Here is a 72,089-nt window from a genome sequence, read left to right on the forward strand (position 1 = left end):
ATAGACATCGCCGCATGCGCAACTAAGCTAGTAATTTATGAGTCGTGGGTCGACTCCACGGTCGCACGCGTTACGGTGGGTCAGTAACCGATTACCTAACCGTTTGACGGCGTTTGATTTATATTGTAAACGTAATTACCAAGAGGTTATATTTTAACTAGATTGTGGTTTTGTCATCGGTACCGTTCTAGCAACGGTTCCGCTCCCTGGTTAGTTGAAGTTTGATCACAACTGTGAAGTTTATAGATAATCAACTACGAACTCTAGAAGCTGTAAAATTATGGAGTAATCGGGTTAAGTTTAGATTTTTTACTAACACTCAACTCTCTACTACTCAAGCTTACGCAAGCTTTTTGGCAGCCTGTCTTTCAGGTAAAACGTGATACATGACTATCCCTTACTTATGCTGTAGGTACATCTTTTTACCGACTACATAACTGATTCAGAATTGATTGGTCTCTCCCTCTGGACCTCGATACCGAGCAGACGTGTGCAAGAATATACGCATTTTTGAAATAAAATAATAAATCATTATTAAAATATTCACGAAAACAGTCGAAGTTACACTAGGAGTGCATAAGTAGTGAAGAGATAGCGATTCGGTCAAGCCGTGCTCAAGAGAAACTTTGACAAAAAAGTACTAGGAGAACAGAATTCTCGCAGAACCCAAAAACATCTATACAGAAGCACCATTTCGATTCGATAAATACATGCATCAGTGGCGTAGTGGATAAGGGTTACCGATAGTAAGCGTGGTGGCTCAGGGTTTCAATCCTGAGACAAAGATTACTCTTTGTCATTTTCAAATACTTTATACACATTATAACACCTAACTTGCCGGAAAGAAATAAGTATATTATGTACTGATATTGTAGGGAGTTGTCACTGCCTACAAAGAGATGCTAGTTGATGAGTGACGTGTGTCGATGATATAGATGTTATAAAGATTGTGGTATAGGGAATGATAAACACAACCTTTCACGACGAGTGCTTTAATGTCACTAAGTAATTAAAAGTACAATACTATTACAATAAAGATAATGCTGACACGCTGCGCGGATTACAAAATATAAAAGTGCTGACACGCAGCGCGATGCTAATTATGTATATAAAAATAATATTAACCTGTACAGTTGACTGTACATGCTGCCGAGGGCAGAAAGAGAACAAAGATATGCTTAATTATATAAAAATCTAAACATTATACAATCCCAAATTGTATGATATGAATTAAATAAAACTTATTACGTTATAATATCTAATGCAATGAATACTAATTATATTATTCACTCTCACTCAATGGAATATTAAAGTTGATGTGCTCTCGCTGATCTTCCGTGGTCGAGGGATAGGCTGCGGCTCATGTTGGGTCCATATTTCCGCTAACTTTGATCCTGATTCCATGACTGGCTGCTGCTTCCGTCTTCGTCCGATCCAAATGATAATTAAACTCAGGCCCGCCAGGATGGCTCCTCCCACCAGGGAGTACAGCACGCTGTACTGATGCACGTCGTGGACACTCAGTGTTTGCGTCGACTCCTGCTTTAGGTCTTTTATTTCAGACCTCAATTTGACCCACAAGTTATGTTGATCTTCTGGTTGAAAGGAGTCAACGGTGGGGATGCTCGTGTTAACTATATCATTCACCACAGATATCCGTGGTAGGTCAATCCCCTCAGTATGGTGATCCACGTGATTGATAAAGTTCTTGTGAGAGTAAATCTGAAATGATTCTGCCTTCAATGTGCAACCTGGGCATAATGTGATAATGCCATTGCCTGATAAAGTAGTTACTTCCGTGGCACGTGTGCTAAAAATACGTACGGTGTATTGTTTACAACATTGATACAGCCAGTCGTTCGGGCGACGTAACTTGATCCATTTATTCACATTACACTTTGATTGTTTAAGTGTACAGGCTGATGTTATTATGTCATTAATTCTAACATCACAAATGGATTGCTGTTCTTGTAGTTTATAGATTGGTTTGTCAATCGTACATAAAGTCTTTTCGGGACTTGCATGAAGACAGTGTTCATGGTCGTTTTCCGTGAAGAATGAAACCAAATCCTTTCTCAAATTAAATGCTAAATATGGGTACGTTGATGTAACTTCTTGGTAGCCCTTTGATTCTCCTGCTTGTAATGAAATAACCTTATCCAATTCATACTTTTCCGTTGTGACTAAAGGAATTTTGATCTCCATAATTAGATAGTCATCATATACACGAGTAAACACCCGCAGTAACTTGTATAAACTCTTGATACTCGACCGTTCCAATGGTACTTTTAAATCATCCTGTATCTCGCGCATTATGATATGTATTTGAGACTCTAACTCTTCAGGCGAGAACAAGTGAGTGTCTATACGCCCATGATGAATGTCTGTGATCACATCTAAGAGTCTCTGCTGCATGCTTCGTAGGTTTGATAGGACGACATAATATATAATATGCTGATAACCCTGAAGACGTCAACAAAATGCTTTGAGTGGTGTCTGTTTGCACCGTGTTTACGTTGTGTCGTAACGCCTTCATTTGCTTGTTCATAAAGGTGAATTGTTGGTTCATTATAGCTTCATTTCTCCGGATGACGTTTGATTCTGATTCAATGATAAGTGTATGATTTTTGATAAGGTTCTGCAAATGATTTTCATTAGAGGATATTCTCTCAATGTCTTGCTTGTATTGCTCGGCGAACTTGTCATCCAAGACACCAAATAAATAGCTAGCCACGTTGCCAACGCCGTTAACTATACCTCTCTTGTGCCTTCCCTTAGGGTTTCGTAATAACGAATAATAATGCTGAAGTTCATTCAAGTCATGCTGCAGTTGTAGTATTATTGCTCCATGGGACATGCTTGATTGTGTTTGCGAGCTCATATTTTGATACAGTTTATGCAAATGACGAATATATATTTCTAATTCCGAGAATCCAGCCCAATATGTAGACATGTTGTAGTAGACTATTAGTTTCCACTCATCCTTTATATGTTGCAGTTCGGACACTCAAAAAAGATATGGTTTCCACTGTCGAGCGTCGTAACGTTGTAAGATACTGATAATTGTTGCATGCTAGGTGATATAGTCATCATTAACAGAAGAAACACAGACATAAGTAATGTTGTTAAAGAGTATGGTTTCTTATTGCGACGTTTAGATGTAGTCTGTTGACGAGCACTGTTCGAGATGTTTTCTCTTGGTGCGTCATCTTCCCGAACTGGCAAAGGGATGAGTCTGTTGACCGGACGCTTGATGGTACTGTCCACGGTTTTCAGCGTCACAACTCTTACACACCCGTCTTGTCCTGGATGCAGGACTTGTACACGCGCCATCGCCCATTTGCCGGGTGGTAGATTGTCTTCTTTGATAAGAACAACGTCATCCACTTTCAGATTCTGTTTCACACTACGCCATTTTGTTCTTGATTGTAGCTGCTGAGGATACTCTGTAGACCACAGTTTCCAAAATTGCTTATTCATTGACTGGATTAAGTGCCAACGTGTAGTCAAATTGACATAATTAGGATCTGTCTGTGGTCGCGATAACAGGGAACCACCAACCAGGAAGTGTCCAGGAGTGAGATATGTGTCGTCTGGATTTTCGGTGAGTGCACAAAGGGGTCTCGAGTTGAGACATGCTTCTATTTGACAGAGCAGTGTAGAGAATTCCTCAAATGTTAAATATTGATCACCGAGGACACGCTTCAAATGATACATCAAACTCTTCACTGCTGCCTCCCATAAACCTCCTGCATTTGGCCAAACGGGAGCGTTAAAATGCCAATTGATATCCATATTGGTGATGTCATTCATTGCCTCGGGGTTGATTGACGCCATGATCTCTCTGTACTCTTGCTTAAGAAGTCGTGAAGCGCCCACAAAGTTAGTGCCGTTATCACTATACATATTTCTCGGTGTCCCGCGTCGGGAACACATTCTGCGAAATGCTGCCAAAAATGTTGCTGTGCTGAGGTCCGACACCAATTCTATATGCACGGCCTTGGTTGCTAAGCAGACGAATACTGCAATGTATCCCTTGCTAGTTTTTATGCCTCTTCCCTTGTTGGCCTTTATATTCACGTGCCCCGTGAAATCAACACCCACGTTGGTAAAGGGACGTGATGGTGTGATTCTAGGCTTGGGAAGTTCCGCCATCAGTTGTTGATAAGTTTCGTGACTGTATCTTTTACACTTGATGCACAGTCGAAGTTGTTTTTTCACGCTACTGATGCCACTGATCAACCAATATTTCTCCCGAATATATGATAATGTGAGTCGCGGCCCGCCGTGGAGCGTATGTATGTGAGCTTACTGAATGATTAATGTTGATAAGCGACTTCCAGGAGATATTATAATGGGATACTTTACGGCAGTATTCCGTGATCGTCTAAGAATGGATGCAGGCAGGATAGTTTGCTGTTGCTGCGAATGAATCCCTTTTTCTTTACATGATTGATATCTTCACTAAAATCATTACTTTGTGCTTCTTTAATAAAAAAGTACAGTGCGTTTTGTAGTTCAACGCCGGTCAATGCACCTTCCGCTGCACGTGATCTCTTACTACAATCATCTCAGCGGGAATCGTCCACTGCTGGACAAAGGCCTCCCCCATCGAGCCCCAATAGGACCGGTCCTGGGCCGCCCTCATCCATCGGACTCCGGTAACCCTTACCAGGTCGTCGGTCCATCTTGTGGGGGGCCTGCCAACACTACGTTTCCCGGTTCGTGGTCGCCACTCCAGAACCTTTCTGCCCCAACGGCCGTCGGTTCTGCGCGCTATGTGCCCTGCCCACTGCCACTTGAGGTTCGCAACTCTTAGGGCTATATCGGTTACTTTGGTTCTCCTGCGGATCTCCTCATTTCTGATTCGATCTCGCAGGGAAACTCCGAGCATAGCCCTCTCCATTGCCCTCTGGGTGACTTTGAGCCTTCTGATAAGGCCCATAGTGAGCGACCACGTTTCAGCGCCATAGGTCATCACTGGCAACACACACTGGTCAAAGACTTTCGTCTTGAGACACTGCGGTAATTCGGACGAGAAGATGTGACGGAGCCTCCCGAACGCTGCCCAGCCGAGTTGGATTCGACGAGTGACCTCTTTCTCGAAGTTGGACCTACCTAACTGGACAGTTTGTCCTAGGTAGACGTAATCGTCAACAACTTCGAGTGTAGCGTCGCCGATCTTGACAGGGGTGGGTCTGACATGGTGGTTCGACATGATTTTTGTCTTGTCCATGTTCATTTTGAGACCCACTTGTTGGGATACGCTACTGAGGTCATCGAGCATTGCGGCTAGGCCTTCCATGGTCTCAGCCATGACTACGATATCGTCGGCAAATCGAAGGTGAGTCAAATACTCGCCATTGACGTTGATGCCGAGTCCTCTCCAATCCAGAAGCTTGAAGACGTCTTCCAATGCAGCGGTGAACAGTTTCGGAGATATTGCATCTCCCTGTCTCACGCCACGCCGCAGCTGGATAGGTTTCGAGTTCTGGTCTTGAAGGCGGACTGACATGGTGGCGTTTTTGCATAAGCACTTCAACACTTCGATGTACCGATAGTCAATTTGGCACCTCTGGAGAGACTGTAGCACTGCCCAGGTCTCGATCGAATCAAAGGCTTTCTCATAGTCCACAAACGCTAAACATAGGGGCCGGTTATACTCCTCGGACTTCTGTATAACCTGCCGCAGCGTATGTATGTGGTCTATGGTACTAAAGCCTTTTCGGAAACCGGCTTGTTCGTGAGGCTGAAAGTCATCGAACCTGTTAGCGAGACGATTCGTAATAACTCTCGAGAACAGCTTGTAGACGTGACTCAGGAGCGAGATGGGCCTATAGTTCTTGAAAAAAACGCTTTATCGCCCTTTTTAAAGAACAGCACCACCACGCTCCTGTGCCATGCCTTAGGCGTGGTACCCTCGTGAATGACGGAATTAAACAGTTTTCGGAGAGGTTCTAATATCGGCTGTCCGCCCGCTTTTAGAAGCTCTGCTGTTATTCCGTCATCACCTGGAGCCTTGTTGTTCTTGAGCTGTCTGAGAGCCATACTAATCTCGCACAGGTCGATGTCCGGGATATCTTCGGTATAGTGTCGGGTTAGTGCGGCTCTTGGATCTGTTGCCGCACTGCAAACAGGTGATCGTGTGGACGTGTATAACTGTCCGTAGAACTTCTCTACCTCACCCATGAGCTCAGCTCCGGAAGATATGATCCTGCCGTCCTCGGTCTTCAGTTTGGTCAGCCGGCTTTGCCCAATGGACAGATCCCTGGCAAACACCTTAGAACCCCAGTTCCGCTCAATAGCCTCTTCAACACATTTGGTGTTGAATTGGCGTATATCGCGTTTCAGGGACTTTGAGATCCATCAATTGAGCCGCCGGCAGACTGTCACGTCACCGGAGGACTGCAGAACCATCCTACGTCGTTCTTCCATGAGCTGTAGGGTAGGGTCTGAGAGTTTTTTAGTTCTTTTTGGATGCTGGGTCTTAAAGAACTTGGACCCAGTCATCTGGACAGTTTCCACGAGCCTGTTGCTATAATCATCCACATCTACGCACTCACCTAGGCACTCGAAGCGGTTACGTAGTTCTTGTTGAAAGCTCTTGGGGTATTGAATATGAGCAGGTGCCGGTCGGAGCGTGGACTTCATCAGTCGTGACCGTTCGAGCGCTATGTTTAGATTCAATGTGCCTCTTACCATTCGGTGATCGCTCCCGGTTTTCACCGCATTGATCACAGAGACATCATTGAATATGCGCCGTTTGGTCGACATGACGAAGTCGATCTCATTTTTGGTCGCACCATCGGGACCCACCCAGGTCCACTTGCGGTGATTCCGCTTCCTGAAGAAGGAGTTCATCATAAAGAGTCCTTCCCTCTCCATGAAGTCGGCCAGCAGTTGACCCCGCGCGTTTCGTTGCCCATACCCAAATTGCACCACTTTCAACTCATTACCGCAACGTGTGCCCAGTTTCGCGTCGAAGTCTCCCATGACAACGGTGAAGTAGGTCTGGGAGCTATGTATAGCCCGGGATATATCTTCGTACATAGCCTCTACCTCATCGTCGGAATGTGCCGAAGTCGGGGCGTAGACCTGGATGACCTTCAACGAATACCTTTTGGTAATTCTGAGTATCAGGTACGCCACCCTTGTCGACACACTCTCGATCTTCACCACGTTGTTCACGAGGGACTTGTGGATGATAAACCCGACACCACCCTGGGACTGCTGGTCGCCCTCCCGGAAATAGAGCAGGTTACCTGACTTAAGGATTATTGAGTCCTCCCCCTGTCTTCGGACTTCAGATAACCCTACAATGTCCCATCGTATCCTGCTCAATTCTTCCTCCAGTTCGACTAACTTCTCGTCGGTCCGCAGTGTGCGCGTGTTATATGTTGCCAGGGCCAGTTGTCGTCGGTTGTGGTAGCCTGATCGCTGCCGGGGATTCTTAGCACCCCTTGCCCCGCCGTTACCATTACCGCTACCATAGTCAGGAATAGCGGGGCCGCCGGGGACTAGGGGCCGATCTTTTTGTGCCATCATTATGGGGGGGTTGTGCCATAATCGCCACGCTTGGCAGGCGGGTTGGCGATCACAGTGGCGGAAGGCTCATCACAAGACGCTGCTGCCCGTCTTGTGTCTCGCTATTTCTTTCCGCCGTGTGGTTTGACCGCCATTAGTCGGTTGACTGTTTGCACTAGTGGTACTAAGTACCTCTAGTGGGCGGTGGGGTCGTCACGTCCCGACGCCTATATCCTAGATATCTTACTACGTAGACAAGTAATTTAACGTGAGACCCATGCCACTGTACGTACAACCTTTGTTAATGAATTGAATTTATTTAGTAATTCGATTATAAATGATATTTGATTCTTGCATAAGGCTGTATGCACACTGTGTTTTTTCCTTTCTAATAGCGGGCTGTTTTATTCACTTGTAGTAATAATATGCTATTGGGATTAAAATTGACAAGCCATTTTGGCCCTTCCCACCACATGCGATCTTCAGATAAGTTCTCCGACGTCAATCCAGGGCCGTAGCTATGGGGGGGCATTGTGGGGCAATGCCCTACCTTGAAATCACAATGCCCTACCTTAAAAATACCAAAAACTAAGACAAATTATTATAATTAAATTGTTTGTTCAAAGTTTGCGATAAAAAAATGTAGCGGTATGTATTATATTTTTTTACAAACATACCACAGTTTGTAACATTTATTTCATATTATAATAATTCTTTGCTTTGAGTAGGTATAGATGGCATTTGACGCGCCATCACATAAAGCGATGGGTCTATTTAATTATAATATCTATGATGGAGAGGGGATTCCCCGTACCATAGATCGCAATATAGGCTATATCGCGATCTATAGTACGGGGAATCCCCTTTTAAATTACTCTATTCACGATGACATTGATTGTTTGTAGTTTGGTTATGTGAAGTGTACGGTAAAGAGTGTTTTAGTCAAAAATCGATACAATTGTCATTTTTATTGCTATAAATTGAGAATTCATTGATTTCGCGATGGATATACGGGATTTCTTTGGAAAAAAACGAAAAGTTGAAGAGAAAATTGACCACGAAGAACCTCACTTCTCTAAACAGGTGGAAACACAAAATTCAATCGCTACTCCTAGTTCCATGGCAACAGGTTGGTCAACACATGTTGGTAATGTTAGCTATGGTATTCTTTCTGATATTGCACAAATCGGAGAACCAATAAAACAAGTTGTTTTAGACACATATCCAAAACAACATAACAGGGCCTTTGTTTCCGATTGGTTCAAGCGTTATAAATGGTTGCAGTATTCCGTCGAGAAAGATGCTGCTTTTTGCTATCCATGCCAGCAATTTTTACCTCATGGAAGCAAACAGACTTCGTACACTTCCACAGGATTTACAAACTGGAAAAATGCCACTGATTCTAAAACTGGTTTTCCAAAACATGAAAAATCTATTTCTCATATTCAAGCTATGGCGATGTGGCAGGAGAAATTACAAAGAATATCTACATCTAGCAGTGTTCAAACATTAATAAATCAAAAAGTATTAGAAAAATATAGGTATTACGTGATATCTATAATTGAAGTAATACAATTTCTAATTGTCAATGAGTTAGCTTTGCGTGGAAATTATATTTTAGAAGAAGAAAAAGAAAAAGGATTGTTTCAGAATTTATTTGAATACACATGTATGAAAGATCCAAATTTGAACGAGGTTCTCACTCATATACCACAAAACGCAACATATCGTTCACCTGAAATTCAAAATCAAATAATTCAAGCAATGGTTCAAGCAGTACGAAGTTCCATTGTCAAAGATATTAATGAATCTGACGTGAAATGGTTTACTCTAATGGAAGATGGGACGAGAGATAAAAATAACCGCGAAAATATTGCATTAGCAATACGTTACGTCAAGGATGGTGTCATCAATGAGTCATTGCTGATGGTGCAGACTACTGAAAACCTTGATGCAGCCACTTTCACGGAATTAACGTTAAATACTCTTACGGAAAATAACATTGACCCCTCTTGTATGCTTAGCCAATGCTATGATGGCGCAAGTGTAATGAGTGGGAAAGTTTCAGGAGTTGCGACTAGAATAGAAAATAAATTGGGCCGGAAAATTCCTTACGTCCACTGCTATAACCATCGCTTGCACTTAATAGTCATCAGAACTATCTCCGAAATGACTTTCATCCGTTTATTTTTTGACCAATGCATCATGTTACATGAATTCTTTCATCATGGCAAGATATCTGCCTTATATAGTGGAAAAAGAATTAGCCGACTCCTCGAACAACGCTGGTCTGGACATTTGGCAGTTACAAAAGTTGTATATGATAATTATTCATCGATTTTGCAGACTTTAAAAGAAATTAAAAATGGCAGATTCAATGGTGATGACGTCGCGAAGAGTATCGGTATTAAAAAAGTTATGCTTTATCTGGAATTCCGAATGGCCATGGTTGTGGCCAAAAAAGTCTTATCCATGCTACAACCTGCAGACGCAGCTTTGCAAGCCCGAAGCGCAGGTTTGAAAGACGCCATAACAATCATAAAGTGTGTCGAAGATGAAATTATAAAATTAAGATCAAATCAGATGTATAATCAAATTCTGGAAGAAGCTAAGTCTTTAACAAGCGACGACTGCGGCGAATCTGAAAGTAAGACACAGACCTCCAGTGGCGAAGGCTCCATACAACTCGATTCCTATCGGCTTCCCTTTCTGGACAGACTTAATATTAGTGTTAAATTAATTGTTTACTATTGCCAAATAAAACACAATTAATTAATAATCATCAATATTTAAACCGAAATCTTTAACTAGAATCATTAATCTAATCGAAACAGTACGAAAACGCCTACCCTTCAAAAATTACGCTCCGCTAAAAACGCAACGTGAAGTAATAATAATGAAACAAGCCGGAGGCGCTGATCGAGAATCGCGTACAATAAAAACTATGGCGGCGATGTCGCTTACGACCTTTTGGATCGCGCTTCGCACCGCGCTGCATAGTGGCGAGCAAGCCGGAGGAAGAGCGGGTTGCCTCGCGCTACAGCGCTCGCGCCGCGGCGGACACATGATCTTACGCATGTTTCTGTCGCGGTGCGAGCCGCACGCAAGAGCGAGATGGAAAATATAAGCTAAGCATCCTGCATAAGTATTAGTGGAATACAGTTTTTGTCGAGTTTGACATTAGGTCATGTTTGTTTACTGTTTACATCTTTCGCGCGCTCTATAACAAATTAGAATATTTGTGTTTATTACTACATTATTCCTTGATAATTGTGTTTGTGCATAATTGTGAATGTATCAGTATATTAAACAGTAATTGTTTTGCATGTTTCTATTAGAGTAAATTTTCATTTTGTCAGATTTATAGGTTAAACTCATTACAATAAAAGTGTTCTGCGTTTATCCATAATGTGTTTGATATTTTATTGTTGTTGAATACATTCTAAATTGCTTGTATAATAAGTTATTAAACAACCAGTGCGAGACAATCATCAATCGTTCGATATACGTTATCTTAAATATGTGCTGTTGTGTTACCTACGTGTTACTACTGAAGATATAGTAACTTAATACAAAACAAGCATGATTAGGTAGCATGGTAAGTACCTATGTATTATTAGTCTGTAGAGAGAAATAAGATACTGTAGTCGAATGTAGATAATACTCTCATATTGTTATTATGCAGTAATACGCTACTTTTATGTCGGCATTCTTACGATGTACCTACATAACATGTAGGTACTATACCTAGACAATGACTCATAGCTCCGGCTTACCTTTTGTAAAAAATGACCCTTCGCCACTGCAGACCTCGAAGAGGCAAGTAAAAAAACCAAATCGGATGAATGACTATTTCACGTATGGTCCCTCCTGTTCCTCTACCAAACAAAATATAGAAGAGAATGATGAGCCATTTAAGTCTGAGTATTTCGAAACGTTGGACATACTAATTGCTGAATTACAAAGAAGGTTTTCGGACAACGATGATCTAATCAATTCGATTGCAAGTCTCGACGAGTTGGATGTAGATAAAATGGTTCCACTAAAAAATTTGGGTAAGTTTGGAAAAAAATAATATTTAAAATAATTAGTCATGTTCAATTTACAATTTTAACCTGATTTACAATTTTTTAGGTCTGAAAATTCCGTCAAGGGAAGAGGCTAGTGTGGTTAAAGCTTACTTGAGTCGTAAAGAGGATAAAATGGAAAATACATTGCAAGTTTTGTACCGGCAACGAGAGGCGTTCAAAGATACATATGAACTTTTTGCGTCTGTGGCGACCATAGGATGTAGCACTTCAGTGTGCGAATCTACGTTTTCAACTTTAACTGCAATTAATAGGCCTCAAAGGCTGTCAATGGGTCACGAGAGAATGGCTGGTATGGTATTTCTGGCCTTTGAAAAAAAAAGAACAAAATCAGTTGATCTGAACGAAGTCCTTCGCATTTTTAATAACATGGCGAATCGTAGAATTCAGCTGTTTTAAGTATTTTTATTATTATGTTAATTATTATAATAAGTTTGCAGAACTAATATAATCTGAATGGTATTTTTAGTCGTATCTATTTATTCGTATCACCCCACCCAACAATTAATTATTACCTCACTCTCATTCAGACGTGGATCTCTACATCCAAATCTGGAAGTTCAACCATCTTGTTCGATTGTTCTTTTTTTTACTTCCGCCCTACCTGTAACCAATGCTGCCCTACCTCAAATTCGACTCTAGCTACAGCCCTGCGTCAATCCTCGGGTGGCACAGTCAGCTGCATTGTCACAAGACTTGACGTGACGCCAATTGGATGCTGAAATGACTGCAGTGATCTTCTGCACGCGATTTGCTACAAATTGCTGCCATTTTGATGAGTCTCCATGTAACCAGCCAAGTACCACCATCGAGTCAGTCCAGGCGAAAATCTCTTTATGCTCTGAAGAAAGTGTCTGCAGAAATTCATCTTCATCAATTGTGATAATAATAGTGCCCCAAGTAACTCCAACCTGGGTAATGTTATTGCTTTGTTCAATGGCGCAACCTTCGTTTTTGCTATGACAAGCTTCGATGTGCACGTGCCCTTATGATCGGTTGTGACCACGTAAATTGCACACGCGTAAGCCTTCTCGGATGCGTCCCAAATGCATGAATTTGCGTAGTTTGATTTATTTGACCTAAATAGCGAGGTATTGCAAAAATGCTGATATTTCTTAAGTCGTTTCGCAACTTCTGCCATTGTAATGATATGTTCGGCGGCAAGGTTTCGTCCCATGCTAGTGGGGTCGTCCACGTGGTCTGGAACAACATCTTTGCTCTGATAGTGAGCGGTGATAACCAGCCGAGGGGGTCAAATAATTTTGATATATCTGATAATAGTTGTCGTTTTGTTTGGGCTTATCTTCTACTTGCGGTTCGATTCTTGTGTCGAACGTAAACGTGTCACTTGTAGCGATCCATCTTAAACCCAATGTTTTTCGAGACTCAGTATCTTTAAACTCGAATGGAGCGTTTAATTGTTCTGGCTGAAGATTTTCGATGAGTTGTGGTTCATTGCTTGACCATTTCCACAGATTCATGCCGGCGCCCTTTAATGTTTTGATTAAATCTTGCTGAAGTTGTCGGGCTTCCTGGATGTTATTACTTCCTCCTAAATAATCATCCATGTAGAAAGACCACTCTAACGCCGCAGCGACTGATGGATGTTGGTCTGCGTGATCGATGCCAATTTGTTTCAGCGTCCTCATCGCTAAATAGGGTGCTGCCCTAGTACCGTAAGTAACGGTCGTTAAATGATAAGTATGGAGGTCATCGTGCGGATAACTTCTCCACAATATTGATTGAAGAGGCTGATCTTCAGGCCTTATGAGTATTGCTCGAAACATTTTTTCCACATCTGCAGTCACGACGTACTTGTATTGTCGCCATCTTAACATGAGATTTTGTAGATCTTGTTGAAGATTAGGTCCGCTATACATAAGGTCGTTTAAACTTTGTCCAGTTGACATCTTAGACGAAGCATTGAACACCACACGGAGAGCTGTCGTTGTGGAGTCTAACTTCAGCACGCCGTGATGAGGTAAATAGCATGCTGTGTGATCCTGATGACTAACTTTACGCATATGACCTAATTCTTCATACTCTCGCATGAACTTGCGGTAACCTTCAGCCAGTGATGGATCTCTGATCATCTTCTTTTCTTGCTGAATAAATTGAGCGGCTGCCCTTGATCTAGATGCGCCCATCTCTTGTTCGAAGTTGGGCTTCATGGGCAATGCTACTTGATACTGTCCTGATTCTAATTTCCTCGGAGTAGATTGATAATGCTCTTCACAATATAAGTTTGCTGATGATAATGATGGGGAGGAATCGCGTATATCTTCCACTTCCCAGAACTTGGAGATACTATCTACGTCATTGACTACAACGTGGCAAGCAAATGTCCTTACATTGCCTGATAGTATCCATCCAAGTTTCGTTTGCTGTGCTATGGGTGCTTGGACAGGACCCTTGATTAGACCACTCATGATAATATCGGAATATACACTTGCGTCCAAGAGCAAGTCAATTGGCTTTGATATATTATATTCGGGATCTGCTAATCGTGTATGTGATAGGTGTGGCCAAGTTTGCTTCTTAAACGACGTGTTAAGCAAATTATTTATAACACGTGTTACAACTAGAGCCTCCGTTGTAAAATGATAGTCGTTGTAAATTGATATATGTACAATCAAGTGACACGAGACCCTTGCTTTACTTCTGTGTGGATCCGATGCCTGATACTGCTGCTCTGCAGTATTGTCGTTTTAATCCCAATAACTGGGCGGCGTTTTCTGATATAAGGGATATCTGTGACCCTTGATCCAATAGTGCTCTGAATTGCATATATGTTCCGTTAGAGGCCTTGATATTCAATGCTACAGTTGTTAAAAGTACTTCTTCATTTTCGCCCGCAACGTGGTTCACATTGTGACTATTTTGTGACGCCTTATCCAGTGCTGACCGAGGTGGTTGGGATCTAGGTTGCTGTTGTGTTGCACAATTTTTCGCCATAATTGCATCATGAATTAATGAATTATGATCGCCGTTGCATTCCTTACACTTTTTTGCTGATGCACATTTATTGTCATGATGTTTGTACAGACAATTGCGACAGATGTTATGATTTGACAGCGTTTTCATAATTGAGTCCGCCGATTGCGCAAGGAAACGTTCGCACTGATAGAGTTTGTAAATTGTAACTGGAAGCTACATATAGATTCAATATGCAAAAGAATAGGCAGGTTCACATACGCTTTAAGAGAGTTAAAGAAAACCTCTAATGAAACAGCAACTCTTACGGCATATCATGGTCACGTGGGTTCTCTCTTGAGGTACGGGTTGCTATTATGGGGCAACTCAACACACACATGTAGAGCATTTATAATGCAAAAAAAGTGCGTGAGAGCGATATGTGGAGTAGGACCGTTTGAGTCATGTAGACCACTTTTCAAGAACCTAGGTATATTGACACTGCAATCAATGTATATTTTAGAAATCGGAATGTTCGTAAGAAACCATGCACACATGTTCACTAGAGTACGGGAGGATGGTAGATTTCAATCAAGAGATCCCACTAAATTGAAAATATTATCATGTAGAAGCGCATACCACAAAAACAATAGCTTAATGATGTGTATAAAAGTCTATAACCATATACCACGCGTTATCAGGGAACTTCCTACAACCCAGTTCAAACACAAACTAAAGGAATGGCTAAGTGAAAACTGCTTTTACACAATAAATGAATTTTTCAATCATCGTAATTTAGAATAAATGTTTAATTAATATAATAATGTAGCAATTTCTCAATTTTTTGTATGTGTTTATTTATGTGTAATTGACTTATATTGTTGTCTTGTGTTATTTTGTGTATATTAATGTCTTGTGTGTGCATATAATTTGTATTTTTATTATTGAAATTAATAGGTATCTTGTATGTGCATTTGAATGATTTAAATTTTCGCATGCCTTTTGAAGGTGAGATGTCCTTGTGCATTGTACTAATTAATATGTAACAACTTTTGTAATACCATCTCATGTGAATAAATGACTGATTCTGATTCTGATTCTGAGGTCATGAGGTGATTGACACACTGGACAAATTCGCCTGTTGTTCGTAGCGTTTGATTGATATTTCTTGTAAAACGAAGTATGCTTTGAAGAAGGATTGTAATTGCTAGTCTTGGGATGACTTGGGTTCGGCTTATAGAAGTCTGCTGATGACTTTACTTGCTTGATTACCGGTTCCCGAGCCATAAACTTGTTCTCAAGAAAATGGAGCAGTTCGGAATATGATGATAAGTCTCGAGGCGACTCTCGAGATTCCATGAAGGCAGTACGCGTCTCTTCGTCCAGCTTTTTTATTAAGAGATGAACTAGAATTGGATCCCATGTTGCGATGTCAATGCCTAGGTTCTTAATGCTGTTGCCACATTGCGTGGTAGTATCATACAGCTTCTTAAGTGCATGATACGTGGCTTGCTTATTGATTGGCGGTTGATTTAAAAATCATCTGCGTTGAGAATAATATCTGCGGGTTATTGTAATGATGAGTCAGAATGTCCCACGCTGTCTCGTAATTCTCGGCTGATACATATATTGAGATGTTGAATTAAACCCTCTGCCTCACCCTTTACCTTCCCCTTAAGATGTTGCATCTTCTGCGCCTTACTAAGACATTTGTTATTGTGAATTGTTTCCACAAATAAGTCAAAGAAGGTTGGCCACTGGGTGTATTTACCAAAAAATGTAGGGACCTCCAGTTTGGGTGTGGCTTGTTCCAGGTGAGTAGTAGAGTTTAATTTTCTGTTTAACTCCTTCTTAATGGCACGGTAACGTTCCTCAATGTCCAGAAACTTTGCTTCGTATGCGTGATTGCTACCCTTTAATTGATTGTCGAGACGCAGATGAATTGTGTCAATAACCTTCCAAAGATTTTGAAGATTCTTTAGTTCATCTAAAAGCTCCCATTTTTCTTCTAAATCTTCAATATTGATCCTGCCGATCAACCGCTCCAATGCTCTTAAAATTGGTTTCCTGCCGGCCGAGTAAATCATCCCCAATACAGGAATAATCTTCAAACGTAGGCAAAGAGAATGTCAGATATTTGGGCTCCTTGTACGATGACAACATTTCCTTCGTTTTGATATAATAATCCTTCATATACCCATAGATGTTCTTGCTAAAATATTCATATTGATCGTCCTCGAAAACAATAAGTTTGCTATGATTTTCTTCGAACTCCTTCCACCATTTATCCAGCGCGGCTAAACGGTTGAGAAGGTACTCCGATGTCTTCCTGCTCGCACTATCCTTCCGGAAATTGACATTAACTCGTTCAATTTCTTTTGTTAGGATGCTCTGGCGCTCTAAAACGGATAGTAATCCCTCCATGATAATTGATGATATTTCAACTCACAGTGATACCTAAATACCTGATTTGAAATTGATGCTGACGAAGAAGTATTCTTCGGTGCTTTATATAACGATTGCTATCGTATTTGCTGATGAGGGAGTGTTCTTCCGTGCTTGATAAAACAATTGCTATCGTGATTGCTGATGAAGGAGTGTTCTCCCGTGCTTGATAAAACAATTGCTATCGTGATTGCTGATGAAGGAGTGTTCTCCCGTGCTTGATAAAACAATTGCTATCGTGATTGCTGATGAAGGAGTATTCTCCCGTGCTTGATAAAACGATCGCTGTCGAAGGAGTGTTCTCCCGTGCTTGATAAAACGATCGCTGTCGTGATTGCTGCGTGTATGTAATTTCCAGCTCGATATATGCGACTTCTCAATTCTACTGGTGAGACCCGCTTGTGGGAGGCCAGCGAACCGATTCGCTATCGTAACTAGAATACAAAAATGATAATGATGCCCGGTTTATATCCGGCTCGAAGGACCAAATTTTGTAGGGAGTTGTCACTGCCTACAAAGAGATGCTAGTTGATGAGTGACGTGTGTCGATGATATAGATGTTATAAAGATTGTGGTATAGGGAATGATACACAACCTTTCACGACGAGTGCTTTAATGTCACTAAGTAATTAAAAGTACAATACTTGTGGAGGACTACTTTTCTTCAATAAGAACACCAGTTGACGCGAAGTAATATATTTATTTTATTTTCTTCAACTCTTCAAAGTGGACTGTATAATTCTATGTACTTTCAAAATCAAAATCAAATTTATTTGCAAAAATGCTGTGAAATGGTGTTACAATAAGTATAGTTACAAGTATCTTGGCCTGTCAGTGGCATGCAAATATTTAATAGAATTGAGTTTATTAAGTGATGACAAGAGAAGTCTAAACAAAATAATGAAATATGTTATATGGTAGGAAAATATTATAATAGTTGAAATAAAGTCAGATGTCAAAATTAAAAATAATATAAATGTCACAATAAATGGATGAATTGAATAATTAATAGGTATTCTGCTATTGTTAATAAAGCTAAATAATAATTAATAAAAAAATTGTAATTGAAATAAATTGATTGTAATTGAAATAAATTGATTGTAATTGAAATAAATCTATACTAATATTATAAAGCTGAAGAGTTTGTTTGTTTGTTTGATTGTTTGTTTGTTTGTTTGTTTGTTTGTTTGAACGCGCTAATCTCAGGAACTACTGGTCCGATTTGAAAAATTCTTTCAGTGTTAGATAGACCATTTATCGAGGAAGGCTTTAGGCTATATAACATCACGCTACGGCCATTAGGAGCGGAGTAGCAACGAAAAATGTTACACAAACGGGGAATTTTTTTTCATTCTTTCTTATGTGACGCAAGCGAAGTTGCGCGGGTCAGCTAGTTAAATATAATTGAGTAAATTGTCATTTGGATAATCCAATAGCATTTATTTATTTATAATTCATTTAATTTTTTCTTGAACATAAATATGTAAGTCAGATTCCTTGATTGATTTTGGCAGTTTATTGTAAATTAGAGATGCCATATGGAAAACGCTTTTATGCATCAGTGCAGTTTTTGTTTTGCGTATACATAGTCAACTCACATCTCGTTGTCGTCTGTTATAAAATCTGACGCTAACATAAATAAATTTGGATTGCATTTAACAAAAACAGCTACTTCGAGTATGTATAGGCAGGGCAAAGTTAAAAGTTCATGCTTCAAAAAATATGGACGGCAGCTATCTGTAGTTTTCAATGCAAACATAGCTCTAATACATCTCTTCTGCATCTTAAAGATAAGATCTTTGTTTGTTGAATTTCCCCAAAAAATAATACCGTATCTCAGTATTGAGACAACCAATCCGTGGCAGGGGGGTTCCACTCCGCAGAGTAGGTATGATCGGCCGCCGGGCCGCATATGCGGCCTATCTCAGTAGGTTGCCACTTGGCGCGCTCGCTGACCGCGTCGCGCGATTTAGTGCTAGCTACACTTATCTATTTTCTTAATCTGTTTTCTGTTTAAATAAAAAACATGTCAACTAAACAACAAAAATCCCGTAAAAAAGCTAAAAGATACTGTAGTGTTTATGTGTGAACAAAGACAATACGGAATCGAAAATATCATAATAATATAATAAATATATAAATATCATTTTTTAATATCGTCGGCGCAATCCACGGAATACCTATTAAAAAAGTGGCGGCGGCCAATCGTTCGTTCTATTCGCTTCTTTGATTTTACCTATAGTAAAGTTATGTTGCGTGTTAGTAAAGCTACCTATATTTATTTAATGGCCAGACAGCAATACAATTATAATTTTATTTTATAATGGTTAATGGGTTTTTCAGACACTATTAGGAACAGATTAACATGTTTTGAAGTATTGTATTTGCATAGGTACACACTGTTCTCTTTATTGATTTATTTTAATATTTATATCGACTAGTGATAACCCTGTGTTCCGGCGGTGACCGGAGACCGGGGTAACCGGAGACGCGCGGCGATACCCAATGGACTATGAACGCTCGCGCAGCGCGATAAGTTTCAATTTCGTGTGGCAGTCGTTAGTGTAGGTAATTTTTTATGCCTAAACTTCACTTTTGTTCGGAAGTGGACCTTCTGTACGGTAGTACTATTACTTATTCTGTGTCCGTGGTACGCAGTAACAACAGAATTTACATTAGATATTTGTGACAGCTCATGTAGTGCGTATACAGACTTACTGACTTTTTTACAGAGCGCATCAATATGTGGTTTCCATGTAAGTTTACTGTCTATTTCGAGCCCAAGAAATTTTGTAGTTTGTGTCTCACATATTGGCTGATTACCATGACATATATTTAACGGCGTTTGAACCAAACGTTGACTGAAGGTCATAAGGGCGGTTTTGCTAATATATAAAATAACCCTAGTACATATACCGTCATAGCCTACACTCATAGTATTTTTGAGAGAATAAATAATATTTAATACTTCATGTGGGTCAGGAGGAGCTCGTGGCTTAGTTTACAACAGCCGCACGAATCGATCTATGAGGTTAAGCTACGCTTGCCGAGGTTGTTCCGTGGATGGGTGACCATCCTAAACATATCGAGTTTCTCCGTGTTTCGGAAGGCACGTTAAATTGTGGGTCCCGGCTGTCATTTTCGAAGATCTTTGACAGTCGTTAACAGTAGTCAGAAGCTTGAAAGTCTGACAACCAGTCTTACCGAAGGGTATCGTGTTAATACCTAAGTAACTGGGTTGTGGAGGTCAGATAGGCAGTCGCTCCATGTAAAACACTGGTATTCAGCTGCATCCGGCGAGACTGGAAGCCGACTCCAACATAGTTTGGAACAAAGGCTAAGCGAATATATATTCGCTTAGCCTTTGTTACTTCATGTGGGTCACATGGTAGTACAAACATTGAATTGTGTGGAGATGTCAAAAAATGATTATATTGATATTTAATGGAATTATTAATTGGTAAAATTTTGTCAACAAAATAATTATCAAAAATGTCAGAGATTTGCGATGGTTTATTTATCATATTACTATTAATTAATATATGACTTATGTCTTCTTGAGGTTTATTTTCCTTATAATTAGCATTTATGAGCTGCCATACAGTTTTCGCTTTATTATTTGAATTATTTATGCAATTTACGTTAATGGCCTTTTGAGTTAATTTGATTATTTTTCTGAACCTGTGTATTGCATAAGTTCAATTCTGTTAGATGGAGTGGGGGTTTACCTATATTTCCATAAGAACTCACGTTTTCTTATGCTACAGACTTTTATACCTCGTGTTACCCACTTTGGTTTTTTATGTAAGCGCACAGTTATAACTTTATGAGAAAAACAAAGTTTGTAAAAAAGTTTAAATGCATCTAAGAAAATATTATAAGGTATGTTTGCGTCAGATGTGTTATACAAATCAGCCCATGACAATTGTCCTATACAGTATTGAAATCTTTCAATGTTGGATTTACAATAATCTCTTCTTTTAATTTTCCAACTTTTTATCGTACATAACTTTTTAACCTTACATTTCAATATTTGGGCCGTATGGTCAGACAAGGCAAGTTCTATGACTTCAGCTTTACATTTATTTTTAAGGTTATGGGCGAAGTTATCTATACATGTATTAGATTTTAATCTTGTGGGTTCCTTTAATTGCAACTTTAGATTATAATTTAAAAGAAGACATTCAAATTCTAAAGTTACGCTATCTTTTTTTAAGATATTTATATTAAAATCACCTGCTATTATTAATTCATGTCTTCTTATGTATGTAAGAGTAACGTTAAGTTTGTCAAAAAATAAATTAAGATTAGAAGTATTAGGTACACGATATATGCATATAATAATAATTTTGTGATCCACTAGTTCTATTCCACAACATTCAAAAACAGAAGAAACTGAAAGACTCACAATGGCTGGAATATTTTGCCAGCAGTGGCCAGCCTTTACATAGATACATGCGCCTCCTCTGCTAGAATTACTATAGGTCTACTATAGAATGTCGCAAGAGTGTAGTTGGGAATCATTATACAATTTTCGTGTCCTGCCATCATGAAATGTTCCGTTAAACATATTACATCAATATTGATTTCTTTTTCCAGTAAAACCTGTAAACAGACCGTTAAAATATTCGATTTGGCCCGCAATCCCGCGATGTTTTGATGAAGTATGTGCAAGTCCTTATGCCCGAAAAAGTTGACTTTCATCTAAAACCAATGACTTTGTTTGGGTAAGGGTATCCGGTGTGGTTAATCAAAGCATCGGTCTCTTCTATTGTCATTTTGTAACTATAGTCACAATACTGTTGTAATTCACATATAAATTGATGTAGGTCATCAAATATAGCTGCTATACCTCTTTTGTTTATGACTCCATAACTTCTAAACAGGTGGTGGTCATACGTTAAATTCAGATTTGAGTCCAGGCAATAGGCATACTGATGTGTTGCATTGTCTAAATATAGCAAATTGTTAAATGTTTCTACTCTCGAATTAAATAGATTAAAATAGTCATATAGTTTAAATGTCGGTACCATAATTATAATGTTTGTATGTTTGATGTCTTGCAACATATAAATAAAGAACAATGGCAAGTTTTTACCTAAGTGTTATATGAAGCGTCTACAAATGGGACACGTGCAAAAGTTAGTAATTAATTTAGCCCTTTTTTATGATGAAATTAACTTTTTCGGTAAAAGCCTAGCTTAAATTATTTACAAAATAAACTTTTACTTGAATACGTCCACATCCAGTGGACATAATCTTTTAGTCAGTATTACCACTTACAAAATGTTTCAAAATTATTATTTTGTTTTTTAATATCAAAAAACGATTATTAAGTGAACGTTAAAAACAAATCACATAGGTTTTGCTAAAAAAAAATAACAAATATAATTGATAGGTGTTTTAGTTACATATTTTATTATTAATGTTGTGATTAATAGTCAGGTATTATAAGGTGAAAGTGTAATGGCAGCACTAAAAAAAATTTTTTTTTCCTTCCGTTGTTTAGAGTGATGTTGATAATCAATTATTTTCACAATCGATTGATCGATTATGACAAATATATAATATGAAAAGAATAATCCATTTATAATAGCTTATTATTTTAAGCAATTTTATTAGCATATTTGATTTGTTTGCAATAATAATATGTACTTAAATATATAAAATAAAACCTCAAATAGCATTACAGTAATCACTGACGTTATCATTACAGCATCCACAAAAACTTCCTTAATCAAAAATATTTTTAATAGTAAGTCGCAATATAACAGTAGTTTTTTTGGTTTTTAATCTTAATAATATCGTTTAAAAAATAATTAATTCGATTATATTCTATAATCGATTATGACTTCAATTATTTCAATAATCGATTAATTGATGATTGATTATCAGCATCACTAGTTGTTTACTTTGTTGTGAACTTCTATTATCCCTTTAGTTATCAAACGGGGATAATGATTTAAAAATGATCATAGAATTAGTAAGTAGGTAGATCATAATATATACTGAGTGAGTCACAAAAAATACAATGGTACCTTTGTATGATTGAATAATTAGAATTTTAAAGTAGGTATAGTACCTATCTATTTTTAACATTACTTACCATTTGTTTGCTGCATATACATCAGATTTTTATACAAAATTGTAAAATAATGCATTGTCTTTGCTCTCACGTAATCTAAATCTGTTTTTTAGACATAAATAATGTAGAACAGCAATTTACATAAGTTTTTTCATGATATAACCTCAAAATAAACTAGTCCCAAAAATTAAGGGATATAAAAAAAGAATCCAAATTTTTGGGTGATTTTCAACAAGCTGTAACTCCGAGGAAAATGGTCGTACAGAAAAAATAAAAAAAGCAAATTGTAGCTCCAAGTGTCTAGTTTTTAGATATGACCATGAAAATTTTTTGTCATGGCCAGGTCTGGAGAAATCCTACGAAAACTACCAAAAAAAATTTTTTCCAAATTTTTTCCCTCCTAAAAAAAGGTCCACGGGCTTCAAAAAATTTTTTTTGATTCTTTCGTTCTAAAGTTCTTTTAGAAAATTTAATCCTCTTTAATTTGCCGTATTCAAAAAGCCTGTACGACGATTTGCCACGGAGTTATCGTCAATCAAAGCAAAAAAGTTATTTTTGACTTTGATATTCAATAACTCCGGAAATAATGATTGTACAGGAAATCAAAGGAGAGTTTTGAAAACTGCACAATATTCCCTATAAGAAAATGTAAACATCTTTGAAGAAAAAATTTTTTTTTGAATTGAAACCTCGGACTGAAAAAAAGACAAAAATTCGCAAAATTAAGGATATTTGGATACCTTGGTATTACTTTGGATAAAATGGATGAACGAAGGATATCGTCGGTAATTTTTCAACCTCAAAGTGTCCCCCAAAATCCCTCAAAAATTCAAAGCGCTGCGATTTTTTTTTCATTGTGCCCCGAAGCTTCAAATTCTTTGTTGTTGCAAAAATCACCATTGTGAGCAATTTTGTGATTTTTATTCATTTTTCTAATAAAAAAATTTTTTTCTCCCTAAAATCTTTATTTTTTCGATTAAAAAGCAAATCGCAAAATCCAATCCGCAATCCTTCGTTCATCCATTTTATCCAAAGTTATACCAAGTTATCCAAATATCCTTAATTTCACGAATTTTTGTCTTTTTTTCAGTCCGAGGTTTCATAACAAAAAAAATTTTTTTCTTCAAAGATGTTTACATTTTCTTATAGGGAATATTGTGCAGTTTTCAAAACCCTCCTTTGATTTCCTGTACAATCATTATTTCCGGAGTTATTGAATATCAAAGTCAAAAATAACTTTTTTGCTTTGATTGACGATAACTCCGTGGCAAATCGTCGTACAGGCTTTTTGAATACGGCAAATTAAAGAGGATTAAATTTTCTAAAAGAACTTTAGAACGAAAGAATCAAAAAAAATTTTTTGAAGCCCGTGGACCTTTTTTTAGGAGGGAAAAAATTTGGAAAAAATTTTTTTTGGTAGTTTTCGTAGGATTTCTCCAGACCTGGCCATGACAAAAAATTTTCATGGTCATATCTAAAAACTAGACACTTGGAGCTACAATTTGCTTTTTTTATTTTTTCTATACGACCATTTTCCTCGGAGTTACAGCTTGTTGAAAATCACCCAAAAATTTGGATTCTTTTTTTATATCCCTTAATTTTTGGGACTAGTGTATAAAATTGATCATATTTTTTTCTTGTGGCCCTCTCAAACCAAAAATCTTAATGATTCTGTTTAAGTTAAAGAAACTCTATAGTTTTAACATTTTTTCATTCATAGACGCTCCAAAACGATGTCAGGTAAAACTTTGTATGGAGACTTGCCATTGTTCTTTAACCCATTACTGTCCCACTGCTGGGCAAGGGTCTCCTCCCGTAATGAGGGAGGGGTTAGGCCTTGAGTCCACCACGCTGGCCAAGTGCGGGTTGGGGACTTTGCATGCGCTCAATAAATGTATTAAACTAATTTTAGGCATGCAAGGTTTCCTCACGATGTTTTCCTTCACCGTTGGAGCATGTGATAATTATTTATAACTAGCTGACTCGCGCAACTTCGCTTGCGTCACGTAAGAGAGAATGGGTCATAATTTCCCCCGTTTTTGTAACATTTTTCGTTACTACTCCGCTCCTAATGGCCGTAGCGTGATGTTATATAGCCTATAGCCTTCCTCGATAAATGGGCTATCTAACACTGAAAGAATTAGTAGTAATAGGTCATAAAATTATCGGTAACGTAAATTGGGGCAGTTTTCCCTTGTATTGCTCTACCCAATTAATAAGTCTCTTAATTTAATTGTACAAAATATACGTATCATTCATTGTAACTTTACCCATTTTCAAACATTGCTACACTGCTCAAACCTTCGTTGGGACCTTCTAATATTGACTGAATGTTGGCTACAAAATAATGATCGTATTCCTTACTTAGACGGCTATAACCATGCATCAACAACAAACAATAAGACTCAAAATGAGGGAGTTGTGGTGTATTACAACTCATCACATAGCTATAATATATCGGAACCTCTGTTTGTGGATGCCAACTGCCTATTCATTGAAGTAAATAAAACTACTGCTATTATTGCTATAAATCGGCGTCCCGGTGAAAAAAGTATCACTAACTTCCTTGAATCTCTCGACAATTTACTTACTAAACTAGCGTCACACAAGAATATTATCGTCACAGGGGACATTAATATAGATATAGCTGCTAATTCAAATGATAACAGAGCCCAAAATTATTTAAATTTACTTGCGGCATATGGATGGCATGTTACCTTACATGCCTTGACACATACATGTCTTTCTTGATCATGCAATTCTCAAACAAAATTTCCCAGTAAGTGTTTCGTTGCACACACTACTATAAGGGACCACTGTAGCGTTATTCTTAGCTTAAATACAACACCTACTAAACTAATACATACCAAAATAAATAAAAGAATCAATTATGCTCTACTTGATATGTCTTTCACCAAATTAGACTTAGAACCAATATAATTTTGTTATTAAAACTATAAATGGGAAGTTAAACAGTTGCTCTAAAATAGTACACACTCCGAAACGACAACTCATAATTAAACCTTGAATTACTAGGGATATGTTAAGATGCATTAGAAATAGGGATAAATTGTTTTTGAAGACAAAAAGGGAACCAAATAACGAGGCCCATAAGATTACCTACGTAGTTAAAAACGCGAAAAAAGAATATGAAAAATCTGAAATCAACAACGCTAGGCATGATTCAAAAAAACTTTGGAAAGTTATAAAAAACATTACATACACTAACAAAGTGAGAAAACCTGCTACCGATTTAATAACTAGTGGAAACCCCAAAGAGTCTGCAAATAGAGTTAACTCTTATTTCGTTAATATTGGGAAGACCTTAGCAGAGAACTTAAAAGTATCTAACTCTCCCAGCTCATGTTGTGATGGGATACAAACGCAATCATTCGTCCTCTTTCCAACAGATACTAACGAGATTGGTCTCATTATAAATCAAACTTAAAAAAGACTGTGCCGTTGGTTCAGATCATATTCCAAATTACTTCATCAAAAGGTATAAGAACTTGAACCCCTTACGCACATTTGTAACATGGCATTCTCAGTTGGAACTTTCCCAGAGGCTTTCAAGCGGGCTGTTGTTCATCCCAATCATAAGGGTGGTGACAGAGACTGTGTCAGTAATTATCGTCCAATATCTATTTTACCTGCATTCTCTAAGATAGTTGAAAAATTAGTAAACGTAAGACTTGTTAACTTTTTAGAAAAAAATATTTTTTTATCTAACTCACAATTCGGTTTTCGTAAACACAAATCAACGGCCGATGCAGTTCATAAACTCACAAACTTCATTGTTACCAATATGGATAAAAATAAGAAAGTAATAACGATATTTCTAGATTTGACCAAGGCCTTTGACACGGACTCTGTCCCACTTCTGCTCGACAAACTGCTAAGACTGGGTGTTGGTGATAGACAATGGGAATTTTTTGAAAGCTACCTGACAGGTCGCACCCAATGTGTCCAATTGAATGACGAACATAGTGATGACCTTCCTATTAACATGGGTGTGCCGCAAGGTAGTATACTTGGCCCGACTTTGTTCTTAATCTTCATAAATGACCTGTGCCGGCTAGATCTTGTGAATGGGAGGGCCATCACTTTTGCGGACGACACGGCCCTTGTTTTTCACGGCGATACCTGGGAAGAAGCTCACCTATGCGCTCAAAAAGGTTTGAACCGCGCCATCAGCTGGCTCAATTTCAATTGCCTCACTTTGAATGTCACAAAAATAAAATATATAACTTTCAGCTTTAGAAATAAAAAGCCTTACACTGACTTAAGCCCTATCATAGCACATCGCTGCTCTAACGATTACGAAACATCCACTGTATGCAGCTGTAAGGAACTAGAATCAGTCAATACCATCAAATATCTTGGAATCATCATCGACAAAAATCTAAACTTCCATGCCCACATTCAGTTATTAACACGTAGAACAAGAAAACTTATATATATATGTTACTGTAAAAGTCCGAACGGTGGTAAATCCTAAGATTTTCCGGTATAACCTAAGATTTACCAACTCGCAATGGTAAAAAATCCGAACAATTCTTTTATTTCGAACTTTTACCTATATTCACTTGATGATGTCGAGATGTCGCCGGAGCCCCGCTTCGCGGGGCTCCTTCTTCTGGGTGGTTAAAAAAAAATAACCACGAAGGCTAAGGTGGGAGCGAGCGAAGCGAAGCTCCCACCTTAGCCTTCTAACCTAACCTACCCATGTCGCTTTGCCCAAAACTCCTCTTTTATAAGTATGTCACAGTATATAGTTATACCATGAAATAGTTATAAACATAGTTATGAAGAAAGATTTTTTTATATATCGTAACATAGTTTTTAAACTCTGGCTTGTTCGGACTTTTACCATTGAGAGTTGGTAAATCTTAGGTTTTACCGGAAAATCTTAGGATTTACCACAGTTTGGGCTTTTACAGTAACATATATATCTTTAAAAGCCTACGCCATGTTGCAGATGATGTGAAGGACTACTATTCTTCCAATAAGAACACCGGTTGCGAAGTAATATATTTATTTTATTTTCTTCAAGTCTTCAAAGTGGACTGTATAATTCTATTTACTATACACTGTTCATATACTTTACTATGTACGGTCTATTCACTATGTACTTTTCTTCTTTCTCCGATGTGATCTTCACTCGATGAGTTTAAAACTTAAAACTTTACAATAATATTCTACACTATGTTCACTATGTTCATACTATACAATGTTCTTTCTTCCGAGTGATGTGATCACAATGAGTTTACAACTTAAACTGATGTTACGCAGCGCGCGTCCGTATTTATATTCACAAACATTGTTTCTACACTAGTCTAGAATCAAACCGAATGATCAAGCGCTCCGTGCCGCACCGCGCGAGGTTCGAGAACGCCGCCGTCTCGCTCGCGCGTACGCAACTCGCCTATATGTCTATCTCGTTCTTGATCTTTCGGGAACAGTCGGTGCGCTTGATCGAAGGATCGCCGCCGCTTATATTGTTCGCGATTGTTCTTTCGTACTATTCTTTACGACTAGAATTTTCTAATAATAATATACTTATTTCTACGAATTTCTACAATGTTCTACATGCGTGAATGAAACGTAATATTTTATGCCTAAATATGATTCCATCGTGCACATTTCTCCCGCCGTCGCAACTCGCGATTAATTTGGCAGCACGATGGCTCCTCTGTTCGGTCGTCACTGGATGTGCGTTGTCCGTGGCGATGTCCATGTCTATGTTCGTCGGTTGTAGATATTCCCGATGTGCGCTGCTCCCGCCGGTGTTGGAGTGCATTAAATCTGGCTATAAATCCAGTGCTGCCGTTGTTGCTCGCTCAACACCGGCTTTTCTCCACCTTTCATCTCTTCACGTTTTCTCCAGGTAGGGTCACTGTGCGACCTTCCCCTTGTACGTTTCCATGCTGTAGCCACAACGTGTTTCCTATTCCCACACGGGTCATTGAACTGCAGCAATTGTCCTGTGGCGCGGTTAGTGAGCCACTTATTCGGTATGGTCGAATCGATCTTTCTCTTTTTACAATTTTCAGCGGGAGTTTCACGATTGCGCAAAGAGCACAGCTTTACTATTTCCACAGTCTGCGTTATCTCGGCAGGTTTCGATAACGCTAGCTGCACTTTCTCAATGTTCTTCCTATGGTGCAACAGCCGATGGTGAGACATGTTGCAGCCATCTTCGCCGCAAGCTTTCGCACGACACTTTTCACGCCTATGCGTGCTAAGCAGGCAGCGGAAACACAATCTACATTTCTTTGCAATGTCCCATCGTTCATTCACACTCGCGTTACGAAATTTACTACAATCGTCCAGTCTATGTTCGTTCATACATACGCGGCACTGTGGTTTCGTATCCACCACTGTATAAATTCGCTCGTAACGCGGCTAATTTTCATTCTTGTGCGCAGGTACTTCCTCCTCCTTGGAAGTACTCTGTCCTCGCCAAATAATATCCTTTTCCTTGGTGACCTTGTTCCTGTCCGGCCATTCCTTCACTCGGCTGAGTGCATTATCCTCATCCTCATCTGACGATGAAGCACAATCTTCTTCCTCGTCCTCGATCTCAGCGCGAAGACGCTTCAACTTTAACTCAGCGAGGGCGAGCTTCAGCGCGGCGACTTCCTCTTTGGCTGCAAGAATTTCCCTTCTACGTATTTTTGACACACGCGACGTCCCGCGTGACCTCGCACCTTCGGCGGTTATCGCAGGCACAGCTGTAGTGGCGGCCGTAGTCGCGGTCGTTGATCCCATCGAAGTCGCGGGCTCCAACATTGTCGCGGTGTTCAACATCTCTGTGGTTGGCGTGAGGGCAGTAGTAGTCTCCGATGTCGCCAACTCTTCCATAGATTTTCCTTTTCCACTTCGCGTAATAGGCATTCTTCCTTCGTTAAGGCACTGTTTCAATCCGGCTCGAAGGACCAGCAATGAGGAGGACTACTATTTTTCCAATAAGAACACCGGTTGCGAAGTTATATATTTATTTTATTTTCTTCAAGTCTTCAAAGTGGACTGTATAATTCTATTTACTATACACTGTTCATATACTTTACTATGTACGGTTTATTCACTATGTACTTTTCTTCTTTCTCCGATGTGATCTTCACTCGATGAGTTTGAAACTTAAAACTTTACAATAATATTCTACTCTATGTTCACTATGTTCATACTATACAATGTTCTTTCTTCCGAGTGATGTGATCACAATGAGTTTACAACTTAAACTGATGTTACGCAGCGCGCGTCCGTATTTATATTCACAAACATTGTTTCTACACTAGTCTAGAATCAAACCGAATGATCAAGCGCTCCGTGCCGCACCGCGCGAGGTTCGAGAACGCTGCCGTCTCGCTCGCGCGTACGCGACTCGCCTATATGTCTATCTCGTTCTTGATCTTTCGGGAACAGTCGGCGCGCTTGATCGAAGGACCGCCGCCGCTTACATTGTTCGCGATTGTTCTTTCGTACTATTCTTTACGACTAGAATTTTCTAATAATAATATACTTATTTCTACGAATTTCTACAATGTTCTACATGCGTGAATGAAACGTAATATTTTATGCCTAAATATGATTCCATCGTGCACAGATGACAAAATCTTAAAAATTACATATTTCGCATTATGCCAGTCCATTTTGACATACTGCATCACGTCTTGGGGTGGTGCCGCTAAAACTCTTATGATAGAACTCGAACGTGCACAGCGAGCAGTCTTAAAAGTATCTCTCTTTCTTCCATTTTTGCATCCTACAGTGGAAGTCTATCAAAAATTTAATGTACTGACAGTTCGTCAGCTTTTCATTCTCAATATAGTCCTCAAATCTCACTCATCTACTAATAGACTACAAGCCCATGTTGAAAATTGATGGGTCATTTGAACCACCAGATGACCTATCTAGAACGATATAAGAGCATAAAATAATAAGATTTAGCACTATGCCGTCACTTGTAAGCTGTCCAACTGAGTGCAGGTGGGAATTCGAAAGTACAGGTAGACTCAGTATATTTTGGTCATATATTTTTGTACGGCATTCTTACCGACCGATAGATCCATTAAAAATAATAAGAAAACGCACAGTGCCGTACAAAAATGGTGCGCCACGAAGTCGGAATTTTATTTTATTTTCCGAGAATTACCGGGGTAAGATCATTTGATTTTGTACGGCATCTGTGTCATACTATTTAAATAATGCTTTTAATCCATTATTCCGCAACGCCGTACAAAAGTCTTGCGACAAGGGGAAAAAATCGAGAGTTGCAACCCCCTCTCTTTCCGTAGTTCAGGGGGTGATTTGAAAAAGTACGGCATCGGTTCCAAAACATTATGTAGCACTCAAAATTACTATTAAAAGTAATGCCATCAAAAAATAATTGTTCCTTTGAATGTATATCAATAATTATCTTAATTTCATCGTATTTTTGATTTATAAAGCTGTAAAATCATTTGAACCTGTACGGGAACTTTTTTTTTAACATGATATTTTAAAATACAATTGTTATATAGTATTGCCGTCCAAAAGAAACCGTTCTAAAAAAAATTATAGAGAAATGCAAAAACTGAAATTTTGCAAAAGTTTGAATATCATTGATTAATGAAATATTATAGTTTTCTACATTTTATTTCTTGTTTTAAATAGTATTAGCATAGATGAATTAGGAAAAAATGATGCCGTACATTTTCATTTGTTTTTTTTTTTTCAATTTTCCCACATATAATAATATCCCTGGTTAAAAAAAAGTATTCAAAACTATTGACAATGTTAATTCTCCATAAGAGAAAGAATTAAAAAGTATTAAAATATTAAAAATAATTCAAATTTCATTGTTACGAATAATTTTTAATTCATTTTTTTAATCAGGGATTACACAACACCTTACAAATCCGTATGGTAACACCAAAGTTAACAAACTACCTTCACATATTTTATTATCAAAATATAAAGAAAAATTCACCTTACATTTCGTTGGATTTTTTCTTTTTCGTTTTTTTCCCCTTTGAACCAACGAAAATGTACGGCACATGAAAATGTATTATCTATGCATAAAATAATTTCAAAATAAGTTTATTTCATGTTGTGTCAAATCACCCCCTGAACTACGGAAAGAGAGGGGGTTGCAACTCTCGATTTTTTCCCGTTGTCGCAAGATTTTTGTACGGCGTTGCGGAATAATGGATTAAAAGCATTATTTAAATAGTATGACACAGATGCCGTACAAAATCAAATGACCAAAAGGCAATGCTCACTTTGTTAGGGTGATATGGCTAAGTGTAGACAGGAACTTTATATATAAAAGGCGTGTATTTTAATAACTACTTATCTAAAGAAAAGTAAATATTATAATAAAGTTGTAGCCAGATGCATGTATAGGGTCAAGTAGGCAACACTGACTCGGATTTTTTCGGATGCTGAAATTATCATTATAAAATTAAAGTAGCGAGCTGAATTTCACACCCGTTATACTTGGGTTATTAAACTATCTTCCTGCATTATCACTTTTCCAATAAAGACATAATTAAAGTTGTTACAGAATGTTTTTTAAAAAGTGGGAAATGAGCCACTGTGTACTGGTACTGGTCTTCATTGACTCAACCCTGTAGTGCACAGTGACTCTAACAGTACAGAGTAGCTCATGATATAAATATTCAACAGTGACCCAAACAGTACACAGTGACTCATTTAAATATTCAATTAAAACTATGATTTATTTTCAGTTATATGTCTTAATTAAAGTCATACATTAAACAAAAGTGATAGTATCAAATAAAATGTAATGAATATGCCTATTTAATTGTACTTACTGTACAGTGTACACAGTGACTCATGAGCCACTGTAGACTTCTCAAATTTGAGTCAGTGAACACGCCATCGCCATTTTTCATTAAATGACGCACCAATCGCACATTGTTTATCGAATTGTAAGCTAATCTATGCCACTGTCTAGTGCATTAACGGCACTATCAATTAAAAATGTAACAAACAATAAATCTTAGGACTTTAACTAATAAAATCTCATATAATTTACCTTGCAAAGTAATTTTTGAAGCACCGAAGCACAAAACTATCTGCATCACTTTCATGCGGCGCCAGAGATGGCGGATGATTGGTTTATACGTGTTCGGGTGTCGAACGCTTACGATTCGTGAAAGAGATGAATAGATATTGTTGTTCTTTCTAGGAAATCTACGCATGAGTCATAGTACCCGACTGAGCCACTGATCCCTACTTGACCCTATGGTTTAATAGGCATGTGAAAAATTGAAACCTTGCCGAGTCAAAATGTTAAAAATATGCATTTATTTTCTATATTTTCATATTTCCCAACATTCTTTTGATATAATCTGGTTATTTAACTATTATATTATTATTCAACAACCTTATAATATGTAAAATAATCAACTACTGGTGTTAATAGTTTTTGGGTGTTTAAAAATTAAATGAAAGAATTTTTTATTTTTCTTATTTTTATTTTATTCTGAGTCATAGACAAGTAAAACATTATCTAAGAACTGGGCTGGCGATGTGACATTATTTTCATGCCTAGCCCAGCTCAAATACCAAATAACGGTCATTATGTGAGCACAGCAACCCACCGTTCTTCGACCAACAAGGCAATTGCAACAATATCCCATTACAGCTTCTCTGCCTTGCAGATGATTATCATATAAAATGTACACAAAATACAATTTTCGGCTTATGTGCCTGCTGTGTAGCTTGCCTCTTAAAAGTGTGCAATTGCCTGTCACGGGTAGCCCTTCCGGCAGGTTGCTGGCTCTCTCCATGTACACTTCAATTGTATAAGAACCATCATTTCTTATATGCTCTGCATAATATGACCTCGCTTGTTTTAATTGGTAAGTACCACAGCTAAATAATACCATTTCATTGTAGGTCATTCTAGGAAATGATACATTATTAATGTTTACATTTATGCTTAAAAACTGTGCACGTCTTCTATTTAAATTATTTTCCACCACATAATCAGCTAAGGTGTTATTTAAGTACATTCTTTGAATTATTATTTCTAGAATTTGGCCTGCATCTTCTCTATCAATATATCTCTGTTGAAACTTATTTATCAACGCAGCAGCAATTCTAAAATCTACAATGTCATGCTTAGATGCTAGGTTAAAAAAATCCTGCCGAAATATCTTAAAAGAATGCTTAAATATGCCATTGACACATTCTACCACCCACCTACAAATAGTCACAGACCTAGATTTATTGGCTGCCAATGTTGATAATTGTGTCTCACCTTCTTGTAAAGATGCAGGCATATTAACGGAGTAATTGCATGATTCTAGAAGAGGCACACAGTCTCTAAAACCCCTATCCAGTATGAAAACATCTCCTGCTTGAAAGTATTGACGCAATGTATTTGATTCACTGCTGAATTCATGTTGCATGATATTTGCATCAGATGTTGTTGCTGGATAGGGGCCTAATACATCTATAATGTATCCATCAGAACATACCATTAGGAATGGCTTAATAAGGTTCCTATACTTGTGCAAGGAGTAACGATTTTTTTGATATAAATAGTTTGAACTCTTTTGAACATATAAATATGTACCATCAATTATAACAATTGGATTCTCGCCATTGCCACCAAATAATCCATTAGGTATCATAAGATTTCGCTCAGCAATTTGCTCTCGAGTAATATGACCCGTGCCTAAGTTGTAAGGTACAAAATCTTCTTTTAATATATCCCGAGCCTTGGTTATTAACCTTGATAAGGTTGATCGTGGAATTTTAACCAATGTTGAAATTCTTGCATCACTGTCCCCAGTTCTGAGCTTTATTAAATAGGCTGCAAGTGCCAAAGAACCATTGTGCATATGTGTTATTCTAGGCACAGCTGTCTTTATATTAATAAATTGATCCTTGGACAGCCCTGTCCAGTAATGGACTATGTCCTCATCCATCCCTTCAATGTTATGGAAATCAAGTGCTTGATTTCCTTCTTTTACAAATGATGCAAAGTCTTCAATATGTTCAACAGTGAACGAGTGACAAGGATGAACATATAATGTCAGGAGCTCACCCCAGTTATTTTGCAGCAAATGAAATCGGCATATTCTGCAGTTCTTAGGAACATAAAAATTATGATCAGTGAATAACTTCACCCTTAGCCACGTTGGAACAGCGAGTCGCTGTGTTGATTGACAATCAGGACAAAAACACTGAGCTTGAGTATCAGGCCCTCTTGTAAAATTCGGCAAGTTAATTGTCTGTATAACACTAGCCGCAGCTGGAACTGGAACTCTATCAGCACGTTGCCAACATGGATGGCAAATGCGATCTGAGCCATGAACCTAAAACAATTTGATTTTAAGTTATATCTTAAGCTTATGCTGTCTTAGATTATGTTTTAGGAATTAATTCTACTTAAAGGGTTCAAACTAAAAGTAATGCAACATTGTTCAATATTGTGATCAAATGTTTATTAAACAGTTTGGTACAGCCAGTTTGGGAGCACCATAGGAAATACATTTTAGCGGCATAATTCTCTAATGCACATATGGTATTAAAAACATAATAGTATATTACATATACTGTTATTATATATATATATTATAAGTATATTATAAACTAAATAAGAAGTAAACATGTCCTTGCTTGTCGTGGTGCTATCCATTCGCTGATGACATTTCTTATATGGGCTTCTCTCTCTGTGTTAGTGTTGAGAACATGAGATCTGATACGTCGTATAGAAGATTCACAATTAACACATAGCTCTCTGCGACGTCCATTAGATGAGCTTGGTATGTTTAGCTGCTCAGGTATGTTACGCAGCATTGCTACCGTCCAGCATGAATGGCAGACTAAGCTATGAGCTGTGACCTGAAAATAAGATATAGGTAATATTTATACAGTTTAAAAGGGCAAACGACATGACAGAAATCAAACTAACTAGATAGAAGAAATATACTTACGACTTGCGGCGCAGTCCATTGACGTATTATTGATAACACTTCAATCAGTTCCAACGTGTGTCTTCGGCGATGCATTACATCAACACCACAATTAACACACCGCATTTGTTCCTCATTCGCACTCGAAGAAGGAACAGTAGTGTCCAAGTCCGAGTTCGTACCGTGGTCGTCATTATAAGCGGGTTCAAGTTCCATAATAGCGCCAGGTTCAACGTGATAAGCAGCTTCGTCGTCCAAGGGAAGGGCCGGGTCATCATAAAAGTTATTATCGGAGTCCATGATACAGAAAACAAACGAAGTAAATAAAATAACATCCACAGTGCGCGTGAGCAAGCAAAGGATTATTGTTGTGAAGAGTCAAGATGTCAGATGTCATTTCAATTGAACAACAATGTTGCCAGGGAAATGATATAAGTAAAATATCTAAAATACAAAATCCAGCAAAATACTGAGCTATTTGACAGGTATATTGAAAAAATATGCTATGCATGACTTTTATGAGTATTTTTTTTAAAATAAATACTGATTTGTTTGCTTATCATAATTAATTATTGCATTGGATCACAAAGTCAAACCGATGTTTTATTTTCATGTTGGTAACACTGCGCGTAACAAATGGCTGCCGAGGCCGAGCTGGTGAATACAATGTAATTATTATTTATTTAGACTTTTTGACCGCGTATCTGGCCACTATGTGATGGGCAAAAATATTTCTTCGAGAATTAATAATGTTATTTGGTAAAAAGATATTTCACCAGGGATCTTGTTCAAGAAAAGCCTCTTTTGAGCTATTACCTTTACCCCGGTAATTTTTGGAAAATAAAATAAAATTCCGACTTCGTGGCGCACCATTTTTGTACGGCACTGTGCGTTTTCTTATTGTTTTTAATGAATCAATCCAGTGGTAAGAATGCCGTACAAAAATATATGACCAAAATATACTGAGTCTACCTGTACTTTCGAATTCTCACCTGCTCTCAGTTGGACAGCTTACAAGTGACGGCATAGTGCTGAATCTTATTATTTTATGCGCTTATATCGTTCTAGATAGGTCTCTTGGTGGTTCAAAAGACCCATTAATTTTTAACATGGGCTTGTAGTCTATAACTATGATCCCCTAATAAATGCAACAAAACGTCTGAAACATAAAATTCATCAACCTGATACAATTTATGTAACAAGTCTATCACATAGGTTTTATTGCTATTTGGGTCCATATTTATACATTAAAATAAACTCCAATCTACATATATACAGCATGAATAAATTTAATCTAAAAATTAACTTGACGTCATAGTTGCGCAGCTTATCGTATGCTGATACTGAAAAATTACTTGATCCATAAGTAAAGTATAAATAATCCTCTCTCTTACATATACACACACGCACTTGCACTCACACACCCACACACACGCACACGCACACGCACACGCACACGCAAGTGACCAAGTCGATCTATTTGTTCTAAAGGTATTTTTTTAAAATTGGCATGATAATAACATACGTAATAACTTAAGACAGAAGGTCCTTTAAGTAGAGACTAAATAGATTAATCGACTTGGTATTATATAGATCTCACAACTTTTTACGGCGAGACTTGAGGTTTTTACAGAATGTTTTTGATGGCATCTCACTTCTTTTTGTAGAGCGAACATAAGTCCAATTTGTATGGAAAGACGTTTTTTTTTCATAATTCAACATATTTTCCTATGGGAATGTTGTTCAGTTTGATGGGCTAAACACCCTTACCCACCCTATACCCCCTCCCGTTATGCCTCATATAGTAGGTACCTATTTATACCTATTTATTTTATTTTCTACAGTAATAATAATTCATTAACTGCAAATGTAACCTTGTAATCTTATACATTTATATTGGATTACAAAGTTATTGTTGCACTTAGTGTATTTACAAAACTGGACCGAAATTAGATAATATTAAATTTTTCCCATGATTAAGATACTAAACCCTATTTGTATTCTAAATTTGAAGCTTCTAAGTCTGCTAGAAGTACCTTAGACTTTTGATGATCGGTGAGACAGTGAGTCAGTGAATCAGTGAGTGACAAAATTCAAAATTTTAACAAGTTGTCATTCTTAAACTACTGGTTCAAATTGACTGAAATTTGAAATATACCGTGTTTATACAATCAAAGTCAAAGTCAAATATTCTTTATTTCATAAACTTTAACAAGTATTTGAAATCGTCAAAATATTTTTTATCTACCACCGTTTCGGAAAAGCTGTTGCTCGTGAGAAGAAACGGCAAGAAACTCACGGCTTGCTCTTTTTAAATGTCAATATTTCCAAATTAATAACAATGTCATAATATCAAATTGTAATACATTATTTTGAAATAGACTTGGTAGAAGCAGCACAGTCCCAAGCTTTGTTATCATCTAAATAATCTTTAATAGTATAATATCCCTTACGATATAAATTACTTTTAACTAATAACTTAAATTTATTGAGACTTAAATTTTGAATTTCACTCGGGATTTTATTGTAGAATCGCACACACTGACCTCTGAAGGATTTATTTATTTTTTGGAGCCTAGTGACTGGGATAACAAGTTTGTCTTTATTGCGTGTATTTATATTGTGCATGTCACTCTTTTTTTTAAAAAAGGCGATATTTTTATGTACATAAATTAAGTTTTCATAAATATATTGACTTGCCACTGTCATTATATTTATTTCCTTGATTTTTTCCCTTAGTGAATGTCTACTTCCTAAATTATAAATTGCACGAATAGCCCTTTTCTGCAGCACAAAGATGGTTTGGGTGTCGGCAGCATTACCCCAGAGTAGAATTCCATAAGACATGACACTATGGAAGTAACTGAAGTAGACTAACCTAGCTGTTTCAATGTCAGTAAGTTGACGAATTTTTCTAACCGCGTAGGCTGCAGAACTAAGTCTATTCGCCAATTGTAATATATGAGATCCCCACTGTAACTTACAATCTATTGTAATGCCTAAAAATTTAGCATTATCCACAAGGTCCAACACATCTTCCTTCATCTTTACTGCTGTTTTCACTGGTTTGACATTAGGTGTTACAAATTTTATACATTTAGTTTTTTGCTCGTTTAAAAGCAAATTGTTAACATCAAACCAGTGTACCACCTTTGAGATAGCAATGTTCACGTCGTCAAGAGTGGTTTGTTGTCGTTTAAGTTTAAACAATAATGAAGTGTCATCTGCGAACAGTACTATCTCGTGACTATCCTTAACAAGATGTGGTAAATCAATAATATAAACTAGAAACAAAAAAGGACCGAGTATTGAGCCTTGAGGCACCCCCATTTTAAGCGCAGATCGCTTAACGTTAACGTCGACCCTTTGAATCCTATTATCTAAATACGAGATAAGAAGATTCAGTGCCGAATGTTGTATACCGTAGTGATGTAATTTCCTGATCAATGTTTCATGAGGGACACAGTCGAACGCCTTGGACAAATCACAGAAAATGCCGAGAGCATCGTGTGAGTCCTCCCAGGCGTCGAAGATGTGGTTCACAAGCTCAACACCAGCATCGATAGTGGAGCGACCCCTTGTGACCCCCAATGACTGATTAGTTGCTGAAAATCCAGGCTTCTTGTTTTATCCACAACGAAATTATAAGGGTGTCAAAAATAGCCCGAATTGCTTCGAGAAAAGGATGTTACGGCCGTGCCGCTTGTTTTTTGCTCGACTTGCGGGGGCACTTCCGTGCCCCCAGATTGAGTTCCTAAGCAATTATCTAATTTTAGCGGTCACCTTCATTAATCTCCAATGACCGAAAGGTAAGAAATATTAAGATGGGTTTTAATTGCTTGTCGTCGAATATCGATAGTCTTATTGCCAATAAATTCCTATCATAATAATGTCACTTACATTTTTATGGGATTTATGATCAGCTAGTATTTTCATTGGTATAAGCCCCATGAATATCCATTTGGTAGTTTTTGAACTTAGCACAAACAGACAGGAAATTTTTAATAATATCATTATACTTTACTAGCTGACCCGCGCAACTTCGCTTGCGTCACATAAGAGAGAATAGGTCATAATTTTCCCTGTTTTTATAACATTTTTCGTTGCTACTCCGCTCCTAATATCCGTAGCGTGATGATATATAGCCTATAACCTTCCTCTATAGATGGGCTATCTAACACTGAAAGAATTTTTCAAATCGGACCAGTAGTTCCTGAAATTAGCGCGTTCAAACAAACAAACAAACAAACTCTTCAGCTTTATAATATTAAGTATAGTTATATATATTTATACTTTATATACTTTATTATACAGTCAGCCGCGGGCAGCGCAAGTGTGTCGACGCGCGCGCGTTAAGGTCAGTGATCTTCTCTAGCAGCAATGTCGTCGCATACAGTGAAGTGTGTAAATTGCAACGTTGTTATTGATGAATTGTTAACATTTATTATGAACAAAGTGGATGTGATGGATCAAGAAAGTCTGTTACGTATTTGTGTCTCAACTTTCAGTGTCGAAGAAGTGGAAAAATCGAAAAAGCTCCTATTTGAATCCATTTCCACAGACATTAGAAACGTAAAAAGGAAGAAGAAGAATGATGGTAAAATACAAAGAGATCTCGAGGACATTTTAACGGTGATTAAGAGCACTGATCCTGAGAAAATTCCCATTTTTGTGGCTAAGGAATTACATAGATTACCGCCGCCGGTGGTCGCCCCGCTGAACAAAGGCGGTCATAAATCCGTAACTTCTTAAATTAAGGTTTATTTCCATTAAAAATGGATTTAAAGTCTATTTAGTTACACATAATTATTATAATAAACAATTCGATAAAAGTTGTAACAGAAATAAATTAATAAAATAATATTTTAAATCCATTTGATTTAAAATATTATTTTATTAATTTATTTCCCTGGTTAGAAATGCTTGTGACTAAAAAATCATAGCTTTTCAGTATGGGGTTATAATGTAAGTGTATATAATAATAATTGAATAAAATCTCTACTATATAGTGGAGATTTTATACATACATAAATATATACATATTATATGTGTCTATATATGAGCCTTATTTGAAATAAAAATCATAATCACAATATATGAATATATTTACCACCATAATAACAAAAAACAACTTACTATAACAAAAGTAAACTTATATTTAATAAATCTATAACCTGCTTATACATAATGCCCATTTTCTTACGGGGAAGTTTCCGAAGACCAGTAATAAATGGATCTGAACTAAGTAAAAGTCTATTTAATAAGTCGGTATTTGTAAGTTTTCTTGACATTTTCGAGTATGATCTCGTCTAAAGGCCATATATTTTTTTTCCCCAATATATATTAGACAATACTGTGCAACTTCACCACCATGAATAAGAACTTTGTGGACGGAAGCTGGGAGATTGTACCATGGATATTCTTGAACTAGAAGTCACGCGGTTTCCAAAGTATATTCACTAAATTTTTCTGAATTAATATGAAATCCTGATGACATAGCATGCAAAATTATAGAGCAACGATCAATTAAATATTTATTTCCACCTGTTATTTCAACTGAGATTGCAGAGTTATTAAAGAACTTTCTAGCAGTATTTCCATCGTTCGATGTCCCGCTTCCGCCACTTCGCGGTTTGTCTACTATTAAACCTAATCTAAGTCTAAATTGGTTCTGTATAAACAATTTCCTATTTTAATTTACTCCTATGCACATTTATCCAATTTATATCAAAACTTCTACATATGTTTGATATCTTTTGTTGTAAACACTTATTGTCAATATTTTCTTTATCCAACAGTGGAGGTAGTATTGTTTCTATTACGTGTATACATTTTAGTCCACTTTTCCACTAACAGATGACCAAACTTCAAATAAATGCAACCTCGAAAAGGTATATTTAATCAAAGAACCTGAAAAAAAAAAATTGTATTGATTTATGTTTCGTAGATCGTGCTACGAGAGGCTACGAGCGGGCCTGCAAAGTCGTAGAAGCGGTGTAGTACGGAGAGATGCAAATTTGTGCAAATAAAAGCTAAATATTTTCAAATTAACTATTTCGATAATTATTTTAAAGTAAGTCTCAATCTTTCGAAATATATCGAAATGTACTAAAAGTCTACATGAAATCTACTTTAGTGTAAATTTTTCTCTAAAATCTTGTGTGGCGTAGCATTTAAAAATAAACACTTAATAAGTAAATACAGGTAAAAAATACATTAAAATAATAAAAACATACCTTGTTCTTGGAAATCCATATCACAAACACCACTCAACAACAAAAAAATCCCGAGAAATCACAATTACACAAACACGTGCGCGTGAGTCACTGATAAGGGTGTGAGTTGCGTTAATGATGCGCTCACTTCGGAAGTTCACAAAGTAATGAAAATTAAGTAAAATAGTCGGTCTATTTTTTAATTCCTTAATGATACTTTTGCATCGCCTACAATTTCAACCGGACGTTATTGTGTTAACTGAATGTTGGCTAGATGAATCATTTAACGGATTACAGTTAGACAATTATAAATGTTCTTACTCAACCAAATATCTAAATAAATGTGACGGAATAGTGATATTTACGAAAGCGGATTTACAAATACGTGTGTCGGAACCCGACATTAATGATGCCAACTGCTTAAGATTAGACATCGCTACTCATACTGTATTTGCGATCTATCGATCACCCTCTTTTCAAAATGTAAATAATTTTCTAAATTCTTTAGGAAATCTTTTAATGAAATGCAAAAGCCAACACTGCGTCTTGGTAGGTGACATTAACCTCGATATTAAAGAAAACTCCAATGATAACCGAGCAGAAGAGTACCTAAGCCTGATGACTCATCATGGCTATGTATCGGGGCATAATATACCAACACGGGGACAAAATTGCTTAGACCATTGCCTAATCAAATCATCTCATTCGTCTACGACTATTGTTTGCCATTCCGATGTTACAGATCATAGTAGCGTCTTTTGTAGCCTTGGCTCAAATCTCTACAGAGAAAAAGCTAAAAAAACTATCACTAAGATCAACTACGAAAAACTTCATGAGGACTTAAAGAATTTTGACTGGTCGGAACTTTACCATATAACCGATGTTACGGAAGCGACACAATATTTTATTTCCAATATGAATAAACTTATTGAGAAAAGTAAATCTACCCAACACTTTCGCAGCTCCAAAATTATCGTAAAGAAATATTTAGGATTACGCCCGGTCTTCTGAAATCAATTAGAATCCGTGACAAATTACACATTGCTGCGAGGAAAAATCCCAACAATGCTGAATTACAGAATAAATATAAGATCTACAGAAATATTTGTATTAACTTACTACACGAACAAAAAAACAAATATGAACAGTTTCTTTTAGCGGAAAATAAACATAACTTAAAAAAGACGTGGAATTCTCTAAAAAATATTTGTAATCTGAATAAATGTGAAAATAAAAATAATCAATTATTAAAATTAAAAGCAGATGCCATTGAATCTCTAAATACTGTTAACAATTACTTCAGTTCAGTTGGTGAGCGATTGGCCGAGACAATTCTGGATGAACTAAAAACAACAGAAACTCAATTGGGCAATAACATAAGACCTTCTTATAGTTTAAATCAATCAGCTAATTCACTGTTTTTCCAACCTACAGATGAAATTGAAGTTATCAAACTCCTAGGTACGCTAAAATCCAGTCAAGCCACAGGACATGATGGCATCAGTAATGACATGTTAAAGTTGAACAAATATGCGATTTCTATGCCGCTAACTTATATATGCAATCTTAGTTTGTCATCAGGAATAGTCCCGAATGATCTTAAAATTGCAGAAGTAATACCTATTTTCAAGGCAGGTGACTCACTGGAGCCAGCTAACTACAGGCCGATTTCACTATTAAGTACGGTGTCTAAAGTGATTGAAAAGGTAGTCAATGTAAGACTACTAAAATATCTAGAGTTAAACAGCCTTCTAGCTCCTAATCAATACGGCTTTCGCTCTGCCAGGTCCACGGAGGACGCTGTCACGGGTTTTGTTGATTTTGTCACGAATAAAATTAACGATGGACAAAAATGTGTTGGTATCTTCCTGGACCTGGCTAAGGCATTTGATACAGTCTCGCGACCAATACTACTTAAAAAACTAGAACTACTAGGAATTAGAGGTTTAGCGTTACAATGGTTTCAATCTTACCTAAGCGAACGGAAACAGCGAGTGCGAATAGGAGGCCACAGAAGCGATTATGCAAATATCGCTTACGGGGTGCCCCAAGGCAGCATTTTGGGTCCCACTCTCTTCTTGACATACATCAACGATCTCTGCTCACTTAAGTTGCCACAGGCTAATATCTTTACCTTTGCAGATAATACCGCTATTATTTTTCATGCTAAGACATGGACGGAAGTCGTTGACGTGGCTCAAGAGGGCCTTGAAAGAACTGCCTACTGGCTAAAAAACAATTTACTGACTCTCAATGCCAGCAAAACGAAACTCCTAGCCTTAAGTATAACAAAAAGATCTGCTCCTAGTCAACCTCTAAACGTGAAACTGCACACGTGTGAGTCTGCCAAACATCCAAGGTCATTACAATGCCAATGCCCAACTATGGAACAAGTTCCATGCATTAAATACCTAGGCATATTGATCGACGAACACCTCTCCTGGAAATCTCACATCGATGCAGTCACCAAACGTGTAAGGAAGCTAGCGCACATATTTAAAAAAAATAGGTCTATAGCTGAACCGCAGCTTACTCGAGCCGTATATTTCTGCCTCTGTCAATCTATCCTGGGCTATTGTGTGATTGCTTGGGGAGCTTCAACAAAAACATATTTTCTCAAGCTCGAACGCGCTCAAAGAGCTATATTAAAAATAGCGTTCAGAAAACCCTGGCGTTATTCTACTGATGCTCTGTACTCAGAATGCAACCTCCTTCGCGTGAGACAGCTTTACATTAGCTCGGTACTTCTCCGCTTTCATAAACTTGCGAAGTCTCTAGCGCGCACCTCTCATAGAACTCTGAAGTGGGACAAACCGAGAGCTCGCTCTGCATTAGCCCGTCAATCGTTTGCCTTTATGGGACCATTTCTATATAATAAATTATTTAAAACTAATAAAACTATAATAAACATGACTTTATTCAGCCTAAAAACCACCATCCATAAATGGTTAATACCTCAAGACTATACGCACACCGAAAACCTCTTAAACCAATGTATTTAATACAACTCGCACACACCATCTCTCACACATACTTACCCAAATACGAACGCACGCACGCACGCACACGCACGCACGCACGCACGCAGGCACGCACGCACGCACGCACGCACGCACGCACGCACGCACGCACGCACGCACGCACGCACGCACGCACGCACGCACGCACGCACGCACGCACGCACGCACGCACGCACGCACGCACGCACGCACGCACGCACGCACGCACGCACGCACGCACGCCTATGACCTATGGCCGAGACCACCGCGCGCCGGTTACTTTTGATCATGTTGATGTGACGAGTCTATTAAAAGATATCGTTTTGTTGAAATCACAACTAGATCAAATAAGGAACAGCTATGTTACGAAAGAGCAATTCAATGAATTAAAATCCAAAACGGATAGTTTCAAAATTGATTCGTCATTTTGTACGCCCAGCCAGACATCTAGGGTAAGAATGGGTATTACCGGTCGCTTAAGGAGAAATAATCACAAATCAAATAATAATCAATAATCCTTTATTAATCTTATCGATAATAAAACTTTAGGTAATCTTCTAACTAAATCACATTAACGAACATTGGCTGAGAGGCATAACTCAGGAGACATAATCAATGGCTAAGCAAGAAAATGTAAGGTTTATTTCGTTTAACTGCAAGTCTCTGAAAAGGTCTATAGATGGCATTAGACTTTTATGTGATAAAGCGGATATCATCGCGCTACAGGAGACGTGGCTGTTACCTCATGAGTTGTCGCAGTTAGAGGCGATCAGTAAGGAGTTTGGAAGTACCGGCACCTCAGCGATAGCTGTCTCAGCAGGCCTCTTAAGAGGCAGGCCCTATGGAGGCGTAGCCATATTATGGCGAAAAAGTGTGTTTCGATCGATCGCGATTATCGATTGCAGAGATGCTCGGATATCTGCTGTTAAAATGCAAGTGAGTGATGCGTATATTATAGTATTCAGTGTGTATATGCCTACGGACTGTGCAGACAATCTACCTATATTTACACAGTGTCTGAGTTCAATTAGTGCTATTGTAGAAGAAAATAACGACTGTTCGGCGGTGTATATACTGGGGACTTCAATGCACACCCAAGTGAGCCCTTTTGTAAACATTTACTGGATTTCTGTGATGATGAACATTGGACATGTGTAGACCTCGCTATGATGAATGTAAACGAGACATATACTTTCGTTAGTGAGGCCCATGGCTGTGCGAGATGGTTGGACCATTGTGTAGTTACAAATGCAGCTTTATCGACAGTAATTGACGTAAATGTTGAATATGATGTGCAATGGTCGGATCATTTCCCACTGATAATCGATTGTAACCTGAATCTTGTACCGTTTGAACAATTTCCATCGTGTGCGCCTGTGTTCAATAGGGTTATCTGGGGCGAACGTAACGTGGAAGAAGTACAAATGTATAACAAATTATGTAACGCTTAACTACGGGAAATTGATTTTCCGCCGGAAATGAGTACTTGTTGTGATGGAGTGTGTTCAAGTACTGAACACAGGTCACTTTTGAATGACATGTACTTACGACTGGTGACCATCTTGTCTGATGCAGCAACAGCTACTAGTCCGTAAGCCAGGCGCTAATTTTCGTCAGTCATTTCCTCTCAGTCGATAATTCGTAAAATGCCTCAGAGAGTCGCATTATGACGCGTTGTAAACGTCAGCTGCGGCTCCGAGGGTGGATTGAGCAGTGGCAGCCGCCCAAACACGTAAAAAAAAAAAAAAAAATTTTAGTCATTTTTTCCGATTAAAAACTTGATCAAATTAAAGTTAAACCAATATTTCGAATAAATAAAATCGTCAGCTGGTTATACAGTGGTGGATTATACGTCAGCTGGTCACGCAAAAAAAAAGTTTAGTGATTTCCTCTCAAAAGAAAATTTATCAGATGATAGTTTATGTATTGTTTTTAATAAATAAATAAGTCAGCTGGCTGTATGTAGGTGGAATGTTTGTCAGCTGATGACCTTAAGGTGTAACGTAGGAGCAAAGTAAATGTATCAGCTGACGTGTTTTCCCCCAACACACTGCCAGCTGATTGTTTTAATTACTTACAGGATCATGTCAACAATAAGTACAACTTTTTTTTCGGGAGGAAATGACGTACTTAAAGTTATTCAACATTATATTTAATGTGCAAACTAAAATGTAAGATTTTCTGGCAATGTTTCGATTAAATATTTTTTTTATGGGAACTACGATTTTTAAGAATAGAAATAAATAAATACTTTGCTGAGCTAATCAATTAATTTATGATTTTTTAATATTTAAATTAATAATGCTTAAGATTTAATACAAAAAGTTATTTAATTATGTTTAATAATTTAATCATTTTCATTTTCGCTTTTGCTCATCTCACTTTCCTTTCTTTTATTTACTAGCACGTATAATACTTAAAAACCCAGAACTATACCTAGCCTTGGGTGAGGATAGATATGTCCGAATTGGTACAACTAGAATAATATACGAGTAACCACCGTAAGGGGCGATGGAGGGATATTTGGGGACAGACAATAAATCTAAAAGACACGAGAGAAGTGTGGCCACATTGTGGGATATTTTTACCTCACTTTTTGACACACTCTCATCTAAGTACACTAAAAACGGCGAAGTGGAGGGAAAAATATCCCACAATCTGGCCACACTGCATGCGAGTAACATGGGCTAAAGCGAGAACGAGAATGGAAAAAATATGAATTACCGAAATAAAATTTGAGGATTTATCCATAACTTCACATATGACATACAGTTCAACACATTTGTTTTTTTTTTTTAAAGTCCTTCGTGAGTGGCTGTATTATTTTATGATCTGACGATCTTAGAATATTTTTTTTGTTAATGCTTATTTGTTTGATTGTGTTATTTACTTAAAGTTTCCGTTTACGCCATGAGTAAGACTAAGATAAGTATCACTTACTTACGTGAGAGAAAATAAAAACAATATCGCATACAATATACTATACACGTCTAAACGCAGCTTAATAACTTAATATTCAATCGAAACATTGCCAGAAAATCTTACATTTTAGTTTGCACATTAAATATAATGTTGAATAACTTTATGTACGTCATTTCCTCCCGAAAAAAAATAATTGTACTAATTGTTGACATGATCCTGTAAGTAATTAAAACAATCAGCTGGCAGTGTGTTGGGGGAAAACACGTCAGCTGATACATTTACTTTGCTCCTACGTTACACCTTAAGGTCATCAGCTGACAAACATTCCACCTACATACAGCCAGCTGACTTATTTATTTATTAAAAACAATACATAAACTATCATCTGATAAATTTTCTTTTGAGAGGAAATCACTAAACTTTTTTTTTTTTGCGTGACCAGCTGACGTATAATCCACCACTGTATAACCAGCTGACGATTTTATTTATTCGAAATATTGGTTTAACTTTAATTTGATCAAGTTTTTAATCGGGAAGAAATTACTAAAAATATTTTTTTTCTTACGTGCGTGGGCGGCTGCCACTGCTCAATCCACACTCGGAGCCGCAGCTGACGTTTACAACGCGTCATAATGCGACTCTCTGGCATTTTACGAATTATCGACTGAGAGGAAATAACTGACGAAAATTAGCGCCTGGCTTACGGACTATAATGTTGAATAACTTTAAGTACGTCATTTCCTCCCGAAAAAAAATAATTGTACTAATTGTTGACACGATCCTGTAAGTAATTAAAACAATCAGCTGGCAGTATGTTGGGGGAAAACACGTCAGCTGATACATTTACTTTGCTCCTACGTTACACCTTAAGGTCATCAGCTGACAAACATTCCACCTACATACAGCCAGCTGACTAATTTATTTATTAAAAACAATACATAAACTATCATCTGATAAATTTTCTTTTGAGAGGAAATCACTAAACTTTTTTTTTGCGTGACCAGCTGACGTATAATCCACCACTGTATAACCAGCTGACGATTTTATTTATTCGAAATATTGGTTTAACTTTAATTTGATCAAGTTTTTAATCGGGAGGAAATGACTAAAATTTTTTTTTTTTTACGTGTTTGGGCGGCTGCCACTGCTCAATCCACCCTCGGAGCCGCAGCTGACGTTTACAACGCGTCATAATGCGACTCTCTGAGGCATTTTACGAATTATCGACTGAGAGGAAATTGGTCGTGAAAATCTGTCACTGGCTTACGGACTATACGTGCAAAAGGGTGAAGGCACGAAGGAGGGGTGGTTACGTTGCGGGATGGAATCAATATGTATCTACGTGTGATTTGGTACAGTGCGGACGTGTATTTTGTTCTACTCGTGTGAAAGTCTGTGATTGGTTACTTAGCCTAAATTACGATTCTCGCTTACTCTTAAAGTGATTATATTGAGTTATCCCGCCCATTGGGCTGTCCTAGAAAAAGACAAATAGTGTTCGGAAGTATTCGTACTCGAAAAGGTTCCACCCAGTTTCGAACCCCCGCCATCGCGGCCGCAGTCGTGCGCCCTACCACCGCGTCACCAACGTTGGACGTCGACCGGCGAAACAGGCGAGAGCGCTACGCGCGCCCCACTGCTGCGTGACGTCATAGTGAGCCCACACCGTAGCGCCTGCGCATTTGATAGTTTGCAATCTTCTCTAACTGCGGGAACTATTTTATTATGTTTGGGAAAAATCGTACACCACCTAAAGCTACGCCTCAACGCTCCGACCAATCCATCTCTGAGCTAGGGGCAGCGGTAGATCCTCCGCGGGAAACCGACATGAATGTTACCCTCCGTACCAAGTGCAACCAACCGGAAGTCAACTCCGAGGCGCTGCTGGCTATCATTCATGATGACATAAAAAACATTTTAAAAGAATGGAAGGCGACCTTCGACGCCAGTTTGGAAAAGGTCAATGATAACATCAATTCCCTAAGAAGAGATCTTGAAAGCTGCATCAAAGAAGTGAGGAAAGAGGTAGCTGATCTTCGTTCTGAAAATATAGATATTAAGACTCAAGTCAGCAAATTAACCGAGGAAGTTGCGGAGATAAAAACTTCGGCCCAATACATCTCCGACCAATATGAAGATTTTTCTGCACGATTAAAATACCTAGAGGAGCGCTTTGTGGATGAACGGGCAATAAAAACACTCGAATTAAAAATAGATAATTTAGAGCAACAGGCCAGACAGTGCAATCTGGAATTATCAAACATACCCGAAAAGCGCGGCGAAAACCTAGTGACATTGCTAGAGGACATCGGCAAAAAAATCGATTTCGCTATTTCACGGGACGACATCATATCCATCCATCGCGTGCCTCATGTTGCAGGCACTGCCAATGAGAGGCCTAAAAACATTATTGCCAAAATGAAAACCCGCTCTCTACGAGACAACATCATCAGCGCATACCGACTGAAGAAAGGGCTTACATCTACCCAACTAGGCATTGCAGGTGCTCCTCACATAGTCTACATTAACGAGCATCTCACCCTTAGAAGAAAGCAGCTGTATCGAGAAGCTCGTGCGGCGGCGCGGGAGCGTAATCATAAGTTTGTATGGGTCAAAAACGCCACTATACTCGTAAAACGGGCGGAAACATCTCGCACGATACCTATAATAACTTCAGATGACATTGTCAAAATTAAAGTTAACAACTGAACCGCTTTATACTGTAAATAACACATATATAGTTTTTGTAAATTTTCTACCATGGCTAGTTTATGTAAAGACCTCACTATTTACTACCAAAACGTTAAAGGCTTACGCACTAAACTGAATATTATTTATATAAATATCCTCTCTAATTGTTATGACATAATAGTTTTAACCGAGACTTGGCTGGTTCTTGCTATAAATGATTCTGAGTTTATAGACAATCGTTATATTGTATTCCGGTGCGATCGAAATAGAATTGCTACTGATAAAGCCGAAGGAGGGGGAGTCTTGGTAGCCGTCTTGCGCGAACTCAACCCTTAGTAGAGTGCTTGGGGAGTTTGACCTCGGACTCCAATTACTGTCAATGTATTAATGTGAGACCTTCTGCATTATGTTTTATACATAAATTATTAAAAAGTTTACCAATTTTTTTTCGTCGCTTTTTTGTTTGTCTTAATTTGACACTAATTTCAAGAAATTGACAATTTTTCCATTTTAAATCAAAATATTTTTATAAAATATTCATAATTTAAGTAAAATACATACAAACATACATAGAAACGTATACGTAATATTTGATGGTTATAAAAAAAATGTATAAAATTAATGGAAAGAGACCGTCGTGCACTCAAAAATACATGTGCAGATGTCGAATTTAATGAAAATACGCCCCTCAAAATTGGCCAAGATAAATTTCTTTCAAATAGTAAAAATAAAAGCAGCATAGTTAACAACAGCCGCGCGGATCGATCTCTGAGGTTAAGCCATGCTTGCCGAGGTTGATTTGTGGATGGGTGACCATCTTACACATATCGAGTTCTTTCGTGTTTCGGAAGGCACGTTAAATTGTGGGTCCCGGCTGTCATTTTCGAAGATCTTTGACAGTCGTTAACAGTAGTCAGAAGCTTGAAAGTCTGACAACCAGTCTTACCGAAGGATATCGTGTTATCCCAGGTAACTGGGTTAAGGAGGTCAGATAGGCAGTCGCTCCATGTAAAACACTGGTATTCAGCTGCATCCGGTGAGACTGGAAGCCGACTCCAACATAGCTTGGAAGAATGGCTAAGCTGATATATATATAGTAAAAATAAAAGCAGACTCATAGACATGCTGAGGAAGAAACTATCTAACAATAATATTTTTACATGTCAAGCGGAAAGTGATGCGGACCGATTGATTGTTGAAACAGCAATTAATTTACAGTCAACAAATGTTACTGTAGTTTCTGAAGATATTGATGTACTTGTTCTATTAACTACACTAACTCCAAACGACCGTGAAATTTATTTTTAAAAGCCACCTCGAGGAAATGTTGTACAGATTTTTTTTTCATCAAAAAGCTTAGAAAATACATTACCGAAATGTAAAGAGTATATTCTTTTCGTACACGCTTTCACTGGTTGCGATACAACGTCTGCTTTTTTCAATAGAGACAAAAACAAGTTCGCTAAAAATTTCGAAAAATGCAAGAATTTACATGGCGCTGCTGAAGTATTTAAATATATTGATGTAGATCCTGTCAGAATTTTTGAAGGTGGCGTTGCATGTATTTTGGAATTATACAGTGCTCCCAAAAAAGTTAAAGATTTGAATAATAATATATTGAGGTTTAATTATTTTCTAAAGGGCACAGCCAAAAAAACGGGTGTTCAATTGGCATCTCTACCACCTACGTCTGATGCAGCGTTTGAACATTTGAAAAGAGTATATTTATAAGTGCAGATATGGTTAGGTAATAATAATTCTGTTGAAAATTGGGGTTGGAGGTACGTTTCTGATAAACTTGAACCAATACTGATGAAACAATCGCCAGCTCCAGATAATTTACTTAAAATGCTATTTTGTAATTGTAAAAAAGGATGTGGAAATGCTTGCGGATGTCGAAAAAGTGGCTTATACTGCACTTCAGCGTGTTCACAGTGCAATGGTGATAGTTGTTTTAATGCATCTCCTGTCTTAAAAGTAAGTGAAGTAGAAGAAAGTGACTAAAACGGAATAATTGAAGTTTAATCATTTTTAAGCATGTATGAGAGGCGAACTAAATAAATATTTTTTATAAACTTTTTTTTGTTACACTTATTGTTTCATACTATTACTTTTTAATATTATATGATAGAAATGTATTTATAACACGATTTTGACACTACATTACTTAGTAAAGCTCGTAATGTCTTATATTATATGCCTTAATTTATTTATTTTATTATTAAATAAAAAGCAACGATTTTTAATTGGTAAACATTTTAATATACCTTATCAACAATACAATCCAACAGGTCTCATAATAATTCGTTGACAGTAATTGGATTCCGAGCTTTTTCAATTCTAAATGCTTAAGGCACTCTACTACCTGTATGTATCCCGATACCACAACAAAGTACATTTGACAAATACTTCGAACAATGCGTTGTAACAATACCTTGTAATAATAATACATCACAAGTCATTATCAGCGCGGTATATTTACCTAATAACTTACCTCTCTCGGTGTATAACTTGCATTTTGATACCTTAGATAATTTGTTAAATACGACCAATACTGATAACCTTTTACTGTTGGGTGATTATAATATACCAATGGCTCAATGGATAACTAATCTTAATAGTTACTTTTTAACCTGTTCAGGAACCACTCCTACATGACTTCGCTTGAAGGATTTTATGACAATTCACGACCTCAAACAGCTCAACCATATAGCCAACTCAAATAATCGTATTCTTGACTTGTTTTTGTCTAATGTTAAATGTAATGTAAGCAAACCAAACCAAGAGTTACTCCAACCGGATCTCCATCATCCACCATTTTATGCTACTCTATCTATAGATATATCTTTTAAGACTTTAAGATCTAAACAAACCCCAAAATATAATTACAGGAAGGCTGATTACATCCCTATAAACGAAGATATACAAAACATCGATTGGGAGACACAGTTGAATAGCGAGTCCGCTGAAGGTTCCGTAGATATTTTTTACAATCTTATTTATGGAATAGTTAAATCCCGCTGTAATTAGAATTTTTAGGTTTTGTAACTGGTATAGTTACAAAACCTAAAAATTCTAATTATCCCGTGTGGTTTTCCAAAGCCCTCATTCATCTTTTTAACTGTAAGAAAAAAGCCTGGTCTAAGTGGAAAAGATATGGTAATTTGTCTGACTACGAAGTTTTCTCTCTACTTAGAGCTCGATTTAAAGATGAATGTCACAAATGTTTTTGTAGATACATGACTAGTATTGAGGACAGTATTCCGAAGAACGTTAAACACTTTTGGACCTACATAGCCAACCGCCAGAGCAAATGCGGGTTGCCTTCTCGAATGCAATATAAGGAAGAGACATCCAATGATCCCCTCAAAATATGCAATATGTTCGCATCTTTCTTTCAGTCCGTATATGAGCCCACAACCCTTAATGCCAATTGGCGTCCGGAGTCAATTGAAACAATTGATAGTTATGATGACTCTCTCCATACCTTGCACTTAAGTGTCTCACAAGTACTTAGAGAATTAAAGCAATTAGACATCTCCAAAGGCCCCGGGCCTGATGGATTACCTCCCTGTTTCTTCATATGGACAGCAGATACCATCTGTAAACCCTTATGCATTATTTTCAATAAATGCTTACACAGTGAGGTGTTTCCTGATAAGTGGAAGAAAGCTAATATAGTTCCTATTCACAAACAGGGTTCGAAGCTAAACGTGGAAAATTATAGGCCTATATCGCTACTATGCACGGTCGCCAAGCTCTTTGAAAAGCTTGTCCATCAACAGGTATATCCATTTATTGAGCAAAAAATTTTACATGAACAACATGGTTTTATGAAAAAAAAGTCGACTGTCACCAACCTAATGATTTTTACCAACTACCTTTTCAAAAATATGGATTCTAGAGCTCAAACGGACGCTGTTTACACAGATTTTAAAAAAGCTTTTGATAGAGTCGACCATGAAATCTTACTAAACAAAATTGCATTCAATGGTATCAGGGGAAACTTGCTGCGCTGGTTCTGGTCATATATTAGTAATCGAAATCTTGTGGTTGCGAGTAACGGGTATCATTCAGACACGTTTTTCTCTACATCGGGCGTGCCCCAAGGCTCTATAATTGGCCCTTTATTGTTCATTATTTACATTAATGACATCGGTAACTGTTTTGTTAATAGTAAGTTCTTATTGTACGCTGATGATCTTAAAGTGTTCAACACAAGTAAAACAATGCAGGACTATATAAATTTACAAGAAGACTTAAATAGACTATCTGATTACTGTGATATAAATAAACTTAAACTAAGCATTCCTAAATGTAAGTATATAAGTTTTAAAAAGAATAAAAATATTATAAAATTTAACTATACACTGTGTAATGAGAGCCTTATCCGTGAGACAATAATGAATAACCTTGGTATAACGTTGGATAGTCAATTACATTTACATTTACACATAGAAAAGATCACTGCTAAAGCGTTTCAAATGTATAGTTTTGTAATGAGAGCAACATCTGATTTCAAGCGGCCAGCCACGTACCTCTACCTTTTTAACTCTCTGATCCGCCCTCAAATCGAATATGCCTGTGTAATTTGGGATCTTTATTATATTAAATATGATACAGCACTGGAAAGGATACAACGCAAGTTTCTTAACCCTTAAATGCATGGATTTCTTTTTTGTGATAAGAAAAATATATGTAAGGCGATTAACAAACTGCCCCGCACCACGCAGCGTAGCGCGTGAATGCGTGTTCGAACGTTGCTTGTAAGTATCTCCGTTTGTATGGAAAACACGCACAGTCTAACACACAGAAAATGCATCCACGCGCGTTCATGCGGATCACGCGCATACACGCGGAGAAACATGCACCCCCGCGCGTAGGTGCGGGGCGAGACGCAAGGTATGGCACACCGAATCCCGCAGTGCCGCGCGTGATTTTTATCAAGACTATCGTGATGCTCAGTACTGCACGACCACCACAGAGAACGGCGAATAAATGAGAGCCGCCGTGCGTGAATCTACAAAACACACCTACGCGCGTGAGTGCGCAAAAAACCCGCACGGTGATGCAGATCTGCACTCCCGCAGGAACGCGCGTAGGTGCGTCGACACGCAATATGCAGCATGATGCGGGGCAGTGTGTTAAGCGCCTTATATATATAGGGGTAACAAATACGGGAAAAATAGTAAAATAAATATTTATGTAATACTATCATAAATATTTATCAAAAAACATATGGTATCATTTTTGATACAACATGCATTTAATACCTAATCAAGTATTCACGGCCGTTAGAGATTTTGGTTTTTTGATAAGGTGCTTTCTATTTTCAGGAATAAAAAAATGTTTGCAAAGTAATGAATTATTTATTAGGTATCCCTCGCTAGTGGTCGCAGGTTCGAATCCGAGGCAACACACCAATGACTTTTCGAAGTTATGTGTGTATTAGAAATAATTATCACATGCTCCAACGGTGAAGGAAAACATCGTGAGGAAACCTTGCATGCCTAACATTTGTTTAATACATTTATTGAGGGCATGCAAAGTCCCCAACCCGCACTTGGCCAGCGTGGTGGACTCAAGGCCTAACCCCTCCCTCATTACGGGAGGAGACCCTTGCCCAGCAGTGGGACAGTAACGGGTTAAATTTATATATATTAATTAAAGGTGGAACTTGTTAAAACAGTCAAAATTTTTTTTAGAACACAGAAAAACTTTACATTTTTCACATTTGATGCTGCTTACAACTTACACCCTGGCATCATACGTCGCATGCGATTATCCGTGCGTATTTTTTTGTGGTCAGTACCATCGTGTATAATGTCTGTTGATGGCACCACCTGAAGGGTATTCCTCCGCTTAGGAGCTGGTTCCTCTATACTACTACTACTTGGTCGACCTCTTGCAGGTTGGGTGTGGATTTTATATTTACATAGAACATCTGCAAGTTCTGTTCTAAACTCTGCTAAATTCAATATATCTTTCGCAGCTATCTTCTTTTTATAGCACACCTGCTTATATAAGACCCACGAATTTATAACCGTCAAGTCAAGAAGATGATGGAATAGTCTAATGTACCACTTCCCACTTTTCATGCGGATTCTGTATCTGCCCAAGTACGAGTCCATTAAATCTACACCGCCCATATGTGCGTTGTATTCTTTCACAACCTTTGGACACGTTATAAATTTCCTCCGCTTCTCAACCTTATCGTAGCGCTCGATTGTGGATACAGGCTCAGCGCCCACATAAGAAGACAGCAAAGTCACTTGTCTATTATCCTTCCAACTCACTGAAGACATTTCGATTCCATCGTAGCTAGTCACGTATTCTTCATAAGATCCCCTCTCCACAGACTTTGCCATCACTTGTTGCTTTGTAGGCAATTTGCAGGATTTTCCAAGACGGTTTCTCTGCACAGTTCCTAAACACCAAATGCCTTGTTTTGCCATATAGTACATGAGTGGCAAAGAAGTGTAGAAATTGTCAAAGTAGACAATGTGATTCATTCTTCTTGGAATGGCTCGAGCTAGTTTTATGACGACATTACCAACGGTTCCTACATCTGTTTCATTTTCTAACATGGGCTCATTGTCCTTTCCTGAGTATATAATGAATTTGTAGGCATATCCCATCAAGGAACAAAGCATGAACAATTTGAATCCCCACTTATGTGGTTTCAAAGGTAAATATTGTTTCATGAAATGACGTATTTTAGTAGCGCACATTTGCTCATCGATGGATAGACGTTGATCCAACGGTATGCTAGAAAATTTTTCGTTCAGATGATCTATGACTGGACGCAACTTGTGAAGTTTATCGTGATTGGGATCGTTTATAGGTTTGTGCTTATCGTTGTTATTAAAATGAATGATGCGCCTTATTTTTTCAAACCTGTTTACAGGCATAGTTTCAGATATGGGCCGAAAGCCAAATTTATTATGCCAATAGGATCGAACGTTTGGGTATTGGTACACAGACATGAAGATCAATACCCCCATATATTTACGTATTTCAACGTCAGTTACACAATCAGGACGATCTGGTTGCTTTTGAACGGGGTAGTCGATTCTTCAGTTATATTGCTGATGAACTCCGGAGTAAAATAATAGGAGAAGAATTGAAAAGGCGTGTCTAGTGTCATTATTGATGCAGGAAGATCATTACAACCTTGAAATCGAATATTATCTTCTTGGGATATAAGTGACTGCTTTTTCCATATAAGCCTTTGCACATCAATAGCTTTATGAATTGGTTGGCTACCACTACTAGTATTATTGTGTATACCTGGCACAGGGTCTTCAATTAAAGGAGGATCTTCTATCAAAGGAGGGTCTTGCACATCGGCTTGAGGTTCAAATTGCTCACCATCTTCAATTACCGATCGCAGCTCTGCAGTAGTTAGAATTTCTTCAAAATCGTTTTCATCTACTTCGTTACCGTCGTCGGATAAGTAACCATCTTCTAACTGGCCTAAATAATCTTCAATATCCTTATCGGCAATTCTTTTACGTTCCATTCTAAAACAAAATACATAAAAAGTTCAAGCCCGCAACCAAGCGAAAATGTAAACAAGTCAAAGTCCCAAATGCATGATGTCTCATTTTTGATACAAGCAAAAGAAATGCTTTTATTATGTATAATAAAAAAATCTAATGTAAAATATTATGGTACCATGCAATCAAAGTACTTACCTACGATATAATATTTTTTTTATCTGGATTAGCTTCAAGATTCATTCAATAACACCTGATGAAAACTTTCAAATTCACTTGTTGTTGAAACTTGTAACTGACAGCGAACAATGACATATTAACGCATCACAAAATGGCGGACCAATCACAATGCTTTACTTTTTCGTTCAGAAACTACTATTCGTTTATATTATAAGTCAAAATTATGCGTAGTAAAATTTATTTATTTTATGGGCTCTGAACCGTGTAGAACTTTCTGTTTCGTTTTTGATACAATATGCATTTAAGGGTTAAAGGGTTGCATAGAAAATGTCGTATAAGACGACTTAAGTATTGCGAATCTTTGTCAAAATATCGCTTGTTGACTTTAAAATCGAGGCGTTCATTGCTCCAAGCGATGTTCCTCTATGGGTTATTGCATAACTACTATAACTGCCCAGAGTTGATAAGTGATATATATTACATTGTACCTAGAACAGTTGTCAGGCGAGAGGTGCGCGCTTACCCGCTCTTCGCAACGACCACTAGTCGAACAAACGCGGGTGAGCGGGCGCCCCTTAACAGACTTGTTAAAACTTACAACAAGAACTTTGTTAATTTAGATATTTTTGCTATGTCTCGATCAAAATTCAAAAAAAATATTGTAGATATTCTAAGTTTAATCCAGTAAGACTGAATAGCAGTGGCGAAGGGTCAGTTTTTACAAAAGGTAAGCCGGAGCTATTAGTCATTGTCTAGGTATGATACCTACATATTATGTACATCGTAAGAATATCGACGTAAAATTCTGCATAATAACGATATGAGAGTATTATCTACATTCGACTACAGTCTCTAATTTCTCTCTCTACAGTCTAATAATACATAGGTAGGTACTTACCATGCTACCTAATCATGCTTGTTTTGCATTAAGTTACTCTGTCTTCAGTGTAGTAACACGTAGGTAACACAACAGCACATATTTAAGATAACGTATATCGAACGATTGATGATTGTCTCGCACTGGTTGTTTTATAACATATTATACAAGCAATTTAGAATGTATTCATCAACAATAAAATATCAAACACATTATGGATAAACGCAGAACACTTTAATAGTAATGAGTTTAACCTATAAATCTGACAAAATGAAAATTTACTCGAATAGAAACATGCAAAACAATTACTCTTTAATACACTGATACGTTCACAGTTATGCACAAACATTTAATAAGGAATAATGTTGTAATAAACACAAATATTCTAATTTGTTATAGAGCGCGCGAAAAAACAGTAAACAAACATAACCTAATGTCAAACTGGTGAACAATGTTCGACTCATACTTATGCAGGATGCTTAGCTTATATTTCGCCATCTCGCTCTTGCACGCGGCTCGCGCCGCGACAGAAACATGCGTAAGATCATGCGTCCGCCGCGGCGCGGCGGCGCGAGCCCTGTAGCGCGAGGCAACCCGCTCTTCCTCCGGCTTGCTCGCCACTATGCAGCGCGGTGTAAAGCGCGATCCAAAAGGTCGTAAGCGACATCGCCGCCATAGTTTTTATTGTACGCGATTCCCGATCAGCGCCTACGGTTTATTTCATTATTATTACTTCACGTTGCGTTTTTAGCGGAGCGTAATTTTTGAAGGGTAGGCGTTTTCGTACTGTTTCGCTTAGATTATTGATTCTAGTTAAAGATTTCGCTTTAAATATTGTTTATTATTAATTAATTGTGTATTATTAGGCAAAAGTAAACAATTAATTTAACACTAATATTAAGTCTGTCCAGAAAGGGAAGCCGGTAGGAATCGAGTTGTATGGAGCCTTCGCCACTGCTGAATAGAGTAATTTCATATAGTTTGTAAGTACTTTCATATTCTTATATTGTTACCTCACTGTACCTTAATTGAGTAATATGTGGAAACGTAGTGGGTTGTACTTTTAGTCATTTAGCTTTAACATTATCTAGATAGTAAGATTCATTGTACAACTGTTTGTTTTCCTAAATAAATAAATAAATAAATTAATTAAAGTTACCATAGGGAGGCCAGGTTGAGGTTTCTGACTTGGGTGGAAGACGGTAAACCTAATAGTGGTCAATCATATGTCAACATGAAGGAAAGTAGGAAATTATTTAAGCAAAAACTAAAATGATGCCAGGACAGGCAGGAGAAAATAAAAATGGATGCACTTGCATCCCATCACTCTGCTAATAATTTCCCACAATTCTGGAAAGAGACGGAAAACGCGAACCGGAAACCTGGCCTTCCTGTGAGCATAAATGGTGTGAGTGATCCTAACAAGATCGCTAACATGTTTAGCGAACACTTTAAAGTTCCGCGGCGTAACATAAGTATGCCTGGATTGCCCGTTGTTGGGACTATCGGCCAGAAAATAACTGAGAATTTTTCCGCGAAGGACGTGCGAAGTATTATAAAAAGTATGCGCAGAGGTAAATCTCCTGGGTCTCAGCATCAAGCATCTAAGACATGCAGGGGTCCACCTGCCGCGTGTCATATCCCTGTTTTTCAACCTTTGCCTTAGTCATGGTTACTTACCTGAGGGACTTACTAAAACTATAGTAGTTCCAATAATTAAGAACAGAACTGGCAATGTCTCGGATATTAATAACTACCGTCCCATCTCTCTTGCAACCATAGTAGCCAAAGTGTTGGACGGTCTGCTTAATAACATACTTGGCAAACACATAAAATTAAATGACGCCCAGTTTGGTTTTAGAAGCGGGCTTTCTACAGAAAGTGCCATATTATGTCTTAAGCAGGCTGTACAGTACTATACTGACAGGAAAACACCGGTATATGCATGCTTCCTGGACTTGTCAAGAGCTTTCGATACTGTGCTGGATGACAAGCTGTGGAACAAGCTGGGAAGGGTGGGTGTACCGGTGGAGGTTATATCGCTGATACAAAAATGGTATCATTGCCAGCGAAATCAGGTGAGATGGGCGGGAGCCCTATCCGAGCCTTATAGCATGGAGTGTGGGGTTCGGCAGGGTGGACTGACCTCTCCATTATTATTTAACTTGTACGTTAATGACCTCATCGATGGGCTCAGCAGCACCCATACCGGTTGTCATATTGATAATGCATGCATTAATAACATAAGCTACGCGGACGATATGGTGCTGCTGGGCCCATCGGTGGGTGCTATTCGTAGGTTGTTAAAAAATTGTGAGACATATGCGGGGGAACATGGGCTGACATATAATGTAACAAAATGCAAAGTACTTCTTTTTAAGGGTAAATCGACCACACCCATTCATGTTCCTCCAATTAAGTTGTACGGTGAGGAATTACAGTGAGTGACCAGTTTTAAATATTTGGGGCACATCGTGACGGATGATTTGTCTGATGAAGAGGATCTGGAGCGGGAGCGCAGTGCATTTGCGGTTCGAGGGAACATGATTGCCCGTAGATTTGCTCGCTGCTCCATTCCAGTTAAAATTAGTTTGTTTAAAGCATTCTGTCAATCGTTTTACGCGAGCAGTCTATGGGTTAATTTTACCCGTCGGGCCGTCAGTTTCCTGCGCGTCCAATATAACAACATCTTTAGGGTGCTGATGCGAATGTCTCCCTACTGCAGTGCCTCGCTTATGTTTGCTGAAGCTCAAACAGACAGCTTTCAAGCTATAATTAGAAAGAAAGCAGCTTCTCTATTAAGGCGAGTGAGAGATAGTGGCAACAGCATCATCAAGATGATTGCTTCCCGCACAGATTGTCCGATTCAGCATAAGTTAATGTGTATAACAACCGGGCAAGATTGATATATATTGTATGACGAATTTTAATTTTAATTATTTATTGGATTTTTATATTCGGAATTACTTTGTTTATTTTTATTAATTTTTCGTATTTATTTGAATTGACATGGCATAAATATTAAATATAGGACAATCTTACTCATTTTTGTATTAAATAATTTGGGTGAATACTATTATTACTGAAACAGTTTATCTGACAATCAATGTGTCTTTATCTGTTCTGACTCTTATTCTATTATTCTTATGCTCTATGGATTGTAATGATCTGAAATAAACGTATATTATTATTATTATTATGTAGTGAAAGCCTAGACTAACTAATTATATAATCTATACTAATATTATAAAGCTGAAGAGTTTGTTTGTTTGACCGCGCTAATCTCAGAAACTACAGGTCCGATTTGAAAAATTATTTCAGTGTTAGATAGCCCATTTATCGAGGAAGGCTATAGGCTATATATAATCACGCTACGACTAATAGGAGCAGAGAACCAGTAAAAAATGTTACCAAAACGGGGAAGAATTTCACCCATTTTCTCTAATGTGACGCAAGCGAAGTTGCGCGGGTCAGCTAGTACACTTGATAAAGTTTCAACACAGTTAAAATCATTAGAACGTAATCGTGTTAAAAGAGGTTTAGTAGACACTCTTGGATCAGTAATTAAAAGCATAGCTGGCAATTTAGACTATACCGATGCGATGAAATACGAACACGCTATTCAAACCTTGCAGGAAAATGATAGTAAAATAGTAAATGAACTTAACAGTCATCTTAGTCTGAACAAGGAGTGGATATCTAAACATGATAGTGTCTTAGAGCAGTTAATTGAAAATCAAAGTAGGATTAATAATACCATAGAATTATTTTTCAATAATATCCTGAGCGGATTCAATTAAGTTCACCTTACGAAATTTGGTCAACTTTTATCCATTATCAGTGAAAACGTAGAAGATCTTAAATTAGAATTAACTAGGATAGAGAATATGTTAGCATTTATTCGTGCATCTAGCACAGTTCATTCTATGATAGATATAGATACCCTTAGATCTATGATAAATAAGTTAGAAAATATATATAGTAAATATGAAACCTATTTATTACCTTTGGAATTAAGAGAGTATTATGATGTTGTTAAACCTGGATCATATTTTAATGAAAAAAAAATATTGTTATCATTTTTAAGTTTCCCATAGTTTCTAAAAGCATATATGATCTATATAGGTTATCTATAGCACCCAATAAAAACCACCAAGCCCTTATACCTGCCTATCCTTTTATAGCAAATAATAAGAACTCATTCGTGTACATAGAAGCTCGAAGTTTGATAACTGGTTTCTTTGTGAAAAGGAAACAACTCATTTAATTTGCACTTAATCTGATTGCATTCAGGAACTTATTACGAATCAAGTTCTGCAGTGGTCGTGCCAGTTTACTACGGTCGTCTTTGAGAAAGAAGCAATGGAAAAACTAGATGACAATCATTACGTTCTATCATTCCCACACCCAACTAAGGTGCAATTAGTCTGCGGGAAAGAAGACTTCGGATCTCTACAAGGAAGTTATCTTGTATCCATTCCTGTCAGTTGTTATCTTCGTACTTAAGAATTAACCATAATAAACGACAATGATGAAATACAGGGACAACCTCTGAAGTTAACGGATACTCCGAATGATGTAACAAAGCCAGAAGCTGCCTTAACCCATGTTAGTCTCAGCTCTATCGACCTAGGAAGATTACGCAGCATCCAAAATCAAATCATGACCAGCCAGCCAGTACAATTTGAAAAACTGCAATCCAACGTCTTGTACCATACTACCAGACCTGTCTACGTTATACTACTAAGTGCAGGGGCACTAGTTATCGCCATAGTAGGATATCGAAAATGGGTTTGCAATAGTCTCAATACTTTATCAAATAGCAAATCAAATTCATAAATCGCAAATCACAATTCAAATTCATAAATATGGTTTTGCATTCTCATTCTTTGTTTCATGCACAGTTTGTCACAATCTCGGGTCATCTGTGCAGCACCGTTATCATGGTACCATTCATGATCTTTTTTTTTTTTTTTTTTTTGACGATGGGGAAATGCATTTACGCATTCCCGGCTTGAAATTGGGGCATAGCCGGGATATGTGGGACTCACCCGAGACTGGGTACTACCCACTAAAACCCCACCGGAACAACGTCTTCGCCATAATGGGGTGGTGCAGGTTCACTTGCGTATTTCACTGCGACCACCCCGGCGCGGCACCTCCATGCCAGGCGCCCAAAGTTTGTAAGGGCGCCCAAATTTACCCAAGTGGGGGCCCCCAAGCCCCCAAGAACACAACATTACAAAAATTTATACAGCACAAACACAAACATAATGGCAGGCTATGGCGGGGGAGGAGGTGCGCATATCTCCTCCTCCGCTGTCCTCGTCTCCGCTGGCGGCGCGGGTCGGAAGAAGACGCCTCCCGATCCCGCTCCGCGGCCTCCTTCTGCGACATGACTGACTCGCAGAAGGAGGCCACCGCCCTCCAGGACCCCTCGCTTTCAAGCATCGAATTGATGACACTTGGTAGCGAGAGGTCCCCCTCGACGTACGCCGACAAAACGTGCCTTTGTGGGCTCCAGGCCGGACACTCCTCCAGGGTGTGACGCGCCGTATCCAAAGTCGCGTCACACTCATGGCAGGCCGGGGTTGCTTCACGGCCCGCAATCTGGTGCAGGTACTTTCCGAAACAGCCGTGACCGGTAAGCACCTGCACCAGCCGGTACGACAGTACCCCCCATCTCCTTTCTAACCACCGCGTGAGGTGAGGCCGGATTGCCTCCACCGTTTCTCGGCCAGCGGCGGGGGACGACAACTGCTCCTCCCATCTATTAATCAGGTCGGCTCGAGCCTCCGACCTGACTCTCCGCACCTCTTCGCAATCCGGCCTCTCGCCGCGAGCTCGCGTCTCCATCTTACAGCGGAATACTTCCGCTAAGACCCCCGCCTGAAGCTCCCAGGGGGGGTCGCCCGCTAGAAGGGTGGCCGCCGTCCAAGACACGGTACGGTACCCCCTTATTGCTCTCACCGCTATCGTCCTTTGGGGTCTTCTAATAAGAACTCGGTTTTTAGCGGTGAGAGCATCAGCCCACACGGGGGCACCGTACAGCGCCATACTTCGTATGACGCCGGAGTACAGGCGCCTGCAGGCCGAGCTCGGGCCTCCCAAATTCGGCAGCAGCCGACCAAGAGCAGCTGCGGCGGCTATCAGTTTCGGGGCCATTTGTGAAAAGTGGGCCCCGAAATTCCACCTCCCATCAATGGTCAGGCCCAGATACTTCAACTGGGCCCGAACCGCGACCTCCACACCCTGTACGACGATGCGCGCGCCTTGGGGTGGACCCCTGCGCGGGCCGTGGAAAAGGAGGGCCTCCGTCTTTGATAGGGAGACCCTCAAACCCAACCGCGCGAGCCGGTCCACCACCAATGATACAGCGGTGGTGGCCAGTTGCGCCGCCTCCTCGTACGAACTCCCCCGGGTCGCGACGAAGGTGTCGTCAGCGTAGCCGATCACCTCCACGCCGGGAGGGACCGGACCCTGGAGGAGCCAATCAAAACCAATGTTCCACAGGGTCGGACCTAAAACCGAACCCTGTGGAACGCCGCAGCTCATGCGCCGCGCGCACCGCCGTCCATCGCTGCCGATCCAGGCGACTTCCCTGTCCTGGAGGTACGCCCCCAACAGCCTCCGGAGATACGGGGGCACTCCATGGTACCGGAGTGCCTCCATGATGGTTTCAAATGGGATGCTGTTGAAGGCATTCGCCACGTCAAGCGACACCCCCAGGACAACGTCTCCTTCAGCCACCGCCGCCTTGGTCAACTTTTTTAGAGTGGTCAGGGCGTCGATGGTAGACCGCCCCGACCTGAACCCGAACTGGGCCTCCGATAGCGGGGGCCCTACCACCTCCAGATGTTGGACGAGACGGGCCGCGAGAATCTTCTCGAGCAGTTTACCCGTCTCGTCAAGTAACACTATAGGCCTGTATGCCGAGGGGGAGTCAAGCGGATGATCTCCCCCCTTCGGGAGCAGGCACAGCCGGCCCACTTTCCACTGCTTCGGGAACTCTCCCCTGCCGATGCATGCATCGAAGAGTTCCCGAAGCTGCACCCCCAGGTGCTTCAGGGCGAGGGCTAATACGCGCCCTGAGATGCCGTCTGGCCCCGGAGCCGTCCTCCTGCCACGAAGACGGTCAAGAGCCATCTCCATCTCCCCCTCAGTAACAAGAGGGGGGGCAATTTCCTCCGCTGCAGGCTCCACGAAACTTGGGGCCATCACCGGGGGCGTGTGTCCCGGCGAGTTGGGGAACAATACGCCTACCACCCTTCCGAGGAGATCCGGCTGAAGCGACTCCGTCAGGGGTGCGCCTAGTGTGCGCAGCTTCTTGCGTGCTGCGCGATACGGACGCCCCCAAGGATCCCTATCGAGGTCCCTGAGGATCTCCTCGATTGCAGCCGATTTGGAGCGGCTTATAGCGAGCTGCAAGTTTTGCTTTGCCGCCCTGTACCGTTCCCACAACTCAGCCTGAGCCTGCTCGGCCCCCTCCCGACCCGGGTTTCTCCAATTACGGGCCCTGCAGCGGGCATGGAGTCTCCGGGCTCCATTGGCGGCGTTCCGGAGTTCCGCTATCTCCGGAGACCACCAGTACACCGACCGGCGCGCTTGACGGCGTCGCGCCCTCGGCATGGCCGCGTCGCACACTCTTGTGAGGGTGGTGCGCATACGACCGGCCAGCATCTCCGTGCTGGCTCCTTCTTCCGGTGCAGAGGCGAACCAACGATGAACGATGGCCGCCTCCTCCGCCAGTTCTTTATCCAGCCGGCTGAGGACCCATCTCGGGAAAGAACTGGCCGGTCATACTGCACCCTCTACGAGGGGGGAGACCTCGAATCGTATGTAGAGGTGGTCTGACAAGGTCTCGACCCCCTCCTCTACCCTCCATCCGGATACTTTCCGGGCAACCGCCGGAGTGGCAAATGAGAGGTCAACCACTGACCCCCCATTGTGCCTCACACAGGTGTGGGCTGTTCCCTTATTGAGCAGGGATATCGCCGAGGACCACAACCGACCCTGACGGCCCACGTGCCACGGCCGCCCTGACAGAGTCCAGGAAAACTTCGAACTCTGCCAGGGAACGGTTGGGGGAGAAGTACACGCCGACAATGGTGTACTCCCCCCAACCGGCTACAACAAAACCTATCCCCCTCTCGACAACCATGAGAGGGGGCCCAGCGCCCATACGGCCAACAACCGCCACTGAGCCGGCCAAGTCCCCGGCCCAATTTGGTTGGGGGGGGATGAGGTAAGGCTCGCAAGCCACCGCCACATCAACTTCCCACTGCGCTAGGGACTGAAGGAAGAGGTCCTGGGCCCCCGCGCAGTGGTTGAGGTTCGCCTGGAGGAAGCTAGCGTGTCCGTTGTTAGCCATGGTTATTCGGACATGCTAGCCTCCCGAGTCACTCCCGCTGGTCGAGTCGTGGCGGTGGGAGCGGTCCACGCCCCCACGCCCGATCTACCCTTTACCATGGAGGGAGAGCAGAATCTCCCCCCCATTAAGTGTCCGGCCGGCTTCCCGGCAGCAGCGCAGACGCTGCAACGCATCGCTGCAGACTCGCAGGCCGCAGTCTTGTGACCCTCCTCGCCGCACCGGTAGCAAACTTTGCTTCGGTCAACGGTGGAGGGGCAGGTTGGCCTACGGCCATGCACCTATAGCAGCGCAGGGGTCATTGCTCCAGCAATCGGACCAAGGCGGAGGTCCAGCCGACGAGAAGTCTTCCCGCTTCCGAAATGGCTTTTGCGTACCACCTCCGACCAGGTGGACGCTGATCCCGACGGACCCGCCTCCGGAGGAGCCTCAGCTGCCCTCGGTGTTGGGGCAACCGCCGGCAGTTCGGCGACAGGGGGGTGGCTTACCCCTTTCTTCTTCCCCCTTTTCCCGGCCCGCGAAGTGGGGAGAGGTCCCACGACATCCGAAGTCGGGGCCGGAGTAAGCACAGGCGTTGGGGTGGCAGAGGACCCCGCCGACATTCTGTCCGCCCTAAGGGGAGGACGGACCCTCGCCTCCGGGAGCAGGCGCTCCTCAATTCCTTCAAAGCGGGCGTCCAGCATCGTCCCTACCGAGGCGATGAGGGAGCGCCTAAGCTCTTCCAAGAGCTCCGCGACGGTCGGAGTGGAGTCCGAGGCCACAGGGGCAGGTGGTGGGCACGTTGCTCTTGTTGCAGGAGGGGGGGCCTTTGCCTGCTCCAACTCCCGCAGGAGCGCCTTCCTTTCCGCCCGAAGCATGTCGTTCTCACGACGGATCCGGGCGGATTCCACCCTGGTACGGCGGACTTCATCGGACACCGTCCGGTCCGCCAGGGCCTCCACAATGTCCAGGAGACCCGCTGCCGCCAGCTTAAGGGTTCTCTGGCAACCCCCCTGGAGGTGGCCCGACTTGCGGACAACCTCGTAAATTGCGGCCGCACTCTGGCCGGCCTGCGCCCTCAGCTGTTCGGCGTCCATGCGGTATGGAGACTCAGAGGCCGAGCTCTCCATACCCTCCTCAGGGTCAAAGACGGGATCAGGGGGAGCCATGACCCCACGGGACGAAACCCCGCCTCTGGAGGATGTAGCCCCAGAGGACGTTTTCCCGCGCCGCGCCACCGGCCCGCGCGGGCACTCTGTCTCGGTCTCAGACCCAGACGGCCCAGATCCCAGGATTGGGGAAGTCCGGTGCCTCTTACGGCGGGCACCGCCGCCCGGAGCCGAACTGGAGTCCGACTCCATCAACAAATGCCGCGAACGGCAAATCCAAATCGGAAGCAACGGTATCCACAAAACAAGCCAAGGTCAACGGTCAAAGTATGAGAGATCAGTCCAAAATGCTACGCGAAGTCGATGCAGAATACTAGAGAGTCATCAAGATAACTCTCTAGCAAAAAGCAGTATCAAAGTCCAGAAAACAGGCCAGGTCAGTCAAAAAAAATCAATAAAACGCTCTAACAACACCTCCAGAATATCCTCCAATCAAAATCCCAAAATCCCTCCAATACCCTGCGCCTGGTTTCTCCCATTCATGATCTGCACTGACCACTCCTGACAAACTGTGATCGCATCTTTAAGTCTTACTATCTTGCAATCATATGTGCGACATCGATTTCTCAATGCCATTCATTTTCCGCACTGATTGCTCATAAAATTTATGTATCATCAACATTCTTAATAATGACACGCAAACTCTACTCATTTTCATTAGGTACATAAGTTAATCAATTAACTACTATAACGATTTATTCTTCCCTCTTTATCTCTATTTCCGTACCCTCACTATCAGTGCTTTCACTAGCGTAGCCGCTAAAGTTCAACCTGGGGTGAATTTTATCTAATGCAACAACGCTTTCGTATTTCTTATTACCCTTTATATGTTAAAGGTGTGTTTTTGACTAGAAATCTGTCATTTGGCAGTATTTTAAGGGTTCTGTAAGGACCTTGGAATTTGGGAATGAGTTTATGTGATTATCCTACGTGATCTTTGTCTATTACAGGTCTTTCTATCCTAATCAAATCTCCTACATTATACTTTGTCTGACTCTTTCTATGCTTATCAAACTGCTTTTTAGCATGCTGTTGTTGTTTTTCTATCCTTGCCTTAGCATTCGATCTCAATTCCACTAATGCATCACCGTCAATTTGTTCCGTTGTTTCGGCAATGACATCATTTAACACATTTTCCGACGCGTTCATCAATTTGCAACCGAATAATAGCTCAGAAGCACTTTTTCCTGTTGTCTTATTAATAGTGGTATTAATACCTAACTGAACGTCTCCTATGTATTCGTCCCATATGTTGTCATTTCCACCATGACATTTTGCGCTTAAAGCATCAAGTATGGTCCGATTAAACCTCTCGACCAGTCCATTCGCTCTTGGAGTAGCTACTGCATTTAGAATATGCTTTATTTTTAATTTATTCGTAAAACTAACAAATTTTGCACTTGTAAAACAGGAACCACGATCCGTTATAAGGCGAGATGGTACACCGAAATAACTAAAGTGTTCCTTAAATGTTTTGATTGCCGTTGTCGCTTTCGTATTTCTCACAGCTCGTATATTTACAAATTTAGTAAAGGCATCTATAAAATCAAAATCAAAATCAAATCATTTATTCATTTAGGTCAAGTGCTGACGCTTATGATAGTCAATGATACAGAGAGTGAATTTACCGCCAGTTCGGAAGGTAGGGCCAATGAGAAGAGCTGGCAAGAAACTCCTGGCCACTCTTTTTAATCGCCAAATGATTTTAACAATATTTATGCTGGTATAAAACATTGATGATGTAAGTAGCTGCTACCTACCAACACTACCGAACACACTTTGGTCATAACATAAATTAAATCGATATATTAAGGTGCTAATAAACAAGATATAAATAGTATTGGAAGCATGATGGGAGCATCTACCCACATAATAATATAAATGAAATCATAAGAGGCATTTCAAGAGCATACTGTGGTAAAGGAAGTAGAGTTAGTGAAACGTAGTTGCTTAAAAAAAAAATTATGGCAGTCACCACACCCAGGACGACCAGTCACCCCAAGCAGCACCCGTTCACGAGTATGACGCGTGGACCAGCCATCACCCCCTTCGCACATATTAGAGGGAAGGGGGTGACCCGGCACACGACGCCGCCGCAAGCAATGACATTTTAGTGAGCATGACGAACCTTGGCATGGGAGCCCACCATTTCAATGAAAAAAAAGAAAAATGAATACCACTGAGACTCGTGCAATACCTCTCTGTTACAGAGTTGAAATGACTGATTAATGTTTATACAATGCAAAGATGTATATATAAATATATAGATATTTAATCTCGATTTCTGTAGAACGCGTAACTAACTAATCCCATGTTTTCTTATCCATTAAGTAATCGTCAACCTTATAATAACCCCTTTTAATAAGATGATCTTTAACAACTACTTTGAATTTTTGTTGGGGAAGATCCATAACACTGCTAGGGAGTTTGTTATACAACCGAACACCAAGACCTGCAAATGAGTTGTGTACTTTTTGCAATCTATTGCAGGGACCTACTAATTTGTGCTTATTTCTGGTATTAATGTTATGAATGTCACTATTCTTAGCAAACGAATTTATGTTTTGTTTGATGAACATCAAATTCGCAAAAATATACTGTGTATAATAACAAGCAAATACATGTTACCCCTCCTAGAGCGAATGAACGGGCCCAAGCGATCGGCATGAAGGGTATGAAATGGTTTTTCTAACTTAGGTATGGGATGGAGCATACCTTCTTTAGGACCCCCAGGGGCCTTATGGTGCGCACACTCCAAACAAGCTAAGACATACTTCTTAGTGAACCTACGCATTTTGGGGAACCAAAATGTGGTTTTGATACGATTCAAAGTTTTTTCGAAGCCAAAATGGCCTACATCGTCATGGTTCATGCGCAACACTTGCCACCTACAACCCTCTCGGAACCACCCATCGCAAACCATCGACTAGAATTTTGTACACATAGCTACCTTTCAACTGATAGTTGTTACGCACGTCAGATATAAATTTCATCTTGTCATCCTCTAAGATATCTCGTATGCGTTTTATCTCACTCTCATTGCCCTGGACAGTAGCGATCCAGTCACGAACATCTACGTGTAAAACATCGAAAATATGCTCAGTGTCTACATCACTAGGCTCACCGACAGGTGCACAACTGAGAGCGTCTACGTGAGCCATACGCGAACCCGGTCTATACTCAATCTAACAGTCGTACTT

At 39.4% G+C, this 72,089-nt stretch overlaps 3 protein-coding genes and 1 pseudogene across 3 annotated transcripts; 2 read left to right on the forward strand and 2 right to left on the reverse strand.

The window, feature by feature from the left end:
• Positions 1 to 7,060: 7,060 nt before the first annotated feature.
• LOC142985833 (uncharacterized) lies at positions 7,061 to 7,542 on the reverse strand. The gene is made up of 2 exons (XM_076134076.1): positions 7,164 to 7,542; positions 7,061 to 7,104 (listed from the first exon to the last, which is right to left on the reverse strand). The coding sequence occupies exons 1-2, from the start codon at positions 7,540 to 7,542 to the stop codon at positions 7,061 to 7,063; spliced, it is 423 nt and encodes a 140-aa protein (XP_075990191.1).
• A 5,248-nt stretch (positions 7,543 to 12,790) lies between these two features.
• Positions 12,791 to 14,041, reverse strand: LOC142985834 (uncharacterized). Its single transcript, XM_076134077.1, has one exon. The coding sequence runs from the start codon at positions 14,039 to 14,041 to the stop codon at positions 12,791 to 12,793; it is 1,251 nt and encodes a 416-aa protein (XP_075990192.1).
• Positions 14,042 to 49,953: 35,912 nt separating this feature from the next.
• Positions 49,954 to 50,835, forward strand: LOC142985836 (uncharacterized). The gene has a single exon (XM_076134078.1). The coding sequence runs from the start codon at positions 49,954 to 49,956 to the stop codon at positions 50,833 to 50,835; it is 882 nt and encodes a 293-aa protein (XP_075990193.1).
• Positions 50,836 to 61,426: 10,591 nt separating this feature from the next.
• LOC142985837 (uncharacterized) lies at positions 61,427 to 64,212 on the forward strand (annotated as a pseudogene).
• The last annotated feature ends 7,877 nt before the right edge of the window (positions 64,213 to 72,089 follow it).

Source organism: Anticarsia gemmatalis, chromosome W (genome assembly GCF_050436995.1).
Source record: "Anticarsia gemmatalis isolate Benzon Research Colony breed Stoneville strain chromosome W, ilAntGemm2 primary, whole genome shotgun sequence".
In the NCBI taxonomy this organism is placed as follows: domain Eukaryota; kingdom Metazoa; phylum Arthropoda; class Insecta; order Lepidoptera; family Erebidae; genus Anticarsia; species Anticarsia gemmatalis.

Coding starts and splice junctions, on each gene's coding strand:
- LOC142985833 (XM_076134076.1), bottom strand. CDS start 7,542: ATGGCACAAAAAGATCGGCCCCTAGTCCCCGGCGGCCCCGCTATTCCT. Junction 7,105..7,163: donor CAACGTGGTGAAGATCGAGA/GTGTGTCGACAA, acceptor TATTCGTTGAAG/GTCATCCAGGTCTACGCCCC.
- LOC142985834 (XM_076134077.1), bottom strand. CDS start 14,041: ATGAGTGGTCTAATCAAGGGTCCTGTCCAAGCACCCATAGCACAGCAA.
- LOC142985836 (XM_076134078.1), top strand. CDS start 49,954: ATGAATGTTACCCTCCGTACCAAGTGCAACCAACCGGAAGTCAACTCC.